The sequence below is a fragment of the Triticum aestivum genome, chromosome 2B, assembly GCF_018294505.1.
Source record: "Triticum aestivum cultivar Chinese Spring chromosome 2B, IWGSC CS RefSeq v2.1, whole genome shotgun sequence".
Lineage (NCBI taxonomy): Eukaryota > Viridiplantae > Streptophyta > Magnoliopsida > Poales > Poaceae > Triticum > Triticum aestivum.
Window position 1 is genome coordinate 609,514,359 of NC_057798.1, and position 72,089 is coordinate 609,586,447.

The following is a 72,089-nucleotide window of genomic DNA, read 5'->3' on the forward strand; positions in this document are numbered from 1 at the left end:
ACTACTAAATTGATAGTAGTAGCGCGGTTTTGTACCCCTCGCTACTACTAAGTATGAGGTAGGTGAAGTCGCCATATCCTTGGTCGAATCCCCATCACCTCCCCCAAATCCCTCCTCTCTTCCACCACTCTCTCCTCTCACTTTCCATATGCTCTCACATGGACCTCTTGCCCATGCACCCATCCTCCTCCATGGCGCCGAAAGAGGCCGCCGCCTCGCGCCACCGGCATCCAGGAGCTTGACGGTCTTCCACCGACGTCTAGGAGGCCGCCGCCCTGCGCCACCACACCGGAGCACCTCGCCACCGGTGACTAGCTCCGCTGCTCCCTACATCACCTTCCTCTCTTCCTCGGTTTTCCTTTTCTCTCTCTCCCTCTGGTTTGACTCACCCTCCCATGTCCATGCCCGTGCCGGTCGTCGCCATGGATGACCCGGAGCTATCTGGCATGGTCGGGAAGAGGAGCCCCACGCCGCGGCCTGGCTCTGCCATAGAAACGGGCCCTCTCCAACAGCCACTGCTGGATCTGGTCTTCCGACGTCCGTTCATGCCTCCGGCGACGCCAATCATCGCTAGATCTTACCATTGCTGCCATTGACAGCACGCACGAGATCGAGATTTTTTTTGTTTTTTAAAGTAATAGCAGTAGCGCGGGGTATAGGGCCCGCTACAGCTAATTAGCAGTAGCGTTGTTTGCAATGCACGCTACAGCTAACCATGTATAGCAGTAGCGTGTGTCAACACGCGCTACTGCTACAAGTTAGCTGTGGCATCGTATCAGTAGCGCGGGCACCCGTGCTACTGATACACCCAAAACCCGCGCTACTGCTAGGCTTTTCCCTAGTAGTGGGTGTGCTTCTTTACACACGCTCTCGCCACTTATCGCCATGTACACGTCATGTATCTCGGCAACCTTCAAGCGGAAGCCTGGCGAGGGTGTCGGCCACGACCTAACTAACCACACAAGTCTCTAGTCCAGGTTTATCGCCTATTCGGCTTCCATCCGCAAGGAGATCCGGCCGGGGTGTCGCTCACGGCCCCAAACGATGTGAGCAGGGTTCCCAAGCCCACCATCCGGATGCCACTTGGTACACCGTGCCACTGCGCCTAGTCTGTCCCAAGCCCACCTATACCGGGTGCCACTTGGTAGACTATTAACACTACCCACAAACACCAGAAACTAGTTGCAACTCCTGGACAGAGATCGAGTTGATTAATAAGTCGAGAGGGGAACTTAAGCATTCCAATGTGTGGTAGTAGTTGTTCATGGATCACAAACACAGAACTCAGTTCCTGAGGAGGTTTCAATGAGACAACCCATCATGTACTCCTACATGGCCTCTCACCGCTACCTTTACCAAATCGTGTTCACACACTTAGCTCACACACAGTAGGACATGTTCATCACCGTTCCAATTCATCCCCGATGAATCAGACCTGACACAACTCTAAGCATAGCAGGCATGACAAACAAGCATGAATGAATAGGCACATTAGGGCTCAAACAACTCCTACTCATGCTAGTGGGTTTCATCTATTTACTGTGGCAATGACAGGTCATGCAGAAGAAAAGGGGTTCAGCTATCACAACATGTAACAGTTGAAACGTTGTTGTCCTAATGCAGTAAAAGAGAGCAGAAGCGAGAGAGTGGGATTTTATCGGAATGAACAAGGGGGTTTTGCTTGCCTCGCACTTCTGAAGATAGAATAGTTCTTCATCGGAGTCATCGATTACGTCGTCGGAACCACGTCTATCGAGAGGGGACAAATACCAAAAACAGAGAAGGAAACACAATCAATGCAATGCACAATATGATGCATGATCATGACATGGCAATATGCTATGAATTGAGCTAATGCAACTGAAACCAGAAGGGTTTGGATCATTTTGAACCAAAGGTTCAATCCCAAACTCAACTTATGAATTTAAATAGTGCCTTATCATGTTTTGCACTAGACAGCAAGGTTAAGTTGCTTAAACATGCATGAAACCAGTACATATGGATAGATTGGATTTTTCTGATCATTTTTCATATATAACTTATTTCATTTGGAGCTACGGTTGAATTTCTACGATTTTTAGAAGTTTTGGGTATTTTCAGAAAATAATAAATCATTCAAGATTTATTTAAATTCCAGAAAACATTTACTGCGTCAGCAGTGCTTCATGCATGCGTCAGCAGTCAACAACGCCTAACCAGGGTCAAACCTGACAATGGGCCCCACATGTCAGTGTCCTAGCTAATTAACAGAGACTGTTAGCACTAAATTGATCGTAACTAAAAAGTGTCAGTGGGACATGGCCCACATGTAAGGCCAACTCCACTGCGCGACCCCAAATGGACGTCCGTTTTGTCCAGATTCTGTCCATTTGGGTAGGGCAATGGGGTCGTGTCCGGGCAGTTTCCGGGATGCGGTGGCCGTGCGCCCAGTGCGCGGACGCATCCCGGCCGCATCTTGTACGTGTGCACATTTCTTTGCAAGTCCTTAAACTTTTTTTATCATTCATTTTTGGTACATGACAATACATCATTACATTTTGACTAGTAAAGCAAGGCCAAAGAAAACAAGAACCACAAGAACACATTTGAGAAGATACCCAACTTCCATAACTGCTCCCTTGAGTTGGGTTAGCGCCTTCTCGATGCACTCATTGTTGATATGTGGAGGAGGCTCGACGTTGCACCCTCCTTTCTTCTTCAAGCCAGAAGTCGATGTTGCTTCCTCACATGTAGTATCGTGCCTTGTTGCTTCTTCGCACATAGTATCGTGCCTAGCCTCTAATCTAGCAACAAGTGCACTTGTCTCATCTAAAGCCTCTAGGCTAGCTAAAAGTGCACGAACATGTACTACATTTCTCTCTATCAATATATCGATGTACTCTTCTTCCCAATACCAAAACTTGCATCCATTCTACACAATAAAACTTAAAGTTAGCACCACTAGTCTAATCCGAGAGCACAAACCGTAGCTAAAAAGAGCACATACCCCATCGTTTAAGCACTTGATGAACACCCATCCGGGATGCTCCAGCGTTATAGACACGTGGCGCACGACCACCCTTGGGCAATGGTCGCACTTGATGAGGGGCAGTGGTGCACCGACGAGCTTTTGGGCAAGCACCGAGCCCGGCCGACCGCCATTCGCGTATCTGCCGGCGGACCACCGACGGTGTAGATCCGAGCGGCTAGAGGATGAGCCACTGCCTGCATGTGGCCTTACAGCCCTGCTAGGGCCTTTCGGCGAGGTGCCCGACCAGTCCATGGCGCAGCCCGGCCTCCCACAACCAGGTGGCCGTTCTTGGGTAGCGGATCGAGGTGCCGAGGCGGCGGGGTGGCTCAGAAATTGCCTATGGGGCACGGATCGATGCGCCGATGGGCTCTTTGGAAATCTCGCGCGACGGCGCGCCGGAAGGTGGTGGTGGCCAGGCCTGGGATGGTCGGAGTAGACGGCAGCGAGCACGACTGCGGCGGCCGGAGCTCGGGTGGGTTGCGGGTTCGGGGTTGCAGCTCGCAAACAAGCCAACTAACATGCTGGCCAAGCTCTACATGCGGCCACGAGCTCTTTGGACGCTAGCGCGTGACCAAATGGTCACCGGGGTGACGCCGGCGTCGAGCTCGTGCGGCGACGGGTTTCGGCCTTGACGGAAACAACGGCTAGAGGACGTGCTGGAGTGAGGTAACAGGGGGATAGAGGGAGAAGCTCACGGCGGGGCTAGCAGAGGCGACGACGAGGTCGGGGAAGCGCTGTCGACGACGAATCGACCGCGGCAATCTCCGGGGGAGAAGACAACGATGGTAGCAATGATGCAAGGCCTCCAAGGATGCGTGGATCGTCGGGGGTGATGCAGACGACAAGGTGGAGCTGATGGACACGATGGTTGCTCGAGGAACGGCCGGTGAGCGCGGTGGCAGTGGATGGCGGCGATGGCCGCGCTCAGGCTGCACGGGGGAGAGAGCCAGAGGTGGGGGAGAGAGAGCAGCGAGTGAGGGAGAGGGGACAGGGGCTTCGGGGCATCGTCGTGGCGTCGCTAGGAGGGGTCGGGGAAGTAGGAGGTGGCCAGGGCAGCGTCGACGCTCGCCACGCACCTAGTTGTCCTCCTGGCAGAGGATGAAGAAGACGGTGCTGCCCCTTTGGGCTGGGCTGCTACAGTGCTGGGCCAGGTGGGCTGCAGGTAAGTCCAGGTGAGTTTGCTCTCCGTTCTTTATTTTTCTATTTCTATCATTTTGTTTTGATTTGATTTTTATACCAAATCATTTTTATAAATTCTAAAAATTATAATGTGGCCTAGTAAAATATATTCAAGGCCACTCACAATTTTCAGAATTATTGGAGCAATAAAAATATTTATAGGGTTTATTTGCTCCAACTCAAATACATTAGTGAATTAAATCAAAGCCCAAATAATTCCATAAAAATGTTCATGATTTTTGGTTTGGATCAAAACCCTTGCCAAAATTATCAAACATTAATTAAGGCATTTTTTTGGGTTCACTGAAAATATTTTTAGGTTGAACCTGTTGGATTTGATTTGGTGCTAGGGTTTGATCATCCCCCATTTCAAGTTCATTTTAAAATTTAAACATGATGCAACACCAGATGCAAGCACTAGGCATTACCAGAACTAAGGATGTGACAACTCACCCCCACTAAACAGGAATCTCGTCCCGAGATTCAAGCGTAGGGTAAGATGAAGAGGGGAACGCAACTAACACAATCTTCACGATCCAGATTGCACTTCAAAAGAACGTTGATTCGATCACCATCTTTGTCTCGATGTCTTGCTCTGAAAACTCCAACCAACATGACAACGAGGGGAAAGGGAAAACTCTAGAAGGATCGATCTTCTTGAAGATCGAGCAACTCAGGATCAACTCACGAAATGAGACATTAGCACATCTCTCGAACTGATACAAGAAACACACATAAGAGGGGATGGAAAGAAACAGTGGACAAAGGTTCAAGTTGATAAGCACAATTCCATGCTTGAAGAAGATGGTGAATGAGTTTCCACAACGGGGCACCTTCGAGGAGGTGACTCGTAGAATTATTCCCTTAAGTGGCAAAAAGAATTTATTTTGATATTTAGATCATTGAAACTCTTTATACCATCTTGAGGCAATTCACAAACGATCGTTCGAAAGAGTTCGAAGAAATGGCATACTCTGATCGGTAAGGGAGCTATGGTTATAGCACAACTCGGCAAATGGGAGGCACATTCCAATTGATACCGAGGATGTAACCCAGTGACCGAGCATGCTCTCAAGAGCTTGAGCATTTCCATATTTATCGAGGTTTTACCATTATCCGTGTCAAGGATCCTGGCAACACATCTTACTACCACGATGAATAGTGACAGACAATGCAGATGCAAGGGAAGATAACACCTTCTCAGATTTCACCTTAGCGAGGCCAAGGTAACAAAATCTGGATGATCGACCGAGAGACATTTAGCACTCCGCTTCTAATGTTCACCTTGATGTGCTAGCGTAACCCATTCATAGATATGGTTTGATATCTAGACCATCAAGTAAAAAGGTCGGACTTCGGAAACACCAAATCCATAAGAAACAACTTTTGGAGTGAATCCTACGAAATCCTTATGGGGAGGTGGCCAACTTTCTCAATCAAGATACTACAATAGTAGGTATTCCGGCTGGGTGTGTTGGTCACGACATCCACTTTACCGGTTATAGAGAGACCAATATTATAGTTCTTGGGAAACGTTCCAACCATCACATCCGCCTGAGATTCAGATCTGGTTGGTGTCAGGATATTCCAGACTCATTAAGTCTAGAGAGAAAAATGAAAGTTTGCAACACAAATCAACGAGATGGCGTAGCGAGATCCTCGAGGAATGAACTACGATAGCAAGCTCCAAAACATGAGCTGGTTCTGCTAAACACATGTGAACATGTTGTCCTAGAAAAGCATGACCGCATAGTAGTCTTATACTAAAACACTACCGAGTTCAGGATGGGAACCATCATTGCGGATACCGAAGTCCTTACATAAGTCATATGATTAGCTCTTATGAAGAAACTTCTTCTCCGTGAACAATTCAATCAGTGGCTTGGTGTGCTAGGGACACTGTCGGGGGTTGGGTGCGACATATGCCAATGGATGGCTTATCATGGTGGGAGCGAGTAGAACGTCGCCGGTGCCTGGAAGCGGGATAAGGCGTAGACACGAACGCCGGCATACTTTACCCAGGTTCGGGGATCTCCTAGGAGATAACACCCCTAGTCCTGCTCTGCGGGGTCTCCGCATGATCACTAAGGCACAAGTGATACAATGGTGCTCCTTGAGCTGTGTGCTAGAGGCAGAAGGAGGCAAGGCTGGCTCTCTTCCTGCTCTAGGGGAGTGGCTAGTTCTAATGGAGTGGGAACCCTTTGCATGGGTGGCCTAAGGGGTTTAGATAGGCCTACCCCCCAGGGGTACAATGGTAATTCGTCCGGGTGCTGGGCCCGGCTGTCAGTGTCTCCAGCCTCCGGCTTCTCCGCCGACCGTTGGGCCCCGCCGCCTGGTTGGCGGCTGCTTACTGTAGTTGTGTCGTTGGTGACGGGGGCTTGGTCATCTTAGTGTGGCTACAGTCCCGCCGCCTGGTGGGAGGCCACTGTAGCCACACCTGGTCTTATCATCTTAATGGAGTGCTCGCCCCGAGGTAAGGGACGGCCGCCTGCTGGAGGCCGGCCCCTCTCGAATCCGTCTGGTTGAGCTTCCGCCGTCTTTCTTGGGGTCACTGCCCGATAGGGCCCGCCTCCGGTAGGCCGTACCGATAGGCCGTCGTGGGGAACAGGGCTCCGACTGCCCAAGAGCGACGTTAGGGGAGATATGGCACAGTGGCTCGTTGTGTGGAGATCTCCGTCTATACAGAGCACTGTAGCCGCGCTCGTCTCGAGCGTTGGAGGCGACATGCTTCACTGTAGCCATGCACTGACTTGTACTCTTTGATGGGGGCTTGGCCACACCATAGTCGTGAGGTGGCCGCCAGGAGCCGGTCACTCGGAGCGCCGTAGACTTGGGTCGGCCGCCCTCTGGCAGCCGGCCGCGGAGCCAGCCGGCCCCAGAGGGCGGAGCTTCAGCTTGGGGTCCAGCTAGGCGGAGCTGGCCCAAAGTCTTGATAAATCCAGGGACTCGGGTGAGCCTACCCGTGGCCCATTACTCCGACAGTAGTCCCCGAAGCCGGTGAGGCACCGCGGTCGAGGGGCTGCGAAGCCTGAGCGACTTCTTCCCTCACCGGGCTTCGGGAAGGTGCCGGTCCGCCGTGCGGCCAGCCGACTGCTGAGGCCGACTTCTTCCAGGCGGAACTTGCACGGTTGGTTTTTGAACTTCAAGGCGGGAGATAGGTGGCGTGCCTGCTAAGCTTCCCAGGTCGTCGCCCACCACGGACGCGCCACGCGGCGCACGTCAGCCTGGTCAGCCTGCCACCCCATGTTTTAGATGGGACGTGACACTGGGCCGGGCCCGCCACTACCGTGCCACGGCAACCGGGCGGATCCACTGTGCCGAAGGAGACGGTTGCCATTCCCCACAATCATTAGCGACATGGTAAATGCGCGCAGGAAGCTGGGGCCGTGGGGGCGTGGGCGCAGTTAATCCCACGACCCACGTCCTGCCCCCTCGGCTTCACAACCTGGGTGCTATAAGTAGGGAGGGGGGAAAGGTGCGGCAAAGCTTTCGCGCCCCTTCCCACTCTTCTTCTTCTTCTTGCTCGTCCTCCGCTGCTGTTGTTGCCTTAGCGCCGCCGCCGCCGCCCACCGTCGACGCACTTCTCCTCTCCACGCCGCCAGTCGGAAGCCATGGGCGACTGGGACGGATCGACCGTGATCGAAGATCACATTTCCTTCCTCCACAGCACGCGTCGGATGCCCAGCGCGGCCTTTGTCAAGGCGCGGGTGCCGCCGGAGAAAGAGATCTCGCCGGTGCCGCAGGAAGGCGAGCAGGTCGTCTTCCGCTCGCACTTCCTTCGCGGCTTCAGCCTTCCGGCGAGCGGCTTCTTCCGCTCTTTCCTTAACTTCTACCATCTTCAGCCTCACCACCTCACGCCCAACGCCGTGACTCTACACTCTGCCTTCGTCACGACGTGCGAGGGCTACCTCGGCATCCTCCCCACAATCGAGCTGTGGGGAGCATTCTTTTATGGGAAGCTCGGCACCTCCGCCAGGGAGACGGCGGCCGAGTGCGGGGGCTTCGTTGCCGTGCACTGGCCGGCGAAGCGGAACGCCTTCCCCGTCATCAAGCAGGCGCAGTCGATGAAGATGTGGCAGCAGTCCTACTTCTACGTCGAGAACATGGACCCGACTGCCGATTTCCTCAACCTGCCGGCCTACGAGGCCGGCCCCCCACCAGGGCTCGGCCCACCTGGGGGTACAAGCCGAAACCGGTGTCGGCCGACGCGGCGGCTGCCATTTGGCCGACTCCGGGTGCTCCAGGAGTCGGAGGGCCTCGTGGCCTCCGACCTCCTTGTTGCCTTCGTCGAGCGCCGGGTCCTCCCGCTCCAGAGCCGCCCTCATCCGATCATCCGGATGGGCGGACACCATGATCCGTGCCGGCTGTGCACGAAAGGGATGCCGCCCACTGAAGTTGCGCGGATGGTAAACGAGATCTCCGACATCAAGGTGTCGGAGACGGAGTGGCGATACAGGAAGCGGCCATACTCTCGCCACAACCCGCCACCCGCTGTAAGTTTCTTCATTTTGTCCTTTGAACTGTTTCCTTTAGCTTCGTTTCTCTTCATGACGCAGCCCTTTCTTGGCTGTAGATTTATATGTCCTAGGCAACGGTCGCCCTCCTCGGGCCGGGTAATGCCCTCTAGCCGGACAGGGTGGAGAGCGACTTGGACGACCCCGACTTGGGGGCGGCCGCCCTGGCCGACAACCGGACAGGCGGCGGTGGCAGAGCGGACGGCGGTGGTGGAGCAGGCGGCTCCGAGGAAGGCGGCGGCATGGAGACTTGGCCCGGCGATGATGAAGATGAAGACGAACCGTGCCCTGCCCGGAGCTCTGCCACCACCGGCGCCGACCCCTCTTCCGGACCGCCTGCCCGTGGTGGCAAGCGCAAGCGGAAACAGGGTGCGGCCCTGTTCGGCAGCGCTCCGAAGAAGCCCAAGAACCCGGCCGCGGTGACCAGGCGGAAAGAAGTCGCGACCAAGGTGGCCCAATATCAGAGGCAGCCGAAGGTGCCTGTTATGGTGTCGGCGTAAGTATCATTTCCTTACTCCTTGTCTTTTCGTCAATCTAGCGTGAGAGCCTTCCAACTCGTCTTCTTGTTTCAGGGCCCCGCTAACCCTCGAGAAGTCGAGCGCCGCCTCGGTCCTCAGGTCGGTAGCGGCCTCCTAGACCAGCCGGCGGATCAACCCGGCCGCCGACCTCCGGGAGGCAATAGAGCGGAATGCGCGGGAGGCACGCGAGGAAGAGGCCGACCGCCTGGCCAAGGAGCAGGCAGCCTTGTCCGCCGCGTCTGCTGAGCGAGCGCTGGCGCAGGCAGAAGCCCAAGCCGTGGAGAAGGAGCGGCTCGCGGAGGCCACACGCCGCCAAGTGTCGCTGCTCGTGGCGCCCCTGAACACCGCGCTGCCTCCGCCTGAATTCGAGGCGACGACCGGGGGAGCCGGCGGCGACTACCCGATCCGGCAGCGGGAGGGCGGCGACGTAGCCATGCTGGACGTCTTCGTGCCGCCGCCCCCGCCCCCGCCACCTCCGCCAGCCAGCGAGCCACGGGACGAGCAGCCGGTGGCGCCGCCAGTGCCGCCGGTCGAAAATACGGTGGTGACGGACCTGATCCGCCTACCCGCGCACGGTCGTCTGGAGAAGGCAGCCTCAGCACCGCGGCCGCAGGAAATCGGCGCCGCAAGCTCGTCGGCCCCCGATACCGAGGCGACCAGCGCCGCACCCATGGGTTGGATACACGGGGGCGGGACTGGCGCCCTGAACTAGGCGTCTCTTGATGTCCAGGCCAAGCTCCGGGCGGAGACGGAGGCCCTCAAGCGCTGCAACGAGGCCTACTTGGAGTCGCGCACCGCCATCCGCATAAGTTGTCTTTTGCTTTCTTCTTCGGATTATCCTCTTGCTTCTCTCGTGGGGGAGTGCGAGCGCACCCACGGGGTGTAGTCCCCAAGTTCTGAGCCGGCTGCTGAGCAGGTGGGTCGGAACTTTATCTTGCAATCGTCGACTGCTGATGTCGTCTGATGTCTCTTTCACAGGACTATCACAATCTCCGCGTGACCTCCTACAACTCCAGGGTTCGGAAGCTGGAGACGCGGACGACCCATCTGGCCGAGAGCCGGCGTAAGTTTCCATCTTCTTTCTTCGCGGGGGCGCGCTGGCGCACCCATGGGTTGTAGTCCCCGAGGTTTGGGTCGACTATTGAGCAGTCGGGCCGAATCTCCTCAGTTGTATCTTTCCTTTGTCAACTACTTCTTTTCCGCGGGGGCGCGCTGGCACGCCCGCAGGTTGTAGTCCCCGAGGTTCGGGCCGACTGCTGAGCAGTCGGGCCGAATCTCCTCGGTTGTTTCTTTCCTTTGTCTTATCCGCTTGACTGATGCCTTTTCCTTCTCTTTATTTCTTCAGAGGCCAATGCCGCCCTGTAGCAGCAGCTGGGAGAAACCAACACCGCCCTGCGTGGCAAGGAGGCGGAGTGCAGCAAGCTGGCAGAGGAGTGGGACCGCCTGGTCGCCCAACTTGCCGAGCAGGCGGACACCCTCAAGGCGGCCCAGCTGAAGGCAAAGACGGCGGAGACCAGCCTCCTTGCCGAGTTCGAGATCGAGCGCTCTGCCTGGGCCGACAAGGAGGCCCAGGTAACGTCCTGCTTCAGCAGCATCGAAGACTTGGTCGATGGTAAGCCACGTTCTCTTGGTCTCTTGTTTTGAACTGCCGGCTCTTGCTTATAGCCTTGGTCTTTTTCTTCTTCCGTCCGGGCAGACTTCTTCCCGGGCCATTCTGTAGCCACAATCCAAATGATCGAAGCCCAGAGTGAGGAGCGAAGGGCGGAGGGTGCGCAGATCGCCGCTGATGCTCCCCGGACTCTTGGCGAACATGTCCTCAGCATTCAGGCCCGGCTTCGGCCTGCTCACCGCGTGCTACGCCGCCTCTAGCACATCGGAGCCCAGGCGGTCTCCGCCCTCTGGCCAGGCTTGCCGGCTCCGCGCACCCCAAGTCAGACTGTCGACTGGCTGGAGGTGGCGGCCGGTCGCCTGGAAGCCTGGAAAGGCTCAACAGCCCGGGCAGGGGCGCGCCGGGCCTTGGTTTCATCAAGGCGTGGTACCCTGGGCTAGATCTAGCCCAGTTGGCCATGTTCCAGCTCGAGGCGCAGGAGGAGATGGCGGCGGTGGAAGCTGAGCTCGTCAGCAGGGCAGCGGCGATCGCCGACTTCACCGACACCAGCGTCTTTGTCCCGGAGGTGGTCGAGGAAGGCGGCGAAGCTCCGCAAGAGTGGCTCAGGTTAAACCCGGAGGACAGCGAAGATTCAGCTGAAGTCATCGAGTACAACAACGAAGGGGAAGACGGGGAGGAGGAAGAGGAGGAGGAGGAGGAAGAAGACGAGAAGAGCGACGTCGAGCTACCGGAGGTCAGGGCGGACGGTCAGCCCCAGCCTGACCGGGCCTCAAGCAACAAGCCACGCACCGAGGTGCCGCCCGCTACTGGAGGCGTCCAAGTGGGGGCTGCCTTGCCGCCCGTTCCTCCGACGGATGCCATCGACTCCATCCTCCAGCACTCCAACGCCCCGCCTGCTGCTGGTGATTCCTCCGTTTGGATGGAGCCGTCTGCTGCGCCAGGTGGTGCAGCTGACTCCAGCGTCCAGCCAGGGTCCTTGGCCACGCCATCTGGCACCGTCCAGCCGGATCCTTCTGCTGCGCCAGCCGGCACCGCCCAGCCGGAGTCTTCTGTTGCGCCAACCGGCACCGCCCAGCCGGAGTCTTCTGTTGCTCCAACCGGCACCACCCAACCGGAGTCTTCCGCTGCTCCTTAGGGTTTTATCTGCTTTTCGCTTGCTGCTCTGAACATTTTGTTAAATTCGCGCAACTCCACCCGTGGGGTGTATATCAAAACTCTGTTTGAATGCTGGCCAGAGGCCGTTATCCATGTAAATATTTATCATTGCTTATACTTGCTGTGCCGACCTCCAGCCTTATTTTTCCTTTTCCTCCTTAGTTTTTTCCTTTGCCGCCAACCCTTGGCTATGCTCTCACCAGCCGGACAGCCGCTCTGCGGACCGTGGCTGATTTGAGCACTCTAGACATTTGTAAGGGGGGCTAGGACTTAGCCATTCAGAGTTTTTGGTAATAAAGGCGGAAGCCGGCCGTCCGGCTGCCAAGCAGACAGACGGCTAGGTGCGATGCCGCCCTCTACTATATGCATTTTCTTCCTTAGTCATTCTTTCGTGTGGGGCACTGTCTTGCAACCTTTGCCCGCCATGCAGTCGCTCTGCGAGCTGTGGCTTTTGACAAAGGAAGTTTTTGGTGCCATCACACTACTTGTCCGGCTGCGGGAGGCGGCATATTGTAGAAGGCGGCGAGGCTCCGGGCCGACTGGTCGAACCCGATGCCAGGCGGAAGAAATAAAACTAGACATTCTCATAGGCATTGCACTAATCATATAGATAAAAGAGGGCAGTCCCCGAGCTCTTCTCAGGGGACCCGGAGTCTTTATACATAGTACAAAAGGTAGCGTGATACATACTGCTTTCAACTGTAAAATCTTCGGAGGAGGTTTTCCTGAATAATCTCTCTTGCGTGCTCTGGGCTTCTGGGCATCGATCAGATAGTAGGCATCGTTGCCCAACACCTTACTGATGATGAAAGGGCCTTCCCAAGGTGCCGCGAGCTTGTGCTGTCTGGCTGTTCGCTGGATCAGCCGAAGCACAAGGTCTCCCTCCAGGAAGGATCATGGCTTCACCTTGCGGTTGTAGTATCGGCGCAGACTCTGCTAGTAGATGGCCGACCGGCTGTTTGCCAACAACCGGCCTTCCTCCAGCAGGTCGACACCGTCTTCTCGCACCTCCTTGGCGTCCACCTCGGTGTACATGGTGACTCTTGGGGAGTCGAACTCAATATCTGTTGGGATGACGGCTTCGGCACCGTAGACGAGGAAGAAGGGCGTGAAGCCCATTGACTTGTTCGGAGTTGTGCGCAGGCTCCAGAGGACGGCCGGCAGCTCATCGAGCCAGCAGCCGGCCGAATGCTCCAGAGGCTCGACCAATCGGGGCTTGAGACCGGACAAAATGAGGCCGTTTGTATGCTCCACTTGGCCATTTGACTGTGGGTGGCCAACGTACGCTAAGTCCAGGCGGATGCCCTGTGTTGCACAGAAACGAGCCAAGGCTCCTTTGGCGAAGTTGGTGCCGTTGTCGGTGATGATGCTATGTGGGATGCCGTATCGCGTGGTGGTGTCGGCGATGAAGGTCACGACAGTCGGCCCATTCAGCTTCTTGATTGGTTTTGCCTCTATCCACTTGGTGAACTTGTCCACAGCAACAAGCAAGTGAGTCATGCCCCCGCGGGCTGTCTTGAATGGTCCTATGATATCCAGACCCCAAACAGCAAAGGGCCAGGCTATGGGAATGGTCTTGAGTGCAAAAGCTGGTAGCTGCGGCTTGGAGTGGAACCTCTGACACCCTTGACACTTCTGAACTAGCTCTTTGGCCTCTTCCAGGGCAGTCAGCCAGAAGAACCCATGGCGGAAAGCCTTGGCTACAAGTGATCTTGAAGCCGCGTGGTGGCCGCACTCGCCCTGGTGGATATCTCTGAGTATTGCTTGGCCTTGGTCCGACTCCATGCAATGCTGATAAACCCCTATGACACTTCGTCGTACCAGCTCTCTGCTGACTATGGTGTAGGCTGCTGCCCGCCTCTGCACTTGTCGGGATGAGGTTTCATCGGTTGGCAGCTCCTTATTCACCAAGAACTTGAGGATTAGCTGAGCCCATGAGGGTGCCGCAATTTCTTCGACTGCGACCACTGCAACCTATATGAGAGCGGTTGGGCCGGGAGGTGGCGGGTTGGCAGCTGCTTCCGCCTGCTGTGTTGAAGAAGTCCCCGGGCCGACTGCTGAAGTCCCCGGGCCGTCTGCTGAAGTCCCTGGGCCGGGCTCTGAAATCCCCGGGCCGGGTGTGGCTATAGTAGTCCCCGGGCCGCTTGTCGAAATCCCCGTGCCGGCCTCCGGGATCATCAAGTCGGATCCGACTGCTTTGGGGGGAGCCGACACAAAGATGGAGTCTGAATCAGGAGACGGCTTGACAGACGGCTTCAGAAGGCGGCATAGGGTGACGTCGGCTGATATTGCTTGTCAGGTGGAGCCAATTTGTGCCAAGGCATCTGCTTGCTCGTTGTCATTTCTTGGCACGTGAAGGAACTCGCACCCATCAAAGTATCCGCTGAGTTGCTGCACGAGGAAGCGGTAGCTGGCCATGTTTGCTTCCTTGGCGTCCCAGTCGCCTGACGACTGCTGGACCACCAAGTCGGAGTCACCATAACACAGCATCCGGCGAATGTCGAGTTCCTTGGCAAGCCGGAGCCCATATATGAGTGCCTCATATTCTGCTACGTTGTTGGAGGCGGCGAAGTGGACTTGCAACACGTATTTGAGGTTGTCGCCCTTGGGAGAGGTGAGGACGACGCCGGCTCCCAGGCCAGTGCGCATTTTTGAACCATCAAAATGCATCTGCCAATGAGTGGAGTCTGGTGCATGCGGCAAATATTGGGACTCGGCCCAATCGACGAGGAAGTCGGCCAGCACTTGTGATTTGACGGTGGTGCGAGGCTGGTAGTAGATGGTGTAAGGGGCCAGATCAATAGCCCACTTGGCCACTCGGCCGGAGGCGTCTCTGCTCCCAATAATCTCAGCAAGTGGAGCTGTGCACACAACGGTTATTGGGTGCTCTTGAAAATAAGGCTTCAACTTCTTGGCGGCAAAGTGCATGCCGTAACACATCTTCTGGTAATGGGGGTAGTTTTGCTTGGAGGCGGACAATACTTCGCTTAAGTAATACACCGGTCTCTAGACCGGCAATGCTCTATCCTCCTCCTTGCGCTCTACTACCATGACTACGCTGACAACCCGACTGGTGGCTGCGATGTAGAGGAGCATGGGCTCCTTCTCAGTCGGAGCTGCTAGGATAGGTGGGGTTGCCAACATTTTCTTGAGTTGGAGAAAAGCTTCGTCCGCCTTGTCGTTCCACTCAAAAAAAGTGGTCTTCTTCATGAGTTGATACAGGGGAAGAGCCTTCTCGCCCAACCGACTGATGAAACAGCTGACTGACGCTAGGCAGCCGGTGAATTTCTGCACGTCCAGGAGTCGGGTGGGTACTTTCATCATCTCAATTGCCTTGATCTTCACGGGGTTCCACTCTATGCCGCGCTCTAAGACCAGAAAGCCGAGAAGCTGGCCGGCTAGAACCCCAAAGACACATTTCTCCGGGTTGAGCTTGATCTGGAATCGGCGCAAGTTTTCAAAAGTCTCTTTGAGGTCTTCTAGCAGAGTGCCACGCTTCTCCGTCTTCACCACCACATCATCCACATATACATGGGCATTTCTGCCAAGTTGCTTGAGGAGACACTTCTGCATGCAACGCTAAAACATGGCGCCGGCATTTCTCAAGCCGAACGTCATGGTCAGGTAGCAGAAGGCTCCAAACGGCTTGATGAAGGCGGTCTTCAGCCTGTCGGCCGGGTTCAGCTTTATTTGGTGATAACCTGAGTATGCATCCAAAAAACTCAACAGCTCGCATCCGACTGTGGAGTCTTTCACTTGATCAATCCTTGGCAGAGCAAAGGGATCTTTGGGGCAGGCTTTGTTGAGGCTGGTGTAGTCAATGCACATGCGCCACTGCTTGTTTTTCTTCAACACTAGGACTGGGTTGGCCAGCCATTCTGGAAAGAACACTTCCATGATGAATCCGGCTGCTAGAAGCCGGGCTATCTCTTCTCCGACAACTCTTCTCTTCTCTTTCGACAGGCAGCGCAAGGGCTGCCTGACCGGCTTGACGTCAGGTCGGACATGTAGTTTGTGCTCGGCGAAATCCGTCGAAACACCCGGCATGTCTTTGGGAGACCATGCAAAGATGTCCCCATTCTCATGGAGGAAATCGACGAGCTCGCTTTCCTATTTGCTGTCAAGGCCTGTGCCTACGATAGCGTGCCTCTCCGGGTGCTCCGAGTCCAAGGGTATTTTCTTTGTTTCCTTGGTCGGCTGGAATGAGCCCTCAACCTCCAACTCCTGGGGGGGTGGGTGACATTTCCGGCTTCTTGCCTGCCAACGCCACCACCCGGTCAAGGAGCCGCTTCTCGGCTGCAATCACGAGGGACTCGGCCAGCCAGCTGCTATCTGCGGTGCAAGCGACCGACTTCTTGTTGTCTCCGACTACTGTCAGGATCCCCTTGGTACTCGGCATCTTCATCTTGAGGTAGGCGTAGTGGGGGACTGCCATGAACTTGGCAAGAGCAGGCCGGCCAAGCAGCGCATGGTAGGGGCTCTCAAGGTCCACCACTTCAAACCAAACTGGCTCTCGGCGAAAATGATTTTTGTCTCCGAAGAGGACATCGATCTGGGTCTTGCTGATTGGTGAGCAGGAAAGGCCAGGAACTATGCCATGGAATACAGTCCGACTGGGAATGAGATGCTTCTGCTTGATTCTCAACTTTTCCATTGTGTCACGGTACAGGATATTGATGCTGCTGCCGCCATCTATCAGGATTCTGGAGAAATGGGCGGCCCGCCTCTCCGTTGCAAGGGTTGCTTCTAGGACCAGGGCGTACGAAGCAGGGGAAGGAATCACTTCTGGATGGTCGGCCCTGCTCCAACTGATAGGCTTCTCGGACCAATGCATGAACTCTGGAGTGTTGGAGGCCACTGCCTGCACTTCTTGTTGTTGTTGTCGTCTGCTGCACCTGTCGTCGGCTACGCTGGTGAACACAACATAGGCTCCATGTCCCTCTGGGTACTCGTCTTGTATGGCACCGACTGGTCGGGCCGCCGGCTGCTGGGGCTGAGGAGGCGGCGGTCCGGCAGGCGGAGGAGGTAGGAGTCCATCTCCCTTGGCGATTCTGGTGAGCCAGTGACACTTTCGAGTAGTGTGGTGGGATGGCTTCGCACCACTATGGAACTTGTAGGGTGCATCTAAGGTTTGCTTGTAAGAGAAAGCAGGCAACCAATTGGACTTGCCGCCCTTCTGCCGCTTGGGGGCTGGCTGCCCTTCTGGCCGCTGATCCTCGACCGTTGCCACCTGTCGGCTGGTGGAAGCCGGCTGGGTGACCTTCCGCTTGTTATCACCTGGTTGTTGTCGCCGACTGGTGTCACCAGCCGGAGTCCGAGGGGCCTGGGGTGCCACCTTGCCGGACGCATCAACCAGAATTTCTACCTTCATGGAGGAGTCGGCCGTGGCATGCTTGTCAGCGATGACCAGCAACTCATCGAGGGTCTCGGGCTCGTCGCAGAGGAGTCGATGCTTGAGGAGGGTGCCCTCTCGGCACCCGACGGTGAAGTACTCGATCGCCTGCACCTCGTGCACGCCTTCGCGGGAATTGCGCAGCTCGGTCCAGCGTGTGAGGTAGTCACGAGTTGACTCCGTGGGCCCTTGGATGCACAAGGAGAGCTGTCGGGGCTTGGGAGCCTGCTTGTAGGTGCTGGTGAAGTTGCGGATGAAGAACTCAGTGAAATCTACCTAGCTGTTGATGCTGCGGGGCTTCAGGTTGTTGAGCCACGTCCGAGCAGTGCCTTGAAGCATGAGCTGGACGTATTTCACGGCAACACGCTTGTTGCCGTTTGCTATACTGACGGCCATGGAGTAGTCGACCAGCCAGTCCTCCGGCTTCACGGAGCCGGTGTACTTGGGCATGTCTCGCGGGAGGGTGAACCCCTTGGGGAAGGGCTCATCTCGGATTCGGGGGCCGAAACAGGGCGGGCCCAGCGCATCTTCTTCTTCGAGTGCTAGGGATCAGTTGAGACGATCGATCCGATGGCGAGCATCATTCTCTCCGACTCCCTCTCGACGGCCAAGGCGGTCGCCGAGTGTCGGATGCGTGACAGGAGGCGGAGTGGGGTACCTCGCTCCACGAGGCGGGGGAAGCGGCAGGTCGCCTCGCCGCTCTACTGCACAAGGGCGGCCGTCCTCGTCCCGCTCGATGGGGAGGCGCGTCCGACTGCGGCTCGCAGCTGGCTCGTTGCCCTTTCCTCCGCGGGCACCATCAGTCGGCGTCCGGGAGGTCACCCCATGATCTCGGCATGGAGGCGGCTCGTCATTTCGTCAGGCTGGGACTTTAGCGCGGCAGGCGGCCTCGTGTTGCGCGGCAGCCGCGTCTAGGAGCTGCTGGACTCGCTCCGTCATGAGGCAGCGCTCGTCGCTGTCGCATTTGTCCAGCTCATCCGTTATCGCCTGGGCGGCCCGGATGTTCTCTGCAGGCGTGGCGTAGACGGGGCACTCTGCCCCGAACATGCTGGCGACAGTCGCGCCACGCTGCCGAACTGTGGCAAGGCGGCTAGGCCCCTCAAGAGCCGGCGTGCCGCCTACGGCCCGGTCCATCTCGCGCCGATAGGCGTCCGAAAGCCGGCGCATGCTGGCCAGGCGGCCAGCATTTTCGAGAAGCTGGCGGCGGCGTGCCTCTAGCGCCTCAGCGTCTGCGCCCTCGGGAATGGGCGCCGTGAGGTCGCGTAGAGTGGCGTCGAGGGGATCTTGAGCACGCCCGTCCGAGTGCTCTTCACTGTTGATGACGAGTACCTTCATGACGGTGCTCCCGCCACTGTACTCGCGAGGAGGCAGCTCATCGTAAACCACCACGTTGGTGGGGAACGCGTCGAGCAACGCCGTGTCGGAATCGACGATCATCGGATCGGTCGAGCCGACGGACTCCAGGTCCATAGCAGGCTCGCTGGTGACATGGAGCTGGTCGAGGAGGCTGACGAGGCGGCTCTCAGGGCAGCTAGTGCCCGCGTTGAAGGCCGGCTCGTCGGAGAGGTCGATCTCACCGACAAGGTCGGCGAGGCAGCTCGCCGCGTAGGCGATCTCCGCGCCGTGTAGCACGTCAGAGCTGATGCCGTCAGGCGTGCTAGGCTGGCTTCGTTCGCCAGGAAGGAACAGGGTTCCCATCCAGAGCAGATCTCCGGGAGACGGTGCACCTCGCCCCATGGTGGGCGCCAAATGTCGGGAGTTGGGTGCGACATATGCCAATGGATGGCTTATCATGGTGGGAGCGAGTAGAACGTCGCCAGTGCCTGGAAGCGGGATAAGGCGTAGACACGAACGCCAGCGTACTTTACCCAGGTTTGGGGCTCTCCTAGGAGATAACACCCCTAGTCCTGCTCTGCGGGGTCTCCGCATGATCCCTAAGGCACAAGTGATACAATGGTGCTCCTTGAGCTGTGTACTAGAGGCAGAAGGAGGCAAGGTTGGCTCTCTTCCTACTCTAGGGGAGTGGCTAGTTCTAATAGAGTGGGAACCCTTTGCATGGGTGGCCTGGGGGGTTTATATAGGCCTACCCCCCAAGGGTACAATGGTAATTCTTCCGGGTGCTGGGCCCGACTGTCAGTGTCTCCAGCCTCCAGCTTCTCCGCCGACCGTTGGGGCCCGCCTCCTGGTGGGCCCCGCCGACTGGTTGGCGGCTGCTTACTGTAGTTGTGTCATTGGTGACGGGGGCTTGGTCATCTTAGTGTGGCTACAGTCCCGCCGCCTGGTGGGAGGCCACTGTAGCCACACCTGGTCTTATCATCTTAATGGAGTGCTCGCCCCGAGGTAAGGGACGGTCGCCTGCTGAAGGCCGGCCCCTCTCGAATCTGTCTGGTTGAGCTTCCGCCGTCTTCCTTGGCATCATTGCCCGATAGGGCCCGCCTCTGATAGGACATACCGACAGGCCGTCGTGGGGAACAATGCTCCGACTGCCCAGAGCGACGTCAGGGGAGATATGGCACAGTGCCCCGTCATGCGGAGATCTCCGTTTGTACGGAGCACTGTAGCCATGCCCGTCTCTAGCGTTGGAGGCGACGTGCTTCACTGTAGCCATGCCCTGACTTGTACTCTTCGATGGGGGCTCGGCCGCAGCGTAGTCGTGAGGTGGCCGCTTGCCCGTTGCCGCCCTCTCTGGACGACGGCCGTCAGGAGCCGGTCACTCGGGGCGCCGTAGACTTGGGTCGGCCGCCCTCTGGCAGCTGGCCGCTGAGCCAGCCGGCTACAAAGGGTGGAGCTTCAGCTTGGGGTCCAGCTAGGCGGAGCTGGCCCAAAGTATTGATAAATCCAGGGACTCGGGTGAGCTTACCCGTGGCCCATTACTCCGACAAACACATATAGAATGGAGGTAGCGAGCCTATCAAACCATAGCATACTTCGCACATGCATGATTGACTTCGGATGATTCCAGAGGAGGTAAAACAAGCCTTCTCAAATTCATGGCGGTAACTTGCATCAAATGCACATGAATTAGAGGGACTCACTTCTTTCGTCCAAACATATGCTTCACGAACGGAGCATGCAAATATTGCTTGTAGAAGTTTCCAATGCTAGTTGGATGTTTGACACGAATCGTGGAGAGGATAAAAATGTTGCTGATGAGCTCAATAACAATTCATCCAGGTTTCCATATAAATGGAGTTCCACAATCATGTGAAGTAGGTGATATCATTGGTCAGACCAAAAGATATAATGGTGTATGCTTGAGGGATCAACCACGAGTAAGACAACATTATGAACATCGTTGGTTCTGATTTGATTTGATGATAGCCCATACTCAAATCAAAGATTGGTTAAGATGATAGGTCCAACAATTGACCACGGGGATCAATCAATGAAGATATCATCTTTCTTCAACACACACACAAAGATATCCCTTAAAATGAACTAAATCGGACAAGCTTCCATCTTCCAACTCTCCAAATTGCTGTTTAGCTTAACCAACTAGCTCAGGGTATCTGATGCGGAGCATCCCACGTTCATCCCCATATACACTCCGACTACTCTCCAAGCCCCAAGGATACATAAGACGAGGCCTCGACTATGCACCATTGCACACAAGGTGAATTCACTCCTCTTCGAACCGTCACTTTCCGCATGCAAGATATGGATGCTACCTCAAGCGCGAACCTTCTGCATACTCAGGTACACCCGAGGAGACCATGGAGAGCCCAAGGACCAAGGCCAAGTGTGCGCGGAAGCAAAGGAAGAAGACGGAAGAAGAGTCTGCTGCTACAGCAGCCGTACATCCGGCCATGTCCCAGACATCCTGCTCTGCCCGGACATCCGACCCAACCACCAGAAATCCGGCCTCCTTCACAGAATGCATCTGGAGGCGACCCTGACAGCCTGGACATCCGGTCCAGTGCCCCGGACATCCGGCTCTTCTCGAAGCCCCGGACATCCGGCCCTCCTTGTCGGAAATCCGACCCCTAGTGTCCAGAGAGCAACCGCAAGGCAGCCAGGCCAGCCCGAACATCCGGCCTCCCCGCCCGGACATCCGGCCCGTCGCGAAGCCACGGACATCCGACGCCTGTCTGCGCACAGTGAACGGGCCAAGGGCCCATGTATGCCTCTCACTTACCCCTTCGAGACTAAGGCCTATATATACCCCCCACCTCCTCCTAGTTAGGTTTAGCATTGGTTTAGCTCATATTTTGTGTGAGAGCCTTGCTCATCCACTTGGTTACTTCTCCTCGGAGCTCACGACCTCTTCGGAGAAGATCCCCCAAGAAGATTCAAGACCCCTTCAAGGGAAGACAATCAAGACCTCCTCTCGGAGAAGAACGGTTCCTTTGTATCCGTACCTTTGTTGATTGTGGATCATGTGTTACTCTTTGTTCTCGGTGATCTAGCACTTGTGTGATTGATTCCTTGTCGGTTTCGTGATTCTCTCTCGTTTTCCCCGTGTTTCCCCTTTGTGCTTTCGCGTGTTCTTCGTGATTCCCCGTAGGATCCACTCCAAACGTGAAAGATCGCCCCCTAGGGTTCCGCCCTACATCATCTTGGTATCAGAGCCACGTTGATCACCTTTTTTGGAGCCCCTACCCAGTGTTTTCTAGCTTGATTTTGTTGATTTCGTCCTAAATCCGAAAATCCCCACCAAAAATAGCCCCCAATTTTTTTTGTGATTTGTTGGTTTGATGATGTTTTGTTGATTTTGATCCATGGATTTGCTTGGTTTCAAGTGGATCTAGCATCTCCCCAAGTTTCCCCACCTTCCATCCACGAAATCCATCAAATTTTGCACCCGAAATCATCAATTTCTGCCCCAAAATCGAGTTCCTCGAGTTCATCCTCGGATTTGGAGCCCGGACATCCGGCCCGACCACCGGAAATCCGGCCAGCTCGGACATCCGCCCATTAGCCCGGACATCCGGCTCCTGGAGCACATTTTCGCGCAAGGTTCTGGACATCAGGTCCCAGACATCCGGCCAAAACCTCGGATGTCCGCCCGCTGTCATTTCAGCTTTTTCCGTTTCACTGTTTAGACCATAACTAATTCATCCGTAGTCCGATTTTGACGTTCTTTAGCTCGTTTTGAAGCTATTGACATCCCCATCCCACAAAAATACCACCAACATCATTTGACTCCATCAAATTTTGTGAATTTAGGCATCTTTGCCTAGGGCTTCCACCACATCATCCGCATAGCCACCACCGACCACCGCAACTTAACCCATTTTGTTTGTGTTATGAGTTGTGTCTCCTAAGGTGTTTCGGCTACTTAGGGACGGCAACTTCAACTTCGAAATGTGTATAGACCATCATTCCACGTCCGCATTGCCAAGTTCAAACCACCACCACTTTCTGCTACCACCATTTTGACATTTGACGTTTGAGATTTTGAGTTCGCGGTTTTTCCGTTTCCTAAGGTGTTTCGGCTACTTAGGGACGAGTCTCCATCATCTTGGTTTCTACATCAAGAACACCGCCACTCATCATCGCCAAGGATGGTAACCTCCATATCATCTTGGTATCGTGGTATCCCTCCATTGTATATTCCCCTTGCCATTGCATTGTTAACCCCTAGCCCATTTTGCGTTACTTTCCTATCAAGACTAGCCATTTGAGTATTGCTGGCAACGTTACTTGTGCACATTAGTGATCCATACTTCCCATAGCATACATACCATATCATCGTGGTGCATATATTGCTATCATATCTTGTGTCACAAGTTTGTTCCCGCATATACACAGTTGCTATCTTGGTTTGTGCATTGTGCAAAAGTGGCCATACAAAAAAAAGAAGAATAAGCTTTTAAGCAAAGAAAAAAAGAGTGAGCAAAGAGCTTGTAAGCAAGTGCCATAGAATCATACCACATTGCATATAAGATTGTCATATTCAATCATCTTGGATCATCTTCAGAGAAACACCGGGAACCATACATACATAGCATACTTGGGATAAAAGTTTATCCATTTTGCATCTTGTAGGTTGTGCACAAGTGTCGTATCCGCCTATTGAGCAATCGTGCTAGCGTCTCTCTTGAGTTGTGCAACACGAGCGTTTTCCGTGGATTCCACATTTTGTGCTTATTCCTTGGTTGCACGACCCCATTTATCTATCCGTGTGTGTGTTTCCGTGTGCCATTCTTTGTTATTGGTCCATTTGTTTCACTTGCGAATTTGTGAATCTCTTTCAACATTATTGACTCTTGCTAACATTTTGCATTAAATTTTTGTGCCACTATCCTCACCAAGCTCCACCATAAGCTTCACTTGTGTAGGTGTGAGAACCGACAAGGATTGGTACCAATAGTGCTATCTCATTGTCCTCATTTGAGTGAACTTGATTCATTGTCAACATCGGTCAAGGTACATTGGTATAAGTTATTCTATTTCTCCCACTCATATTTGCTCGAGTCTTGTGATGGATAGGCAAGGCATTTCATCTCCGGTCTAAGACAACAACGACGGCATGAACAACTACATCACCAAAGCGTCTATCTTCAATCTACAACGACAAGTGCAAGGTGCACAATCAAGATTGCGAGAGCGCATCAAGAACATCTCCATCGACATTTGTCACTCCGAAGCAAGGAGAAGGGACTACATCGACAAGAAGCTTGCCGCACATAAAGAGGAGCAAGATGCAAGGATGGAGGAGATTTGGACCTTGCTCAAGTCTACTTCCCCTTCATCATCTTCAAGGCGGCGACATTCAAGACACAAGTCTTCGGAGCGCAAACAAGATGCAAGCGCAAGTCGTCCAAGTCAACATCTACATGGCGACCACCATCACGTTCGTGATGAACATCGTCATGAAGGGCAAGTCACCTCCAAGCATCATGTGCATGACGACGACGAACGCCAAGGAGCTCAAGCATGACAATGACATCATCATCATGAAGATGCTCCACAAGCGCAAATGGACAAGTCCCAACAAGCCCTACTTCACGCCAAGTCCAAGCTTCATGAGCAAAAGAGAAGATCGCGAGACGAGCACCACCAAGACGGAGCTACGGCTACCACCACCACTTTGGCATCTTCGCCAAGTGCTATCAAGGCATCTTCGCCTTTGGACGTATGGCATCTTCTCCTACTTCCCACGTGTCCTCCTACAACGACTTCATCAAGTCCAAGGCGACCACCTACAAGCGAAGGCGACACTTCCATCTTCGGAAGCCCCTCAAGGAAGATGGCCGAGCATGGGAAACTCCCTTCGGTCATGGAGACGAGCTACGAGGTGCCACATCATATGGGCCTCCAACAAGAAGACGGCGACAAGAAGGTCGAGCAAGGGCCATCCCCTTCGACCACGGCGATAGGAGTTGAGCATGGAGACATTTGCACCTACATCTCTCCGACATCCACATATGTCGAGATGCCCCAAGTGTCATGTGAGGAGAGCCACCACCACATGAGTGACATGAGAGACTCCACCATATGTGACATTGAGAGCATTTCCTATGAGAGGATGAGTGTGACCACCACTAGCCCCACACATGAGAGCATTCCACACATCCTATGTGAGGTTGAGCGCCATTTGAGTGACTCCACCAACCATATTAGTGAGAGCATCCTTGAGGGAGTGAGTGAGCCACAACACTTAGTGAGTGAGGTAGTTGACACGGCATGTGAGGCCATTATGATTCTAACGACTTAACCTCTAATCCTAGTGTGTTTTCTTCTTTGGTGCTAGGTCTCCTACATGACTACATGCCTACCCTCGATGAGTCCATCCCTCCAATGGGAAAACCGATGGCCATGGTGGACGATGATGCACCCCCCACATGGTTCCATCAAGATGAATATAACAACGAATGGATCTTCGACACCTCACCTACAACACATGAGCGACGCTCCAAAGGTAACATAGGTGATGGTACTTCTCTTGTCCCACTAGTGGACCATCTTGACATCGATTGCTCCCATGATGTTGACCCACCTATTACCATGCTTCATGCTAGTGAAACTTCTTCATGCCTTGACTTACCTATTTATGATGAATATGATGATGAGCATGTTGAGTTGCCTAGTTGTGATGCTATGCTCCATAGGATATCATGTGAAAATTCTTTTGGTCACATCATGTTTGACAATCCATTGAACTTGTCATATGCTATGAGTGAGATCTCCCATATTGCATCATTTCAATCTCAACATAGTAACTATGCATGCCCCATTAAAATAAATCCCATTTTCACTTATGGCATAGATGATGAGATGATGGTCATAGGCTTTTGCTTCTCTTGTGATGATATTGCCATGCTTCCTTTCCATGATTTGCGCAATTCATCTACTATGTCATGCCATGATCACATTGTTCCAAATATGCATTGTTTTGGATGTTGTCAATATTCTCCATGTGATGTTGCTACTCATGCTCATGAGGAGACCCCCATAGTTTCCTCATACATATTAGGAGATCTTGATGCATTTCATACTCTGCATGATTACCATGATAGTGTACATCATATGCATTCCATGAATAACAATGCTCTAGATATTACTCGTGATGCATTACACAATCTGATTCTCCATTATGCTATACATAATAACAAACCTCTCATGATGGATGACATGTTTCTATATCACGCATCTCATTTATTTGAGCATTGGCTATTTAGTGCTAACCAACACATGCATGTGCGCATCATGATGGATGATGTGTACATATACCATGCACACACAATTTTTCCTTTGTATTTATTTTGTGTAGGTACTCACATATACTCGTCAACCTCTCAATCCCAAGAGTTGATGAAACGAGCTCTCAAGAGCAACGACGACTTAGGATCCCGTGGACTATCCTTACCACCGTTCCCTTCGCGCAAGGACTACGCGCACCTCTTTTACTTGGCTCTCACACGGCTATGGGCTATATATCACTTGTCACCTTATGCTCATTCTACCGTGTTCACTTTGCATGATATCCTTGCTTCTATGCCTTTTCCATGCAATTGTGACCCTTGTTTGCATCTACCCATGATTCACCATTATGATACTACTATGTTTATTTGCATGCTTGGTGGAGATCCTTGTTGCTTTTGCCATGTTTATCATGTGCCCCATGCTATTGATGCTTGTTGTGTTGGGAGAGTCATGATGTGCCATTGCTATTTACATATGGTCTCTCGCCAATACATTCATGCTATTCTACTCATATCTTGCTTTCATGCTTGTGCTATGACAAGTGAATTATTCATGCCCACTATTTGCATGCTTGCCATGATTCCTTCTAGTAAGTTGCATCTTCGCACTACTAGCTTGCTTAACTTGATTACTATGATTGTTTGCTTGGTTGCCTCACCCATGTTCCACTACTACTCGCTTTCTTGGGTTGATGACATATATGCTCATGCCTCTCACATGATATATCTTGATCATTGTCTCTTGTGTCCATTAGTTGCCTCTTTCATATCCACTTGTATTGAGTGCAACCATACTATGCTTATTGATCTTGGAGACTTTGACACCTTACTTGTGATGCATGCTTGTTTGATTGAGCCTATTGTACTTGGTTGTTCTTGCATCATATGCCTCCATACTATGACACGCTCCCTTGTACTTTATTATGATGAGCATGATGCATACACTTGTTGGGTATCTTACCACTCGAATGATAGGTTTTGCGTTTCCACTAACCTCATTTGTTTTTCCGAGTGTTTATCATGTTCTTTCATTTTGGAGGTTTCACAAGGCGATGCCGTTATGCAACAACTTGGTCATGCGAAGGCATACATGATGTGGAACACCAACATTTGCGAGAATCTACTAAAGGTGAACTCCTTCTCTTTGAGCCATCCTCAAGTACGCATATTGGATGGGTCATTCTTTCATTGTTGTTTCCTTCTTGTTGTCTGCATGATACATCTCGTCAACGGAGGAGCGACATTGGAGATTGGCTACATGGTCCTTCACATTGAGCAGCGCTCGCACTTATTGGATGCACCTTCGGAACTCCACTCATGCCTCGACATCGAGCTTTGGTACACCAACACCTCCATATTTGTTGATTGTGCTCATACATGTCATGCTCGATGGACATATCATACTCACCACAAGTTTGCACCCTATGCATGGATTGACTCACATTATGATTGCCTTGTTGCATCTTGTATTCCCATGTCATCCATGATATATGAGCTTGTTCACTTCCTTAGCAAATTTGTTGTGATCTTCCTTGATGTCATTTTCATACATCATGATCATATGGTCCTCCATCAATTGCATGATGACATTCACATATTGAGCATTCATTGCTATGTTCATGCTTTTGACGCACCATCCCATTATGACATCATTTTGCACCCTGGTTGCATTGCTCATACTCATAACACAATTGTGTGCACAATTATTGCATTTGTTCCCATGAATGCTTTGCATACCATTCTATATCATCTTGATAAGCTTCATGCGCTTTGTCACGAACTATCTTGCCGCACGGACTCATTCTTACATGATGGACACTTTGTGTGCGCTAACCATTGTATTTCCGAGTGTTGTTTGTGTTTGCTCCTTTTGCATGTATACCACTCCGGCGACACCTTGGAATACTTGGATTACGACATGCATTCAACTTCGTCCAACTACAAGTCCATCCACGTCAACCGTTTCCATGGTGATGAGGATACACTCCGACTACTCTCCAAGCCCCAAGGATACATAAGACGAGGCCTCGACTATGCACCATTGCACACAAGGTGAATTCACTGCTCTTCGAACCGTCACTTTCGGCATGCAAGATATGGATGCTACCTCAAGCGCGAACCTTGTGCATACACAGGTACACCTGAGGAGACCATGGAGAGCCCAAGCACCAAGGCCAAGTGTGCGCGGGAGCAAAGGAAGAAGAAGGAAGAAGAGTCTGCTGCTACAGCAGCCGGACATCCGGCCATGTCCCGGACATCCGGCCCTGCCCGGACATCCGGCCCAACCACCAGAAATCCGGCCTCCTTCACAGAATGCATCTGGAGGCGACCCTGACAGCCCGGACATCCGGTCCCGTGCCCCGGACATCTGGCTCCTCCCGAAGCCCCGGACATCTGGCCCTCCTCGTCGGAAATCTGGCCCCTGGTGTCCAGAGAGCAACCGCAGGCAGCCAGGCCAGCCCAGACATCCGGCTTCCCCGCCCGGACATCCGGCCCGTCGCGAAGCCCCGGACATCCGGCCCCCAGCCCGGACATCTGGCGCCTGTCTGCGCACAGTGAACGGGCCAAGGGCCCATGTATCCCTCTCACTTACCCCTTCGAGACTAAGGCCTATATATACTCCCCCACCTCCTCCTAGTTAGGTTTAGCATTGGTTTAGCTCATATTTTGTGTGAGAGCCTTGCTCATCCACTTGGTTACTTCTCCTCGGAGCTCACGACCTCTTCGGAGAAGATCCCCCAAGCGGATTCAAGACCCCTTCAAGGGAAGACAATCAAGACCTCCTCTCGGAGAAGAACGGTTCCTTTGTATCCTTACCTTTGTTGATTGTGGATCATGTGTTACTCTTTGTTCTCGGTGATCTAGCACTTGTGTGATTGATTCCTTGTCGGTTTCGTGATTCTCTCTCGTTTTCCCCGTGTTTCCCCTTTGTGCTTCCGTGTGTTCTTCGTGATTCCCCGTAAGATCCACTCCAAACATGAAAGATCGACCCCTAGAGTTCCGCCCTACATCAGTATCCCACACGGATTCTTGGAGAAAGGGTGGTTTACAAGAAAACCAACTTGATCACGAACTCAACATAGCGGTCAGGTGACGACCCGATGACACTTCCGAGAAGATATCTAGAAAATCACGAACCACCAACATGTTACTAAGCTCGAGAGCAATCTTGATTTTTAGGGCAAGACGATATGATCAATAGAGCGAGGGATTGACTCAATCCTAACTCATTGATCGAAGAGTGCACCGGAAATAAGGACTAGGTAGCACGATTAGCCTTAGGGTGATGATTCAATAATCAACACGCTAAGAATGAGGTCATTGTCCATTTAACTACCAAGCAACGGAGTTGCTAGGAGTTGCTAGGAGTATAGATTTCACACATTACGATTCACTTGTCGGCATTCCGGTTGCAACAACACAGAACCGAGGAATGAATAATGGTGGTGAGAAGTATCACTATGTCAAGAATTCATAAGAGGAGGTGCAATTCTCATGACAATCCTGAAATAAAGTGGGTAATGCTTCAGGGTAGAACAAACCAAAAACTGGATTGTCATTTTGATCTGCGAAGTACAACTACTTTGACCCAATCCTGGATATGGACGAGGTACTGGAGTTTGTTTCTCCTAGTCATCCTAGAATAGAATGACGGACCACAAGAGTAATGGGCATCGATAAACACGATTACACAACTACTCCTTACTATCAATTGATAGACGAGGACCAGAAAGCAACTAAAGAGGGAAAACTCGAAAGAACATATGATTTTCTGAGTTGTGGATGCATAGATTAGCTTGTCGAACGAGTTCAACATATTTCTTCTGGATAGCCCATGCAGAAAGGTAGAACTGGCAGAGCCACAATATAGAATGGAGAACTCGCTAAGAGCACTCTGGTTGTGATCTTTCGGTTCAACGAGGAACTTCTGCCATAAGTAGTTCATGGTATTTGGAAGAAAGAAATACCATGAACCTCGAGGACTATTGCAAAGGTTACTAATATCCTAAAGGAACTAGCAAACACTATCAACATGAAGTAAATGGAGTAATCTCGGGTTCAAAAACCCAGTAATAGAGTACCTACTACTAATGGCATCATGGGATGCTTTCAAGAATGATGGCCAAAATCATCACACCGGAAATATAAAGCATTGCTAGATTATTGGATGGTACTATAAGACAACTATGGTCATAGTAATAACTCCAACATATACATCGAGGCAATAGAGTACCTCAACTCACCGTTTAGTGTGGTTAAACTGGCCCAAAGAGACATCGAGAACGGAAGGAAAGGATTTGCAAATGCATCAGACTATTTAAAAACCTGGGATGACCCGGACAGCATAACGGCTGTAATTGCTCAAAATGATTTGAGACATCCTACAACATGGTGGCATAACCACTCGATCACCTCAATATCAAGATTCTGGGGCCAGATATGAATACACATAAGTAGTAGGAACTGAACCGAGGCTTAAGTCCATCAATCCTATAAGTCTACGGATTAGTAACATGTGATCCTGATAGAAAGAAGAGAAAACCTAGTTTCTTAACCCCATAGGAAAGATAGGATGACTCGGATCAGAAGGCATAAGGTACAAGGAGTAAAAAGAGCCTTACGTTCCCATCCATAATCAATTCCCTTACATAACTAAAGAATTTCTAGACTCAATTTCGACCAGTTTGGCTTGGTAGTCCTACACGCAGTCAGGCTCTGATACCAAAGCTGTCAGGACCCCGATCCTATGCCACACCGATCTAGCATGTAACACCTCATATCACTTTGCGGCCTCATGCACGGTATTCCCACGGGTGTCGCCTTACCAGGCCCGGGACTGTTTGCGCCTTTTGGCTCACGTATATGATAGTGTCGCTAGCATCCATATGACAAAGAACCCGGGCTGACATGGCTAGTCGTGAACCCAAAGTGGCACTAACTTACAGGGACAGGCATACGTGACCCAGCAACGAATGTGTCGGTCATCAGCGAGTGAATCCGGGCTGTAGCAGCTGGGCTAGCAGGACTCCGGTAGACATCGCGTGACATTTCCCCGAAGGGACAGACACAGGAACGAAGAAGGACACATGACGGCCAGCCTAAGTGTTTCGGAGCAGTAGCAAGCTACCAAGGCTCAGTGGAAGCACTAGGAGACATTTCCCGGTAAGAGGGGCTACCAAGGATAAACAACTAGGTTGTCAGATCCCACACATACCAAGCATTTCAAATTATACACACAATATGCTCGATATGTGCAAATACAACATGGCATCACAACATAGCTCTACGACTCAAAGTATTTATTCAATAGGCTTCGAGGAGCGAGATATTACAAACATGGGTCTCATGACCCAGCATTCAGAGCATACAAGTCAAAACACAAACGGAAGCTTAACATGTCTGAGTATAGACATCTACAAATGAAAAAGGCTGAGAAGCCTGACTATCTACCAGATCCTGTCGAGGGCACAAGATCGTAGCTGAGGTAACAAGCTAAATGTCGAAGTCCACGCAGAACTACTAGTGAGACTAGAGTCTCTCTGCAAAAACATAAATTAAGCAAACGTGAGTACAAATGTACCCAGCAAGACTTACATCAGAACTACCTATACATGCATCAGTATCAATAAAGGGGGTGGTGGGGTTTAACTGCAGCAAGCCAGCTTTGACTCAGTGGCTAACCTGAACTACGACTGCTAGTAACTCTTTTGAGGTGGCGCACATGAGTCCACATATTCACCATATCAATACACGACTACGGATCCGCTCCCGTCTTCCTACGAGAGCGCCATCCATAGCACTCACGCTTATCTTGCACATTTTAGAGTATCCACTTTCACTTGTCTATGAGCTGTATAGGTAACCCAGAGGTCCTTTACTGCGGACGCGGCTATTCGAATAGATCATATTAACCCTGCAGGGGTGTACTTCTTCACACACACGCTCTCGCCACTTATCGCCATGTACACGTCATGTATCTCGGCAACCTTCAAGCGGAAGCCTGGCGAGGGTGTCGGCCACGACCTAACTAACCACACAAGTCTCTAGTCCAGGTTTATCGCCTATTCGGGTTCCATCCGCAAGGAGATCCGCCCGGGCCGTCGCTCACGGCCCCAAACGATGTGAGCAGGGTTCCCAAGCCCACCATCCGGGTGCCACTTGGTACACCGTGCCACTGCGCCTAGGCTGTCCCAAGCCCACCTATATCGGGTGCCACTTGGTAGACTACTAGCATTACCTACAAACACCAGAAACTAGTTGCAACTCCTGGACAGAGATCGAGTTGATTAATAAGTCGAGGGGGGCACTTAAGCATTCAATGTGTGGTAGTAGCTGTTCATGGATCACAAACACAGAACTCAATTCCTGAGGACGGTTTCAATGAGACAACTCACCATGTACTCCTCAATGGCCTCTCACCGCTACCTTTACCAAATTGTGTTCACACACTTAGCTCACATACAGTAGGACATGTTCATCACCATTCCAATTCATCCCCGATGAATCAGACTTGACACAACTCTAAGCATAGCAGGCATGACAAACAAGCATGAATGAGTAGGCACATTAGGGCTCAAACAACTCCTACTCATGCTAGTGGGTTTCATCTATTTAATGTGGCAATGACAGGTCATGCAGAGGAAAAGGGGTTCAGCTACCACAGCATGTAACAGTTGAAACGTTGTTGTCCTAATGCAGTAAAAGAGAGCAGAAGCGAGAGAGTGGGATTGTATCGGAATGAACAAGGGGGTTTTTCTTGCCTGGCACTTCTGAAGATAGAATAGTTCTTCATCGGTGTCATCGATTACGTCGTCGGAACCACGTCTATCGAGAGGGGACAAATACCGACAACAAAGAAGGAAACATAATCAATGCAATGCACAATATGATGCATGATCATGACATGGCAATATGCTATGGGTTGAGCTAATGCAACTAAAACCAGAAGGGTTTGGGTCATTTTGAACCAAAGGTTCAATCCCAAACTCAACTTATGAATTTAAATAGTGCCTTATCATGTTTTGCACTAAACAGCAAGGTTAAGTTGCTTAAACATGCATGAAACTAGTACAGATGGATAGATTGGATTTTTCTGATCATTTTTCATATATAATTACTACGTCAGCAGTGTGTCATGCATGCGTCAGCAGTCAACAGCGCCTAACCAGGGTCAAACCTGACAGTGGGCCCCACATGTCAGTGTCCTAGCTAATTAACAGAGACTATTAGCGCTAAATTGATCCTAACTAAATGTGTCAGTGGGACATGGCCCACATGTAAGTGACCCAGAGGGTCATTAGATTAGTGCCTAATGGCATTTTCGCCGGAGTTAGGCCGCCGGCGAGGTGCCGAGGCGGCGGGGTGGCTCGGAAATTGCCTATGGGGCACGGCTCGATGCGCCGATGGCTCTCTGGAAAGCTCGCGCGACAGCGCGTCGGAAGGTGGCGGTGGCCGGGCCTGGGATGGTCGGAGTCGATGGCGGCGAGCACGACTGCGGCGGTCGGAGCTCGGGTGGGTTGCGGGTTCGGGGTTACAGCTCGCAAACAATCCAACTAACATGCTGGCCAAGCTCTACATGCGGTCACGAGCTCTTTGAACGCCGGCCCGTGACCAAATGGTCACCGGGGTGACACCGGCGTCGAGCTCGTGCGGCTGCGGGTTTCGGCCTTGACGGAAACAGCGGCTAGAGGATGCGCTGGAGTGAGGTAACAGGGGGGATAGAGGAAGAATCTCACGGCGGGGCTAGCAGAGGCGACGGCGAGGTCAGGGAAGCGCTGTCGACGATGAATCGACCGCGGCAATCTCCGGGGGCGAAGACGACGATGGTAGAGATGATGCAGGGCCTCCGAGGGTGCATGGCTCGTCGGGGGTGATGCAGACGACGAGGCGGAGCTGATGAACACGGTGGTTGCTCGAGGAACGGCCGGTGAGCGCGGTGGCAGTGGACGGCGACGATGGCCGCGCTCGGGATGCACGAGGAAGAGAGCCAGAGGTGGGGGAGAGAGAGCAATGAGTGAGGGAGAGGGGACAGGGGCTTCGGGGCGTTGTCGTGGCGTCGCTAGGAGGGGCCGGGGAAGCCGGAGGTGGCCAGGGCAGTGTCGGCGCTTGCCACGCACCTGGTTGTCCTCCTGGCAGAGGAGGAAGAAGACGGTGCTGCCCCTTTGGGCTGGGCTGCTACAGTGCTGGGCCAGGTGGCCTGCAGGTAAGTCCATGTGAGTTTGCTCTCCGTTCTTTATTTTTCTATTTCTGTCATTTTGTTTTGATTTGATTTTAATACCAAATCATTTTTATAAATTTTAAAAATTATAATGTGGCCTGGTAAATTATATTCAAGGCCACTCACAATTTTCAGAATTACTGGAGCAATAAAAATATTTATAGGGTTTATTTGCTCCAACTCAACTACATTAGTGAATTAAATCAAAGCCCAAATAATTCCCTATAAATGTTCAATATTTTTGGTTTGAATCAAAACCCTTGCCAAAATTATCAAACATTAATTAAGGCATTTTCTTGGGCTCATTGAAAATATTTTTTGGTTGAACCTGTTGGATTTGATTTGGTACTAGGGTTTGATCATCCCCCATTTCAAGTTCATTTTAAAATTTAAACATGATGCAACACCAGATGCAAGCACTAGGCATTACCATAACTAGGGATGTGACACTTATGGATACACGCAGGAGAATATCTGAATATATGATTTACATGTTGGTTTTGCATCCTGCCATGCTCACCATGGCCATCAGCAACATAAGTGATGTACTGAAGGAAGCTTCAGAGAGCGTGGCCAACGCTAGTGCTATTGGTTGCACAAAGGAACAGTTCATGGAAAAACTAGTTATGGATGAGTTCCTGTTTGCCCCAAGTAGCCCAACTTTGCTCGCAGGCTCTGTTTTCCAAGTTGAGCATCTTTGTCATGAACCATTGGAATTTCTTGCATGCGTGGGCAATGATTCTCCTCTGTGTCGCAGGAAAATCCCATATCAAATTATCAAAGTAATGAACATGAATCATATGAGCATGATGAAAACTAACTTGACGATAATTGCCATGTGTCCTTGGGAGGCTTTGCTTTATATAAGAGTTTGTCCAGGCTTGTCCTTTGCTAAAAAAGGATTGGGCCACCTTGTTGCACCTTAGTTATCTTTGTTACTTGTTACCCGTTATGAATTATCTTATTACAAAACTATCTGTTACCGATAATTTCAGTGCTTGTAGAGAATACCTTACTAAAAACCGCTTGTCATTTCCTTCTGCTCCTTGTTGGGTTCGACACTCTTACTTATCGAAAGGACTACGATAGATACCCGATACTTGTGGGTCATCAAGGATCTTTTCTGGCGCTGTTGCCGGGGAGTGAAGCGTGTTTGGTAAGGAAACATTTATATAGTGCGCTAAAATTCACTGTCATTGTCGGTGTTCTGGGAACGGGGGTCCCCAGACTTGCCTGCCTGCGGCCTGCGGCGTGGCTCAAAGGGGGCCCAGCATGGCCCATCTTCATCAACACAAGCTCAAGACCCTCGCGAGAGGCCGAGCCTCGCGGGGCGGATGACAAGGAGCTTCCTCAGGCACGGCCTCATCAGGCTGGCTCACGAGGAGGCGGAGAGTTCAAGGCAGGGTACCTCGTGAGGTGCCCATGACGCAAGCCATGACGACCAAGGGCGCCAGTCGGGCGCCAGCCCGCGCAGTGTCCTCCTTTCCTCTTTGGTGCAAGGGAAGCAAGCGCAGGCGAGAGCATCAAGCAAAGGCGTCCATTTCGGTGCAACAAGACCAAGACCAGTCCAACGGCAGGATGGAGGTCACCGTGGAGCCCAAGCCGGCGTCACCACCAGAGCCTTTGACAGGCGAGGACCAACTTTAGTCAGGATAAGTGTACCCGCTGTTCCCCTTCAAAATGGCCAATTGTTGGCGCCCTTCCCGCTCAATATTTGGGAAGAGGCCCAGGGCCTTTGCCTATAAATAGGACTAGCCACCCCCAGGGTAGAGGTATCTGGTATCTGGCATACATCTAGAATAGAGAGAGAGAGATAGGGCGACTAAGCTCCTCCTAGCAGTTCATCGCACCAGCCAAGAACAGACCCTCGCGAGGCTGTTCTTCCTTGTATTGTTCATCATCAGCCCAAGAGGCAATCCACCACACCACACACTGGAGTAGGGTATTACACCACTATGGTGGCCTGAACCAGTATAAACCCTGTGTCTCTTGTGTTGATCTTTTCGTAGTTTAGATCCTAGCGATTCGGGGAGGAACAGGTAGGCAGAGGGCGTAATCTCTGCGTGCACCCCAGTGTTCGAACCTCAAGGGTCTGCCGGAACCCGAAATCCGACATTTGGCGCGCCAGGTAGGGGTGCGCCGGAATTTGTCTTCCGTCGCCCTGCTCTTCTCCGACCTACGCATCCATGTCTGACGCTCGTCGGGCTGCTCTCGCCGCTCGAGTCGCCCAGACGGCTCCCGTCGGTGGACGCCCTCGTCGTTCCCCGTCGCCAGCCGTCAACACCGCCACCGGCTCGGCGGGGAACGAGCAGCGGGTGTCGCACCTGCGTCCCTTCGTGGTCTCTCGGGAAAAGCCGCACGACCTCTTCCTCGCCCACCACGCCACGCCGGCCTTCCCGGTCGTCGCGGCCCTCCTGGGCGGCTCACAGGTGCCGCCCTCTAGCCACCACGTCAAGCCATTCATCCGCCGGGTCGGCGCCGCCTCCACGCGGCAGGGGGCTCCCCGGGACCAGTCGGAGCCGCAGGCCCGGCTAGCCTTCAGCTCGGAGGACCACCCCTCCAACTCGGCCTGCTCGGGCGCGCTCCCCATGCTGTGCACCCCCACCATCTGCCAGGTGGCTGTCACCAGGACCCTCATCGACGGTGGCGCGGGCCTCAACGTGCTCTCAGTCGAGACCTTCAACCTCCTCCGCATACCCCGGGAGCGGCTGCAGCCTAGCCGGCCCTTCATGGGCGTCGGGGGCGGGTCTTCCAACTCCTTGGGACGGATCCAGCTCCCAGTAACTTTCGGCACCTACGACAACTTCCGCACGGAGCTGGTCGATTTTGATATTGCCCTCATCGGTCTCCCCTACAACGCCATCCTCGGCTACCCAGCACTGGCCCAATTCATGGCCGCAACTCACCCGGCATACAACCTTATGAAGATGCCCAGGAGTAGCGGAGTCCTCACCGTGCCTGGGGACACCGGGGATGCGCTGCGAGCGCTCAAGCTCGCCTTCAAGACGGCGGCGTCGGCACAGCCCGCCGACGCGGGGGCCCCCGAGCCCAAGGGGGCTGCTCCAGCCAAGAAGAAACAGTTGTTCACCCAAGACAAGGCAGAGACCAAGAAGATACCTGTCGACGAGGACGGGTCCACTAGCGCCACTTTCACCATAGGCGCCCACCTCGAGCCCGAGCAGGAGGAAGCCCTGGTCAAGTTCCTACGTGCAAACAAGAAGGTGTTCGCTTGGGAGCCCGATCATTTGGCAGGGATCCCACGGGGCGTGATCGAGCACCACCTCAACGTGTGCCCCAACATGCGCCCCGTGAAGCAGAAAGCAAGGCGGCAGTCCACTGAAAAGCAGGCCTTCATCATCTAGGAGACCCGCAAGCTAGAAGCCGTGGGGGTCATTCGCGAGGTCCGATATCCAGATTGGTTGGCCAACCCTGTGGTCGTGCCAAAGAAGGGAGGGAAGGAGCGCATGTGTGTCGACTTCACCAACCTCAACAAAGCATGCCCGCAGGATCCATTCCCGCTCCCGCGCATCGATCAGATCGTCGATTCCACCGCTGAGTGTGACCTGTTATGCTTCTTGGATGCCTTCTCCGGGTATCACCAGATCAAGATCGCGGTGGAAGACGTGGAGAAGACGGCCTTCCTGACCCCGTGTGGGGTGTACTGCTATACATGCATGCCCTTCGGGATGCGCAACATGGGGGCAACCTTTCAGCGGCTCATGCACATCACCCTGGGCCCGCAACTCGGGAATAATGTGGAAGCTTACATTGACGACATTGTAGTGAAGTCTCGCGAGGCCAAGACCCTGATACAAGACCTGGAGTAAACCTTTGCAAACCTCAACGCAGTGAGCCTGCGGCTCAACCCGGAGAAGTGTGTGTTTGGAGTCCCCTCAGGCAAGCTCTTGGGCTTCCTCATGTCCCACCGAGGCATCGAGGCCAACCCAGAAAAGGTCAAGGCGGTCGAGGACATGAGCCTGCCAAAGACCCTCACAGAGATGCAGAAGCTCACCGGGCGCATGACTGCGCTGGGGCGCTTCATCTCCAGGTTAGGGAAGCGAGCGCTGCCTTTCTTCCAGCTGATGAAGAAGAAGGGGCCCTTTGAATGGACTGAAGAGGCCGACAAGGCGTTCCAAGATCTCAAGAGATACCTAACCAGCCCTCCGGTGATGGTGGCCCCATGCCCTCAAGATCCCTTGGTACTCTACCTGGCCGCCACTCCTTACTCCGCCAGCACGGCTCTGGTGGCGGTTAGGGAGGAGCGTCAGACCAAGGCCACAGCAGCTTCCCGTGCCAAGGCAAAGCAGGACCAAAAAGGACTCGCAAAGATCACTACCACGACTGAGGAAGATCAGCCGCCACAGGGGAACGCACCGGGAGCGGGAGAGGCCCTTCCCCCAGGCAACCAGCTTTCGGAGGCCCCATCGCCTCAGCAAGCGCCTTGGCCTCCGGAGGGCGCCACCAGTGCTGACGCTCCAAGCCTCGGCGAGCACCCGGTGTACTTCGTCAGCATGGTGTTGCGGGATGCGAGGGCACGGTACCCCATGCCACAGAAGCTCCTCCTCGCGCTGCTGGTGGCCTCGCGCAAGCTGCGGCACTACTTCCAGGGTCACCCGATCAAGGTTGTCTCAGCATACCCCTTGGAAAGGGTGCTCAGGAGCCCTAACTCGTCCGGAAGGGTCGCCGAGTGGAACATTGAACTGCAAGCGTTTCAGCTCAAATTCACCACGACCAGGGTCATCAAGGGTGCCGCGCTAGCAGATTTCGTGGCTGAATGGACGGAAGCACCGGACCTCAAGACCGACAAAGACCGATCCCTCTCCCCGGGGAGCGAGGCGCCAGAAGGCTGGGTCATGTACTTCGACGGGGCGTTCTCCAGGCATGGCGCTGGGGCTGGGGTAGTGCTCATATCTCCCACTCAGGACAAGATGTACTATGCCGTGCAGCTCTGCTTCCAACAGGGTGAAAAGGTCTCCAACAATATAGCAGAATACGAGGGACTGATAGCGGGGCTGAAGGCCGCCACTGCCCTGGGGGTGAAGCGCCTTACTATCAAGGGCGATTCGCAGCTCCTTGTCAATTTCTCCAACAAGGTATACGAGCCACGAGATGAGCACATGGAGGCCTACCTTGCGGAGGTCCGCAGGATGGAAAAGCAGTTCTAGGGGTTGGATCTACAGCATGTGCCCCGCGGCACTAATCAAGAGGCCGACGACATCGCCAAACGAGCCACTAGGTGGTTGCCCCAGGAACCGGGCGTCTTCGAGGAGCGGCTCTTCAGGCCCTCGGCCCTCCCATCATTATCGAACACAGCACAGCCTCGGGTGGAGCTTCCCCAGCCACCTGCCTCGGGAGCCCCAGCCTGCGGCCTGGCCTCAGGAGCACGCCTGCTTCTGGCGATGGAGCCTCAGGAGGGGTCCTGGATCACTAAGCTCCGGAGCTACTTAACGCAAGGGATCCTACCAGAGAAGGAGGAGGAAGCAGAGCGTGTGGCGCGGCAAGCTACGGCGTACTGCATCAGGGATGGAGAGCTCTACCGGAGATGACCAAACGATGTGTCACTGTGTTGCATCACCAGGGAGCAAGGGAAGGAGCTGCTGGCAGATATACACGGTGGAGACTGTGGGCATCATTCGTCGTCATGGACCCTCGTTGGCAAGGCGTTCCGCAGTGGTTTCTATTGGCCTTCTACGCTCAATGAAGCTGTCTAACTAGTGAAGGCTTGCGAGGCTTGCCAATTCCATGCCAAGCAGATCCATCAGCCGGCGGGAGGTCTGCAAACCATACCCCTCACATGGCCATTTGCAGTCTGGGAGCTGGATATCCTGGGCCCGTTTCCTCGGGCGCCAGGGGGCTATCGCTACCTCTACGTCGCCGTGGACAAGTTCACCAAGTGGGCCGAAGTGGAAGCCGTCCGCACCATCCCCGCGGGTTTAGCGGTCAAGTTCATCAAGGGCATCGTGAGCCGGTTCGGGGTGCCAAACCACATCATCACCGACAATGGTTCGCAGTTCACCAGTAACCTCTTCAAAACATAATGTGCTAACCTTGGAACGCAGATATGCTACGCTTCAATGGCGCACCCCCGAAGCAACGGCCAGGCCGAGCGGGCTAACGCGGAGGTCCTGAGGGGTCTCAAGACCAGAACATTCAAGAAGAAGCTGGAGGCCTGCGGCAGAGGCTGGTACGACGAGCTTTAGCCCGTGTTGTGGTCCATCCGCACAACCGCGACCAAGCCGACTGGGGAGACCCCCTTCTTCCTGGTCTATGGGGCCGAAGCGGTTCTCCCTCACGAGGTCAGGCGTTGTTCCGCGCGGGTCCTGGCGTTCGATGAGACGCAGCAGGACGCCATGCGGGGGATGGACCTCGTGCTGGGAGAGGAGCATCGTCAAGAAGCTGCGCTGCGAGCGGCAAGGTACCAGCAAGCACTGCGGCGATACCACTGCCGCAACATCCGCCCCAGAACTCTCGAGGTAGGGCACCTCGTGCTCCGGCGGGTCCTCTCCAGGGAGGGACTGCATAAGCTCTCTCCCATGTGGGAGGGCCCGTTCAAGGTTGTTCATGTTTCTAGGCCCGGTTCCGCGCGCTTGGAGACGCAGGAGGGAGTACCTACCCAGAACGCGTGGAACATCCAGCACCTCCGGAGGTTTTACCTCTGAAAAGGCCCAGAGCCTGTGAAGAAGGCGAATGCCTGTGAAGCTCATCTTTTTTGGAAAAGGCCCAGAGCCTGGGGCTCCCTCCCACGCCCAGTGGCAGCACTTAGCTTCGCACTGGTGAGAAGACGTTGAAGACTAGACTAGGTGCCGGACACGGCTTTTTCATTTGCTTTCTGCAGTTGGCAAGTTCATTCTTATTTGGGGTTTTATCGAAACTATCGCCGCCTTTCGACTTGTGGTTCTCCGACTTTTTCGCTCTTCTACTTCGATTTCTCTTGCGCAAGGGCTCGCGAGGTGGAAGCACCGGGAGCCCTCGCGAGTGTTTCCGTCCCAATCACTCAAGGTCTCACGGCCCGGGTCCACTACAGGAGCGCCCCTCCGGTCCATGCCTCACGGGCACCATGACTCGAATACGGGGCCTGGGTCGATTGCCCCACGGCTGAGGCCGGGAATTACCTATGTGCGGGCATGCGATAGAAAGGAACAATACCGAAACAGCAGAAACAGTACGATAATTGACGACAATAACCCAAACATGCCCCCCACGGGGCCCCACGTTGTTGTCTTCTTTTTGCGCAGGAGAAAAGAAAGAAAAGAACGAAGCGGGCGAAGCTTGCCCCACGTCGGCCCTCAGGGAAGACTTGGGCCGCCTCCGGAGCTCAGGCAGACTCCCTCTCGCGCTTCACCGGGGCGCGACGGCGGGCAGACCCGCTGCCGCCCTCCAAGCGGGCGCGACGGCGCGGGGGCTGGCCGCGGCCGCTGCTAGAAGAGTCGCTACCCGAAGAAGAGCTGGTGAAGCTTGAGGAGTCTCGGGCGCCGCCAACCACGCGCGCGCTGTCCTCTCCATCCTTGCCGGGGCTGGGTCCCCGGCCGCGGTCGTCGTCTTCAGGGCAGCACCCTGCACGGCGACCATCTTCCCCAAACACCCTCACATAGAGGGTGGCGTCGCCGTCAAACTTGAAGTGTAGAGTGCACCGGTGGCTCAGGCCACGCGCGCGGGCAAACGTCTGCCAGCCGCGGGTCAAGGCCAGGCTCCCGGCGGCGGAGACCTCCAGCGAAGCCCACGAGGCCCGGCTGCAGCAGCCATCTGCCTGGAGCCAAAGGCCGCCCAAAGCGCCGGCTGGGAGGTCACCAAGGAGGAAGCAAGGGAGCTGAAGCTGGGCACTGGTTGGCTCCGCTGCCCACACAATGAACTCCGGTAGCACCTCCGCAGTGTGGAAGCGCGGCCTCGGGGGTCGCACGGCCGGAGCATGCCCCCGACCATGGCTAGCCGCTCATCGCCGCGCAGAGAGCCACCTCCACGACCGCGGGGGCCACCACGAAGGCCACAGGATGCTTGCGAGGGCGGCCTCGACCGTGCTTGGGTGGGGGAGAGGTAGACTCGACCTGGCGAGCTTTCCCTTTCTCTACGGCCGAGAACTTCCTTGGCAGAGCCATGAAGGAGAAGGAGAAGCAAGAGGGGATAGACCGGAAGGGTGCACGCCGTTCCGTACTTAAGGCTAGAGGAGGCCAACCGTCGACCGCCACGATTCCAGGTAATCATGACCCGCTTTGCATGCAGGGACTTGTCGAATCCGTGCAGTTGCCGAGGCGTCGTGGGGAAGTGGGGACGCCCACGTCCAATCAACCGCCACACGGCGCCCAAGGCTGCAGGCTGTTAGGGCCCCCGACGCTTCGCACTTGCCCTTTCGCCTCTCTGCTCGGCCAAGTCCGGTCGCGCCGTGGGCCCGGGGGCTACTGTCGGCGTTCTGGGAACGGGGGTCCCCAGACTTGCCTGCCTGCGGCCTGCGGCATGGCTCAAAGGGGGCCCAGCATGGCCCATCTTCATCAACACAAGCTCAAGACCCTCGCGAGAGGCCGAGCCTCGCGCGGCGGATGACAAGGAGCTTCCTCAGGCACGGCCTCATCAGGCTGGCTCACAAGGAGGCCGAGAGTTCAAGGCGGGGTCCTCCTTTCCTCTTTGGTGCAAGGGGAGCAAGCGCAGGCGAGAGCATCTGTAACGCCCTCGATGCGGCTATAGCTCCCACGTGTCGAGGCACGACTTAGAGGCATAACCGCATTGAAAGCAATGTCGCAAGTCAGGCAATCATTACAACATCCCATGTAATACATAATAAAAGGGGGAGATAACATAGTTGGCTTACACTCGCCACGTCACATCAGAGTACATAAATAACATCCATCAAACAAACACTCATGGCCCGACTACGGCGCCAAAATAGAAAAGACCCCCAACATGCGACAAGGTCCTGAATCGATAACCCCAACTAGGCACCACTACTGATCATCTGGAAAGGACACGTAGTATCGCTGAGAGTCCTCGTCGAACTCCCACCTGAGCTCGTAATCGTCAACTGGAGCAGAATCACCTGGACCTGCATCTGGAGTTGTAGTATCTGTGAGCCACAGGGACTCAGCAATCTCACACCCACGCGATCAAGACTATTTAAGCTCATAGGAATGGATAAGGCAAATATAGTGTGGAGCTGCAGCAAGCGACTAGCATATGTGGTGGCTAACTTATACGCAAAAGAGAGCGAGAAGAGAAGGCGAAGCACGAGCGAGAAGCTAAAGGAACATCCTGCGCAAGCATAACTCCAACACCGTGTCCACTTCCCGGACTCCGCCGAGAAGGGGCCATCACGGTAACACACACGATTGATTCATTTTAATTAAGTTTAGTTCAAGTGATCTACAACCGGACATTAACAAATTCCCATCCGCCCATAACCGCGGGCACGGCTTTCGAAAGATCAATCCCTGCAGGGGAGTCCCAACTTAGCCCATGACAAGCTCTCACGGTCAACGAAGGAATAGACCTCCACCCAAGACACACCGATTAGACTCGGTATCTCGGTACAACAAGATGATTCGACAGGTTAAAACAAGTCCAGCAACACCGCCCGAATGTGCCGACAAATCCCGATAGGAGCTGCACATATCTCTTTCTTAGGGCACACTCAGATGAGCAATCCGTACAACTAAAACCAAACCTTGAGTTTCCCCGAGGTGGCGCTGCACAGGGCTCTAGTTCGGACCAACACTCAGAGGAGCACTGGCCCGTGGGGGGCTAGAATAAGATGACCCTCGGGCTCCGGAAACCCAAGGGAAAAGGGGCTAGGTGGCAAATGGTAAAACCAATGTTGGGCATTGCTGGAAAAGCTTTAATCAAGGCGAACTATCAAGGGGTTCCCATTATAGCCCAACCGCGTAAGGGACGCACAATCCGGGAACATAACACCGATATGACGGAAACTAGGGCGGCAAGAGTGGAACAAAACACTAGGCGAGAGGCCGAGCCTTCCACCCTTTACCAAGTATATAGATGCATTAAGATAACATAGCAATATAATGATATCCCAACAAGAATATAAATGTTCCAACAAGGAACGGCTCCCATCTTCACCTGCAACTAACAACGCTATAAGAAGGGCTGAGCAAAGCGGTAACATAGCCAATCAATGGTTTGCTAGGACAATGGTGGGTTAGAGGTTCAACATGGCAATTGGGAGGCTGACAAGCAAAAGGTAGGCATCGTAGCATTGGCAAAGCAAAAGAGCGAGCAAACTAGCATAGCAAAGATAGTAGTGATTTCGAGGGTATGATCATCTTGCCTGCACAGTTGTCAGAGTTGACTGGATCCCACAAGCAAACTCAACGGGCTCCTCGGTAGCGAACTCGTCTCCCGGCTCTACCCAACAAGACAAACAAGCAACAAGGATACAATCAACAACGGGCAAGACCAAGCAAATGATGAAATGACGATATGCTATGCGGGATGCGGGATGCAAAATGCAAGATATGACAGGAAATGCATGAATCTGGCATCAACTTGGAAAACCAAGTGTGCCACTGGATAGAGGGGATGAAATCGCTTGAAAACGATATAAAGATCATAGGAATCGGAGCTACGGTTTGGAAATGGCAAGCGTTTTAAGATACGGCACCGGTCTGCGATTTACAGCAAGTAGGCATCTAAATGCAACGAAATGAACATGCTACAGCCACCAAACATGAAAACAAAATACATGGCAGTGATGTACACAAGATGGTTGACAAAACACTAGCACTGAGCCATAGGCAAATTCATCCATTAAGAGGTTCAAACGAGCATGGCTAAAACGCAAATGCAAAACAGATTTCAGACTTAGTGAAATCAACACTAGTCTGAAATTTCAGATCACGAAGCTCTCTTCGGAGCAGCAAAACAACATGATAGAAAACCTGAACATGACAAGTAAGAACATGGCATGGAGCTACTCAACAAGCTTAATAAAACACCCAAAGTGACCTGGGGCCAAAAGGGTTCACAAAATACTCTACCGAGCTCACGAACATCGCTCGAACACAATCAGTTTTCAGACTTAGTGAAAACTGAGACATGCTGAAATTTAACTCACGAAGGCATGTAAACGAGCTCGATGCACTCACTACGGTGCAAGTCATGGCAAGGAAAGCATATAACCAGCAAGAAGGCACAAAGTGCTAGCTACACATGGCAAGAACGAAGGCATAGCATGCATGGAACACTAACGGTAGCATCGGCGAAATCGCAAACAAGTTAACGATCTGCCCAGATTAACAACGAAGCAAAAGTTGAGCTCGATTGAGTCAACCTAGAGCACTCCACAAATGCCAACAAAGACATGGATGGATAGAGCATGACATAAATATCAAAACTCCCTTACTGATCATCCTCAAAAGAGGCACGGATCACTAGGAAACAAGCTGGACATATGGCATCATGAACTAAAATATCCCAGACTTAGTGAAAATCACTAAGTCCCTGAAATCTGCAATCTCAGGTACCCTACTTCGCAAGCTTGCACAAGACAACACACACATCCTAAAAATGCATGGGTGGCACCTCTGGAAAGAAGACAAGATGCTCCACAATTCATCCCAAAGGGGCACAGGCATATCTTGCACGAATTAAATATAGCAAAAATGACAAAAGTGCATGATGAACTAACGGATCTGCAGTTTAACTCACGAAGCCTCCTTCTAACAGCATTTTGGGTATCAAGATGACCTCAAATGCAAATGACGCAATGGAATGAAATGATGTACATGCCGAGACGAAGATTTTGATATATCATACTCCCAAAACGGATCTACGGTTGCGGAGATACGAGCAGTCAAAGAATGCATAAAAACTTAGGGTTTGAAGGGAAAAGTCAACCGTCGGGTCAAAATATCTCAGATCCAGATCGGGATCTCGCGGGCACGGACTTCGAGGTTGACCGCGGGGCACTGTTCACCGGAGTTGGAGCTCGCCGGTGGAGGACCGCAGGGCCGTGGGGAGGCTCGCCGGAGCCCGACCCGGCCGCCGGAGGAGCCGGACGAGGGCGGCGGGGCCCGGTGGTGGCCACGGCGAGGTTCGGCGGCAGCGGGCGCGCCGGCGGACGGCGGGGCCGCGGCTCGAGGCGGCGGGGCGACGACGATGGCGAGCGGCGGCGCCGGTGCCCCGGGTGGCCGGCCGCGAGGAGGATGACGGCGGCTGCGGGCGTGAGGCGGCGGGGCGATGACGCGGGCTGGAGGGCCCCGCGTGGGCCTGCGGGCCGGCGGCGGCGATGTGGGCGCGGCCCACGTGGCGGCGCGTGAGTGGGTGCGGCGGCGGGGCGGACAACGTCCGGCGCGGGCGGACACGTCCGGCCGGCGCGGGGGAAGATGGATCTGTTTTTTTTTTAGGGTTTCGGGGAGAGGGAGAGATCCGAAAACGGAGGGGTGTATATATAGGCATAGAGGGAGCTAGGAGAGTCCAAATGAGGTGCGGTTTTCGCCCACACGATCGTGATCGAACGCTCTAGGACATGGAGCAGAGTTTGGTGGGTTTTGGGCCAAATTTGGGGGGTGTTGGGCTGCAACACACACGAGGCCTTTTCGGTCCCTCGGTTAACCGTTGGAGTATCAAACGAAGTCCAAATGACCCGAAACTTGACAGGCGGTCTACCGGTAGTAAACCAAGGCCGCTTGGCAAGACTCGGTCCAATCCGGAAATGTTTAACCCCACACAAGAAAGAAAGGTAGAAATGACCACCGGAGGAGAACGAAGCGCCGGAATGCAAAACGGACAACGGGGAAAATGCTCGAATGCATGAGATGAACATGTATGCAAATGCAATGCACGTGATGACATGATAAGAGATGCACGAAAAAGAAAACAACACACGGAGACAAAGACCCAACCCGAGAAATAAATATAACTTAGCGCCGGAGACGGCAAGAGTTGGATACAAATATGGAAAGTATATCTGGGGCGTTACAACACTCCACCACTACGAAAAGATCTCGTCCCGAGATCTAGGACTGAAAGAACTCCGGGTACTCAGAACGGAGGTGATCCTCGCGTTCCCAGGTAGCTTCACGGTCGGAATGGTGTGACCACTTGACTTTGAGAAATTTGATTGACTTGTTGCGAGTCTTGCGTTCAGTCTCTTCGAGAATAGCAACTGGGTGCTCACGATAGGAGAGATCTTCTTGGAGCTCAATGTCCTCGAAGTTGACGGTGCGGTCAGGAGTCTTGAAGCACTTTCGAAGCTGAGAGACATGGAACACATCATGAACATTTGCAAAGTTTGAAGGAAGCTCGAGTTGATAGGCGAGGTCGCCTCTCTTGCTGACAATCTTGAAAGGTCCCACGTATCTAGGGGCAAGCTTCCCTTTGATACCGAAGCGACGAGTACCTTTCATGGGAGAGACGCGGAGGTAAACATGATCTCCGATCTCGAAAACCAATTCACGGTGCTTACTATCATAGTAGCACTTCTGGCGGGATTGAGCTGCTTTGAGGTTATCACGAATGACTTTGCACATTTCTTCTGCTTCTGTGATTAAGTCATTACCCAGCAGCTGACGTTCACCGGTTTCAGACCAGTTGAGAGGGGTACGGCACTTCCTGCCATACAGAATTTCAAAGGGGGCCTTGCCCGAACTTGCTTGAAAGCTGTTGTTGTATGAGAATTCAGCATAAGGAAGACAATCCTCCCACTTCATGCCGAAGGAGATCACACAAGCCCTGAGCATATCTTCAAGAATTTGGTTGACACGCTCGACTTGACCGCTTGTTTGAGGATGGAAAGCTGTGCTGAAGCGGATGTTGGTGCCCATGGCCTTCTGAAAAGAATCCCAAAACTTGGAGGTAAAGATGCTGCCACGGTCTGAAGATATCACTTGAGGAATACCGTGCAGAGAGACAATGCGAGAGGTATAGAGTTCCGCCAATTGAGCTGCAGTGATTGACTCTTTGATAGGCAGAAAATGAGCCACTTTGGTGAGCTTGTCGATGACGACGAATATAGCATCATTGCCACGCTTGGACTTTGGAAACCCAGTCACGAAGTCCATTTCAATGTGGTCAAACTTCCATTCTGGAATGGCAAGAGGTTGGAGGAGACCAGCTGGCCTTTGGTGTTCTGCCTTCACTCTTCTGCAGACATCACATTCGTTCACGAATTGAGCGATCTCGCGCTTCATTCGAGTCCACCAATAAGCTTGCTTGAGGTCCTGATACATCTTCGTACTACCAGGGTGGATGGAGAGGAGAGAGTTGTGAGCCTCGTTCATGATCACCTTACGGAGTTCACCTTTGGGCACAACAATTCGATCCTCGAAGAAGAGAGTGTCCTTGTCATCAAGTCGGTAGCACTTGTACTTGGACTGACTCTTTGCAATACCAATCTTCACCTTCTTCACCATAGCATCAAGAAGTTGGGCTTGGCGAATCTGGTCTTCTAAGGTAGGAGAGACTTGAAGGTTGGCGAGGAAACCTTGAGGAACAACTTGCAGATTAAGTTTGCGGAAAGCTTCACAAAGCTCGGGTTGATAAGGCTTGAGAATCAGACTGTTGCAATATGCTTTTCTGCTCAAAGCGTCAGCAATCACATTAGCCTTGCCTGGAGTATACTCGATACTCGGATTGTACTCTTGAATCATTTCGACCCATCGAGTCTGCCTGAGGTTGAGATTAGGCTGAGTGAAGATGTACTTGAGACTCTTGTGATCAGTGAAATATCCACTTTCCTTCCCAATAGAAGATGTCTCCAAGTCAACAAAGCATGCACAACTGCCGCCAACTCGAGATCATGAGTGGGGTAGTTCTTCTCATTAGGTTTCAACTGGCGAGAGGTATAAGCAACAACTTTCTTCTCTTGCATCAGTACAGCACCGAGACCTTGGAGAGAGGCATCACAAAAGACCTCGTACGGCTTGGTTTCATCAGGTGGAGTCAGAACTGGAGCAGTGACCAATTTCTCTTTCAAAGAGTTGAAAGCAATATCACACTCCGGAGACCAAACGTACTTGACGTGCTTCTGAAGAAGATTTGAGAGAGGCTTGGCGATCTTAGAAAAGTTTCAACGAATCTTCTGCAATAGCTTGCGAGACCGAGGAAACTGCGGAGTTGCTTTACATTCTGAGGAGGTTCCCAATTCACAATTGCGGACACCTTCTCAGGATTCACGGAAATGCCCTTGGCAGAGATGATATGACCAAGATAAAGAACCTCATCGAGCCAAAATTCACACTTGGAGAACTTGGCGTAGAACTGATGTTCTCTGAGCTTGTCAAGAACCAAACGCAAGTGCTTGGCATGATCTTCTTGTTCTTCGAGAAAACCAGAATGTCGTCGAGATAGACCAAAACGAATTCATTGGTGTAGGGGTTGAAGATGAAGTTCATCATGCAAGAGAACGTCGGAGGAGCGTTGGCGAGGCCAAAAGACATGACGGTGTATTCATATGAACCAAAGCTTGTCCTGAACGCCGTCTTGGGAATATCTTGCTCACGAATACGAATCTGATGATAACCCATACGGAGATCAAGCTTGGAGAATACTTGAGCACCCTTGAGTTGTTCGAACAGCTCATTGATGTTGGGAAGTGGGTATTTGTTCTTGATGGTCTTCTTGTTTACTGGACGGTAATCAACACAAAGTCGACTCGATCCATCCTTCTTCTTCACAAAAAGAACACCACAACCCCACGGAGAAGTACTAGGCCGAATGAGACCCAATCTTTCTTGCTCATCGAGTTGTTTCTTCAACTCCTTCAACTCTTCGGGGCCGAGCTTCTGGAACAACTTGTTGTAGTCATAGACAGACAAAGAGCCTTGCTTCAGATTGCGGAATTCCTGACGCTTACTCTCAACCACACTTTGAGGGATGTGATGAGCGCGGAAATCTTGACGGAAATCGTCCCAAGTGATAACACGTCCACCTCTGGAATCCTTGTACTGCTGGAACCACTCTGCAGCCTGATCTTTGAGCTAGAAAGAAGCGAACTTGACGAAATCTTCAGGCCTGACGTTGCTGCATTCAAAATGCTTGCCCAGATCCACTAGCCAATCGTCAGCGTCGGTAGCCTCAACACAACTGCTGAACGTTTTTGGGCCATTAGCAAGGAACTGGTTCAGAGTAGCAAAGTGGTGCTGATTATGGCCTTGATTCCCTTGACTGCCTTGATTGCGCTCTTGAAGGATTTGCATGATCAACTGTGTGTTTGCATTAGTAGCGGCCATCACAGCTTGCCATGCTTCCGGAGGAGGCGGAGGTGGAGGTGGATTAGGATTCGGAGTCGTGCGCGTTGGAGGAGCCATCCTGAACAGGTTGACCACCATTAGCACATAGATAGACAACAATATAGAAGCTGAATCCAACGGAATGAAAATTGCAACATATAGTCTTCACATCCGAACAAAATGAACGAATGCATTCCTCTTCAAATGATCACATATCCATAAATTGAGAAGCCACGAAGAATTAAGGTAGAGAAATAAATCAACAAGGTACGGATCAAGAACGAATAATCGGTAAGAAATCCCAATCTCAAACCAATATCCGTGGAAGAAGAACTAGAGCTACTAGATTTCCCACCTATGAAACTCCCGAACCTTTCCGGTTATGCAATCAGGTGTTGGGGATACAGGGGAAGCACAATATCTCACCCAAACTAGCAAATCCTACATCCAGCTGTATCCATCCTTCAACACATAACCAGGAAAACTTCGGAAACCATCTACCTCAACCTTCGAAAAGCATCCGTTATACAAGTTATGGCGATACTCCCGAACTCCCGCCCCAGTACTGGGTGGCGTCGAGGTTATCTCACCAACGAACTGCATAAAAGAGATTTTCGATGTCGGCGAACATATCTCAAGTATACCAGAATTGCAACGATAAAATTGTGACGACAACACCTCGGAGCTCAACTCCCCGGGACACTGCCACAACCCCTAAAGACAGGAGGCACCAAGAACAATGTTCTCGTCACAAAACCATCGGAACAAAACCAAGATACTCGCGTGATCCTAAAAAAAAATTTAGTGAAATTTTAGAAGAGAAGAGTCAAAACTCTACGCCAGGATGCCTTACCAGAGCGATGAGGAGACTGGGAAGTAAAAAGAATTCCTAAGCTCTCCGATATATAATTCCTAAGGACTCAAAACATTTTTCTAGACACAACTCGGCTGCTAAAAACGATCAAGCAATGGGGCTCCTAAGGTCGGGGAAGGCTCTGATTACCAACTTGTAACGCCCTCGATGCGGCTATAGCTCCCACGTGTCGAGGCACGACTTAGAGGCATAACTGCATTGAAAGCAATGTCGCAAGTCAGGCAATCATTACAACATCCCATGTAATACATAATAAAAGGGGGAGATAACATAGTTGGCTTACACTCGCCACGTCACATCAGAGTACATAAATAACATCCATCAAACAAATCACTCATGGCCCGACTACGGTGCCAAAATAGAAAAGACTCCCAACATGCGACAAGGTCCTGAATCGATAACCCCAACTAGGCACCACTACTGATCATCTGGAAAGGACACGTAGTATCGCTGAGAGTCCTCGTCGAACTCCCACCTGAGCTCGTAATCGTCAACTGGAGCAGTATCACCTGGACCTGCATCTGGAGTTGTAGTATCTGTGAGCCACAGGGACTCAGCAATCTCACACCCACGCGATCAAAACTATTTAAGCTCGTAGGAATGGATAAGGCCAATATGTGTGGAGCTGCAGCAAGCGACTAGCATATGTGGTGGCTAGCTTATACGCAAAAGAGAGCGAGAAGAGAAGGCAAAGCACGAGCGAGAAGCTAAAGGAACAACCTGCGCAAGCATAACTCCAACACCGTGTCCACTTCCCGGACTCCGCCGAGAAGGGGCCATCACGGTAACACACACGATTGATTCATTTTAATTAAGTTTAGTTCAAGTGATCTACAACCGGACATTAACAAATTCCCATCCGCCCATAACCGCGGGCACGGCTTTCGAAAGATCAATCCCTGCAGGGGAGTCCCAACTTAGCCCATGACAAGCTCTCACGGTCAACGAAGGAATAGACCTCCACCCAAGACACACCGATTAGACTCGGTATCTCGGTACAACAAGATGATTCGACAGGTTAAAACAAGTCCAGCAACACCGCCCGAATGTGCCGACAAATCCCGATAGGAGCTGCACATATCTCTTTCTCAGGGCACACTCAGATGAGCAATCCGTACAACTAAAACCAAACCTTGAGTTTCCCCGAGGTGGCGCTGCACAGGGCTCTAGTTCGGACCAACACTCAGAGGAGCACTGGCCCGTGGGGGGCTAGAATAAGATGACCCTCGGGCTCCGGAAACCCAAGGGAAAAGGGGCTAGGTGGCAAATGGTAAAACCAATGTTGGGCATTGCTGGAAAAGCTTTAATCAAGGCGAACTATCAAGGGGGTTCCCATTATAGCCCAACCGCGTAAGGGACGCACAATCCGGGAACATAACACCGATATGACGGAAACTAGGGCGGCAAGAGTGGAACAAAACACTAGGCGAGAGGCTGAGCCTTCCACCCTTTGCCAAGTATATAGATGCATTAAGATAACATAGCAATATAATGATATCCCAACAAGAATATAAATGTTCCAACAAGGAACGGCTCCCATCTTCACCTGCAACTAACAACGCTATAAGAAGGGCTGAGCAAAGCGGTAACATAGCCAATCAATGGTTTGCTAGGACAATGGTGGGTTAGAGGTTCGACATGGCAATTGGGAGGCTGACAAGCAAAAGGTAGGCATCGTAGCATTGGCAAGGCAAAAGAGCGAGCAAACTAGCATAGCAAAGATAGTAGTGATTTCGAGGGTATGATCATCTTGCCTGCACAGTTGTCAGAGTTGACTGGATCCCCACAAGCAAACTCAACGGGCTCCTCGGTAGCGAACTCGTCTCCCGGCTCTACCCAACAAGACAAACAAGCAACAAGGATACAATCAACAACGGGCAAGACCAAGCAAATGATGAAATGACGATATGCTATGCGGGATGCGATGCGGGATGCAAAATGCAAGATATGACAGGAAATGCATGAATCTGGCATCAACTTGGAAAACCAAGTGTGCCACTGGATAGAGGGGATGAAATCGCTTGAAAACGATATAAAGATCATAGGAATCGGAGCTACGGTTTGGAAATGGCAAGCGTTTTAAGATACGGCACCGGTCTGCGATTTACAGCAAGTAGGCATCTAAATGCAACGAAATGAACATGCTACAGCCACCAAACATGAAAACAAAATACATGGCAGTGATGTACACAAGATGGTTGACAAAACACTAGCACTGAGCCATAGGCAAATTCATCCATTAAGAGGTTCAAACAAGCATGGCTAAAACGCAAATACAAAACAGATTTCAGACTTAGTGAAATTAACACTAGTCTGAAATTTCAGATCACGAAGCTCTCTTCGGAGCAGCAAAACAACATGATAGAAAACCTGAACATGACAAGTAAGAACATGGCATGGAGCTACTCAACAAGCTTAATAAAACACCCAAAGTGACCTGGGGCCAAAAGGGTTCACAAAATACTCTACCGAGCTCACGAACATCGCTCGAACACAATCAGTTTTCAGACTTAGTGAAAACTGAGACATGCTGAAATTTAACTCACGAAGGCATGTAAACGAGCTCGATGCACTCACTACGGTGCAAGTCATGGCAAGGAAAGCATATAACCAGCAAGAAGGCACAAAGTACTAGCTACACATGGCAAGAACGAAGGCATAGCATGCATGGAACACTAACGGTAGCATCGGCGAAATCGCAAACAAGTTAACGATCTGCCCAGATTAACAACGAAGCAAAAGTTGAGCTCGATTGAGTCAACCTAGAGCACTCCACAAATGCCAACAAAGACACGGATGGATAGAGCATGACATAAATATCAAAACTCCCTTACTGATCATCCTCAAAAGAGGCACGGATCACTAGGAAACAAGCTGGACATATGGCATCATGAACTAAAATATCCCAGACTTAGTGAAAATCACTAAGTCCCTGAAATCTGCAATCTCAGGTACCCTACTTCGCAAGCTTGCACAAGACAACACACACATCCTAAAAATGCATGGGTGGCACCTCTGGAAAGAAGACAAGATGCTCCACAATTCATCCCAAAGGGGCACAGGCATATCTTGCACGAATTAAATATAGCAAAAATGACAAAAGTGCATGATGAACTAACGGATCTGCAGTTTAACTCACGAAGCCTCCTTCTAACAGCATTTTGGGTAACAAGATGACCTCAAATGCAAATGACGCAATGGAAAGAAATGATGTACATGCCGAGACGAAGATTTTGATATATCATACGCCTAAAACGGATCTACGGTTGCGGAGATACGAGCAGTCAAAGAATGCATAAAAACTTAGGGTTTGAAGGGAAAAGTCAACCGTCGGGTCAAAATATCTCAGATCCAGATCGGGATCTCGCGGGCACGGACTTCGAGGTTGACCGCGGGGCACTGTTCACCGGAGTTTGGAGCTCGCCGGTGGAGGACCGCAGGGGCGTGGGGAGGCTCGCCGGAGCCCGACCCGGCCGCCGGAGGAGCCGGACGAGGGCGGCGGGGCCCGGTGGTGGCCACGGCGAGGTTCGGCGGCGGCGGGCGCGCCGGCAGACGGCGGGGCCGCGGCTCGAGGCGGCGGGGCGACGACGATGGCGAGCGGCGGCGCCGGTGCCCCGGGTGGCCGGCCGCGAGGAGGATGACGGCGGCTGCGGGCGTGAGGCGGCGGGGCGATGACGCGGGCTGGAAGGGCCCCGCGTGGGCCTGCGGGCCGGCGGCGGCGATGTGGGCGCGGCCCACGTGGCGGCGCGTGAGTGGGTGCGGCGGCGGGGCGGACAACGTCCGGCGCGGGCGGACACGTCTGGCCGGCGCGGGGGAAGATGGATCTGTTTTTTTTTAGGGTTTCGGGGAGAGGGAGAGATCCGAAAACGGAGGGGTGTATATATAGGCATAGAGGGAGCTAGGAGAGTCCAAATGAGGTGCGGTTTTCGCCCACACGATCGTGATCGAACGCTCTAGGACATGGAGCAGAGTTTGGTGGGTTTTGGGCCAAATTTGGGGGGTGTTGGGCTGCAACACACACGAGGCCTTTTCGGTCCCTCGGTTAACCGTTGGAGCATCAAACGAAGTCCAAATGATACGAAACTTGACAGGCGGTCTACCGGTAGTAAACCAAGGCCGCTTGGCAAGTCTCGGTCCAATCCGGAAATGTTTAATCCCCACACGAGAAAGAAAGGTAGAAAAGACCACCGGAGGAGAACGAAGCGCCGGAATGCAAAACGGACAACGGGGAAAATGCTCGAATGCATGAGATGAACATGTATGCAAATGCAATGCACGTGATGACATGATAAGAGATGCCCGAAAAAGAAAACAACACACGGAGACAAAGACCCAACCCGAGAAATAAATATAACTTAGCGCCGGAGACGGCAAGAGTTGGATACAAATATGGAAAGTATATCTGGGGCGTTACAGCATCAAGCAAAGCCGTCCATTTCGGTGCAACAAGACCAAGACCAGTCCAACGGCAGGATGGAGGTCACCGTGGAGCCCAAGCCGGCATCACCACCAGAGCCTTTGACAGGCGAGGACCAACTTTAGTCAGGATAAGTGTACCCGCTGTTCCCCTTCAAAATGGCCAATTGTTGGCGCCCTTCCCGCTCAATATTTGGGAAGAGGCCCAGGGCCTTTGCCTATAAATAGGACTAGCCACCCCCAGGGTAGAGGTATCTGGTATCTGGCATACATCTAGAATAGAGAGAGAGAGATAGGGCGACTAAGCTCCTCCTAGCAGTTCATCGCACCAGCCAAGAACAGACCCTCGCGAGGCTGTTCTTCCTTGTATTGTTCATCATCAGCCCAAGAGGCAATCCACCACACCACACACTGGAGTAGGGTATTACACCACTATGGTGGCCTGAACCAGTATAAACCCTGTGTCTCTTGTGTTGATCTTTTCGTAGTTTAGATCCTAGCGATTCGGGGAGGAACAGGTAGGCAGAGGGCGTAATCTCTGCGTGCACCCCAGTGTTCGAACCTCAAGGGTCTGCCGGAACCCGAAATCCGACATTTGGCGCGCCAGGTAGGGGTGCGCCGGAATTTGTCTTCCGTCGCCCTGCTCTTCTCCGACCTACGCATCCATGTCTAACGCTCGTCGGGCTGCTCTCGCCGCTCGAGTCGCCCAGACGGCTCCCGTCGGTGGACGCCCTCGTCGTTCCCCGTCGCCAGCCGTCAACACCGCCACTGGCTCGGCGGGGAACGAGCAGCGGGTGTCGCCCCTGCGTCCCTCCGTGGTCTCTCGGGAAAAGCCGCGCGACCTCTTCCTCGCCCACCACGCCACGCCGGCCTTCCCGGTCGTCGCGGCCCTCTTGGGCGGCTCACAGGTGCCGCCCTCTAGCCACCACGTCAAGCCATTCATCCGCCGGGTCGGCGCCGCCTCCACGCGGCAGGGGGCTCCCCGGGACCGGTCGGAGCCGCAGGCCCGGCTAGCCTTCAGCTCGGAGGACCACCCCTCCAACTCGGCCTGCTCGGGCGCGCTCCCCATGCTGTGCACCCCCACCATCTGCCAGGTGGCTGTCACCAGGACCCTCATCGACGGTGGCGCGGGCCTCAACGTGCTCTCAGTCGAGACCTTCAACCTCCTCCGCATACCCCGGGAGCGGCTGCAGCCTAGCCGGCCCTTCATGGGCGTCGGGGGCGGGTCTTCCAACTCCTTGGGATGGATCCAGCTCCCAGTAACTTTCGGCACCTACGACAACTTCCGCACGGAGCTGGTCGATTTTGATATTGCCCTCATCGGTCTCCCCTACAACACCATCCTCGGCTACCCAGCACTGGCCCAATTCATGGCCGCAACTCACCCGGCATACAACCTTATGAAGATGCCCAGGAGTAGCGGAGTCCTCACCGTGCCTGGGGACACCGGGGATGCGCTGCGAGCGCTCAAGCTCGCCTTCAAGACGGCGGCGTCGGCACAGCCCGCCGACGCGGGGGCCCCCGAGCCCAAGGGGGCTGCTCCAGCCAAGAAGAAACAGTTGTTCACCCAAGACAAGGCAGAGACCAAGAAGATACCTGTCGACGAGGACGGGTCCACTAGCGCCACTTTCACCATAGGCGCCCACCTCTAGCCCGAGCAGGAGGAAGCCCTGGTCAAGTTCCTACGTGCAAACAAGAAGGTGTTCGCTTGGGAGCCCGATCATTTGGCAGGGATCCCACGGGGCGTGATCGAGCACCACCTCAACGTGTGCCCCAACATGCGCCCCGTGAAGCAGAAAGCAAGGCGGCAGTCCACTGAAAAGCAGGCCTTCATCATCTAGGAGACCCGCAAGCTAGAAGCCGTGGGGGTCAGTCGCGACGTCCGATATCCAGATTGGTTGGCCAACCCTGTGGTCGTGCCAAAGAAGGGAGGGAAGGAGCGCATGTGTGTCGACTTCACCAACCTCAACAAAGCATGCCCGCAGGATCCATTCCCGCTCCCGCGCATCGATCAGATCGTCGATTCCACCGCTGAGTGTGACCTGTTATGCTTCTTGGATGCCTTCTCCGGGTATCACCAGATCAAGATCGCGGTGGAAGACGTGGAGAAGACGGCCTTCCTGACCCCGTGTGGGGTGTACTGCTATACATGCATGCCCTTCGGGATGCGCAACATGGGGGCAACCTTTCAGCGGCTCATGCACATCACCCTGGGCCCGCAACTCGGGAATAATGTGGAAGCTTACATTGACGACATTGTAGTGAAGTCTCGCGAGGCCAAGACCCTGATACAAGACCTGGAGTAAACCTTTGCAAACCTCAACGCAGTGAGCCTGCGGCTCAACCCGGAGAAGTGTGTGTTTGGAGTCCCCTCAGGCAAGCTCTTGGGCTTCCTCATGTCCCACCGAGGCATCGAGGCCAACCCAGAAAAGGTCAAGGCGGTCGAGGACATGAGCCTGCCAAAGACCCTCACAGAGATGCAGAAGCTCACCGGGCGCATGACTGCGCTGGGGCGCTTCATCTCCAGGTTAGGGAAGCGAGCGCTGCCTTTCTTCCAGCTGATGAAGAAGAAGGGGCCCTTTGAATGGACTGAAGGGGCCGACAAGGCGTTCCAAGATCTCAAGAGATACCTAACCAGCCCTCCGGTGATGGTGGCCCCATGCCCTCAAGATCCCTTGGTACTCTACCTGGCTGCCACTCCTTACTCCGCCAGCACAGCTCTGGTGGCGGTTAGGGAGGAGCGTCAGACCAAGGCCACAGCAGCTTCCCGTGCCAAGGCAAAGCAGGACCAAAAAGGACTCGCAAAGATCACTACCACGACTGAGGAAGATCAGCCGCCACTGGGAACGCACCGGGAGCGGGAGAGGCCCTTCCCCCAGGCAACCAGCTTTCGGAGGCCCCATCGCCTCAGCAAGCGCCTTGGCCTCCGGAGGGCGCCACCAGTGCTGACGCTCCAAGCCTCGTCGAGCACCCGGTGTACTTCGTCAGCACGGTGTTGCGGGATGCGAGGGCACGGTACCCCATGCCACAGAAGCTCCTCCTCGCGCTGCTGGTGGCCTCGCGCAAGCTGCGGCACTACTTCCAGGGTCACCCGATCAAGGTTGTCTCAGCATACCCCTTGGAAAGGGTGCTCAGGAGCCCTAACTCGTCCGGAAGGGTCGCCGAGTGGAACATTGAACTGCAAGCGTTTCAGCTCAAATTCACCATGACCAGGGTCATCAAGGGTGCCGCGCTAGCAGATTTCGTGGCTGAATGGACGGAAGCACCGGACCTCAAGACCGACAAAGACCGATCCCTCTCCCCGGGGAGCGAGGCGCCAGAAGGCTGGGTCATGTACTTCGACGGGGCGTTCTCCAGGCATGGCGCTGGGGCTGGGGTAGTGCTCATATCTCCCACTCAGGACAAGATGTACTATGCCGTGCAGCTCTGCTTCCAGCAGGGTGAAAAGGTCTCCAACAATATAGCAGAATACGAGGGACTGATAGCGGGGCTGAAGGCCGCCACTGCCCTGGGGGTGAAGCGCCTTACTATCAAGGGCGATTCGCAGCTCCTTGTCAATTTCTCCAACAAGGTATACGAGCCACGAGATGAGCACATGGAGGCCTACCTTGCGGAGGTCCGCAGGATGGAAAAGCAGTTCTAGGGGTTGGATCTACAGCATGTGCCCCGCGGCACTAATCAAGAGGCCGACGACATCGCCAAACGAGCCACTAGGTGGTTGCCCCAGGAACCGGGCGTCTTCGAGGAGCGGCTCTTCAGGCCCTCGGCCCTCCCGTCATTATCGAACACAGCACAGCCTCGGGTGGAGCTTCCCCAGCCACCTGCCTCGGGAGCCCCAGCCTGCGGCCTGGCCTCAGGAGCACGCCTGCTTCTGGCGATGGAGCCTCAGGAGGGGTCCTGGATCACTAAGCTCCGGAGCTACTTAACGCAAGGGATCCTACCAGAGAAGGAGGAGGAAGCAGAGCGTGTGGCGCGGCAAGCTACGGCGTACTGCATCAGGGATGGAGAGCTCTACCGGAGATGACCAAACGATGTGTCACTGTGTTGCATCACCAGGGAGCAAGGGAAGGAGCTGCTGGCAGATATACACGGTGGAGACTGTGGGCATCATTCGTCGTCGTGGACCCTCGTTGGCAAGGCGTTCCGCAGTGGTTTCTATTGGCCTTCTACGCTCAATGAAGCTGTCTAACTAGTGAAGGCTTGCGAGGCTTGCCAATTCCATGCCAAGCAGATCCATCAGCCGGCGGGAGGTCTGCAAACCATACCCCTCACATGGCCATTTGCAGTCTTGTAGCTGGATATCCTGGGCCCGTTTCCTCGGGCGCCAGGGGGCTATCGCTACCTCTACGTCGCCGTGGACAAGTTCACCAAGTGGGCCGAAGTGGAAGCCGTCCGCACCATCCCCGCGGGTTTAGCGGTCAAGTTCATCAAGGGCATCGTGAGCCGGTTCGGGGTGCCGAACCACATCATCACTGACAATGGTTCGCAGTTCACCAGTAACCTCTTCAAAACATAATGTGCTAACCTTGGAACGCAGATATGCTACACTTCAATGGCGCACCCCCGAAGCAACGGCCAGGCCGAGCGGGCTAACGCGGAGGTCCTGAGGGGTCTCAAGACCAGAACATTCAAGAAGAAGCTGGAGGCCTGCGGCAGAGGCTGGTACGACGAGCTTTAGCCCGTGTTGTGGTCCATCCGCACAACCGCGACCAAGCCGACTGGGGAGACCCCCTTCTTCCTGGTCTATGGGGCCGAAGCGGTTCTCCCTCACGAGGTCAGGCGTTGTTCCGCGCGGGTCCTGGCGTTCGATGAGACGCAGCAGGACGCCATGCGGGGGATGGACCTCGTGCTGGGAGAGGAGCATCGTCAAGAAGCTGCGCTGCGAGCGGCAAGGTACCAGCAAGCACTGCGGCGATACCACTGCCGCAACATCCGCCCCAGAACTCTCGAGGTAGGGCACCTCGTGCTCCGGCGGGTCCTCTCCAGGGAGGGACTGCATAAGCTCTCTCCCATGTGGGAGGGCCCGTTCAAGGTTGTTCATGTTTCTAGGCCCGGTTCCGCGCGCTTGGAGACGCAGGAGGGAGTACCTACCCAGAACGCGTGGAACATCCAGCACCTCCGGAGGTTTTACCTCTGAAAAGGCCCAGAGCCTGTGAAGAAGGCGAATGCCTGTGAAGCTCATCTTTTTTGGAAAAGGCCCAGAGCCTGGGGCTCCCTCCCACGCCCAGTGGCAGCACTTAGCTTCGCACTGGTGAGAAGACGTCGAAGACTAGACTAGGTGCCGGACACGGCTTTTTCATTTGCTTTCTGCAGTTGGCAAGTTCATTCTTATTTGGGGTTTTATCGAAACTATCGCCGCCTTTCGACTTGTGGTTCTCCGACTTTTTCGCTCTTCTACTTCGATTTCTCTTGCGCAAGGGCTCGTGAGGTGGAAGCACCGGGAGCCCTCGCGAGTGTTTCCGTCCCAATCACTCAAGGTCTCACGGCCCGGGTCCACTACAGGAGCGCCCCTCCGGTCCATGCCTCACGGGCACCATGACTCGAATATGGGGCCTGGGTCGATTGCCCCACGGCTGAGGCCGGGAATTACCTACGTGCGGGCATGCGATAGAAAGGAACAATACCGAAACAGCAGAAACAGTACGATAATTGACGACAATAACCCAAACATGCCCCCCACGGGGCCCCACACTGTTGTCTTCTTTTTGCGCAGGAGAAAAGAAAGAAAAGAACGAAGCGGGCGAAGCTTGCCCCACGTCGGCCCTCAGGGAAGACTCGGGCCGCCTCCGGAGCTCAGGCAGACTCCCTCTCGCGCTTCATCGGGGCGCGACGGCGGGCAGACCCGCTGCCGCCCTCCAAGCGGGCGCGATGGCGCGGGGGCTGGCCGCGGCCGCTGCTAGAAGAGTCGCTACCCGAAGAAGAGCTGGTGAAGCTTGAGGAGTCTCGGGCGCCGCCAACCACGCGCGCGCTGTCCTCTCCATCCTTGCCGGGGCTGGGTCCCCGGCCGCGGTCGTCGTCTTCAGGGCAGCACCCTGCACGGCGACCATCTTCCCCAAACACCCTCACATAGAGGGTGGCGTCGCCGTCAAACTTGAAGTGTAGAGTGCACCGGTGGCTCAGGCCACGCGCGCGGGCAAACGTCTGCCAGCCGTGGGTCAAGGCCAGGCTCCCGGCGGCGGAGACCTCCAGCGAAGCCCACGAGGCTCGGCTGCAGCAGCCATCTGCCTGGAGCCAAAGGCCGCCCAAAGCGCCGGCTGGGAGGTCACCAAGGAGGAAGCAAGGGAGCTGAAGCCGGGCACTGGTTGGCTCCGCTGCCCACACAATGAACTCCGGTAGCACCTCCGCAGTGTGGAAGCGCGGCCTCGGGGGTCGCACGGCCGGAGCATGCCCCCGACCATGGCTAGCCGCTCATCACCGCGCAGAGAGCCACCTCCACGACCGCGGGGGGCCACCGCGGAGGCCACAGGATGCTTGCGAGGGCGGCCTCGATCGTGCTTGGGTGGGGGAGAGGTAGACTCGACCTGGCGAGCTTTCCCTTTCTCTACGGCCGAGAACTTCCTTGGCGGAGCCATGAAGGAGAAGGAGAAGCAAGAGGGGATAGACCGGAAGGGCGCACGCCGTTCCGTACTTAAGGCTAGAGGAGGCCAACCGTCGACCGCCACGATTGCAGGTAATCATGACCCGCTTTGCATGCAGGGACTTGTCGAATCCGTGCAGTTGCCGAGGCGTCATGGGGAAGTGGGGACGCCCATGTCCAATCAACCGCCACACGGCGCCCAAGGCTGCAGGCTGTTAGGGCCCCCGACGCTTCGCACTTGCCCTTTCGCCTCTCTGCTCGGCCAAGTCCGGTCGCGCCGTGGGCCCGGGGGCTACTGTCGGCGTTCTGGGAACGGGGGTCCCCAGACTTGCCTGCCTGCGGCCTGCGGCATGGCTCAAAGGGGTCCCAGCATGGCCCATCTTCATCAACACAAGCTCAAGACCCTCGCGAGAGGCCGAGCCTCGCGCGGCGGACGACAAGGAGCTTCCTCAGGCACGGCCTCATCAGGCTGGCTCACAAGGAGGCGGAGAGTTCAAGGCGGGGTCCTCCTTTCCTCTTTGGTGCAAGGGGAGCAAGCGCAGGCGAGAGCATCAAGCAAAGCCGTCCATTTCGGTGCAACAAGACCAAGACCAGTCCAACGGCAGGATGGAGGTCACCGTGGAGCCCAAGCCGGCATCACCACCAGAGCCTTTGACAGGCGAGGACCAACTTTAGTCAGGATAAGTGTACCCGCTGTTCCCCTTCAAAATGGCCAATTGTTGGCGCCCTTCCCTCTCAATATTTGGGAAGAGGCCCAGGGCCTTTGCCTATAAATAGGACTAGCCACCCCCAGGGTAGAGGTATCTAGTATCTGGCATACATCTAGAATAGAGAGAGAGAGAGAGAGAGATAGGGCGACTGAGCTCCTCCTACCAGTTCATCGCATCAGCCAAGAACAGACCCTCGCGAGGCTGTTCTTCCTTGTATTGTTCATCATCAGCCCAAGAGGCAATCCACCACACCACACACTGGAGTAGGGTATTACACCACTATGGTGGCCTGAACCAGTATAAACCCTGTGTCTCTTGTGTTCATCTTTTCGTAGTTTAGATCCTAGCGATTCGGGGAGGAACAGGTAGGCAGAGGGCGTAATCTCCGCGTGCTCCCCAGTGTTCGAACCTCAAGGGTCTGCCGGGACCCGAAATCCGACAGTCACTTGTTACTATAGAAAATAATCCTTTGAGGGGCTTGTTCGGGGTATCTTCACCTCGACCAAAAGAGTGAAGAGTTGCTCTTCAACCTACTAAACCTACTAAAAGTATTTACTTTGAAATTCCTTCGGGTATGATAGAGAAACTGCTAGCTAATCCCTATACACGAGATGGAACATTACATCTCGATATGCACCTACTCTATGTGGATGAAGTTTATGGATTATTTAAGCTTGCAGGTATGCCTGAGGATGTTGTCAAGAAGAAGGTCTTTCATTTATCTTTGAAGGAAAAGGCATTGACATGGTATAGGCTATGCGATGATATTGGATCATGAAACTACAACCTATTGAAATTGGAATTTCATCAGAAGTTTTATCCTATGCATCTAGTTCATCATGACTGGAATTATATATATAATTTTTGTCCTTGTGAAGGAGAAAGCATCACTCAAGCTTGGGGGGAGGCTTAAGTCAATGTTGTATTCATGTCCCAATCATGAACTCTCAAGAGAAATTATTATTCAATTTTTTTATGCTCGGCTTTCTCATAATGATGGCTCCATGCTCGATACTTCTTGTACTGGTTCTTTTATGGTGAAGACTATTGAATTCAAATGGGATTTATGGGAAAGAATTTAATGCAACTCTGAAGATTGGGAACTCGACGAAGGTAAGGAGTTAGGTATAAACCTTAAGTTTGATTGTGTTAAATATTTTATGGATACCGATGCTTTTTGTGAATTTAGCACTAACTATGGACTTGACTCTGAGATAGTAGCTTTTTTCTGTGAATCATTTGCTACTCATGTTGATCTCCCTAAGGAGAAGTGGTTTAAATATCATCCTCCCACTGAAGTGAAAGTAGTAGAACCTATTAAAGTTGAAGAAGAAACTATTATTTATAATGTTGATCCTATTGTTCCTACTGCTTATATTGAGAAACCACCTTTCCCTGTTAGAATAAAGGATCATGCTAAAGCTTCAACTGTGGTTCGTAAGAGTTATACTAGAACACCTACACCCCCTGAACGAATTAAAGTTGAACCTAGTATTTCTATGGTTAAAGATCTCTTGGTCGATAATATTGATGGGCGTGTTATTTATTTCTGTGATGAAGCTGCTAGGATTGCTAAACCCGATACTAAGGATAAACATAGACCTGATGTTGGCATGCCTGTTGTTTCTGTTAAAATAGGAGATCATTGTTATCATGACTTATGTGATATGGGTGCTAGTGTGAGTTCAATTCCTCATTCCTTATACAAAGAAAGTATGCATGATATTGCACCTGCTGAGTTAGAAGGTATTGACGTTATTGTTAAGCTTGCCAATAGAGATACTATTTCATCAGTTGGGATTGTTAGAGATGTTGAAGTCTTGTGTGGGAAAATTAAATACCGAACTGATTTTCTTGTTCTTGGTTACCCACAAGATGACTTTTGTCCCATTATATTTGGTAGACCCTTCTTGAATACTGTTAATGCTAAGATAGACTGTGAAAAGGACATTGTTACTGTTGGTTTAGGGGATATGTCTCATGATTTAATTTCTGTACATTTCATAGACAACCCCATGATAAAGAATTTCCTAGTAAAGTTGAAATTATTGGTCTTCCTTCTATTGCCGTACCTCCTAATGGTCCGTTGGAACAATATTTGCTAGGCCATGAAAATGATATGTTTACGAATGAAAGAAGGGAAATAGATGAAGTATTCTTTAAGAAAGGACCTATCTTGAAACACAACTTGCCTGTTGAAATCCTTGGGGATCCTCCTCCACCCAAGGGTGATCCAATGTTTGAGCTTAAACAATTACCTGATACTTTCTAATATGCTTATCTCGATGAAAAGAAGATATATCATGTTTATTAGTGCTAACCTTTCAGAGCATGAAGAAGAGAATTATTGGAAACTCTGAAGAAGTAGTGTGCCATTATTGGATATATTCTTGATGATCTTAAGGGCATTATCCCTACTCTATGCCAGCACAAAATAAAACTGGAGAAAGATGCTAAACCAGTTGTTGATCATCAACGACGGTTAAATCCTAAGATGAAAGAAGTGGTAAGAAATGAAATACTAAAGCTTCTGGAGGTAGGTATAATTTATCCTATCGCTGATAGTCAGTGGGTAAATCCCGTTCATTGTGTCCCTAAGAAGGGAGGTATTACTGTTGTTCCTAATGATAAGAATGAATTGATCCCACAAAGAATTGTTACAGGTTATAGAATGGTAATTGATTTCTGTAAATTAAATAAAGCTACTAGAAAAGATCATTACCCTCTGCCTTTCATTGACCAAATGCTAGAAATACTATCCAAACATACATATTTTTGCTTCCTAGATGGTTATTCCGGCTTCTCTCAAATACCTGTGTCAAAAGAGGATCAAGAAAAGACCACTTTTACTTGCCCTTTCGGTACTTTTTCTTATAGACGTATGCCTTTTGGTTTATGCAATGCACCTGCTAATTTTCATAGATGTGTGATTGCTATATTCTTTGAGTTTTGTGAAAAGATTGTTGAGGTTTTCATGGATGATTTCTCCGTTCACGGAACTTCTTTTGATGATTGCTTAAGCAACCTTGATCGAGTTTTGCAGAGATGCGAAGAAACTAATCTTGTCTTGAATTGGGAGAAGTGCCACTTTATGGTTAATGAAGGTATTGCCTTGGGACATAAAATTTCTAAAAGAGGTATTGAAGTTGATAAAGCTAAAGTAGATGCTATTGAAAAGATCTCGTGTCCTAAAGATATCAAAGGTATAAGAAGTTTCCTTGGTCATGCTGGTTTCTATAGGAGGTTTATTAAAGACTTCTCTAAAATTTCTAGGCCTCTCACTAATCTCTTGCAAAAATATGTTCCTTTTATTTTTGATGATGATTGTGTAGAAGCATTTGAAATACTTAAGAAAGCCTTGATTTCTGCACTTATTGTTCAGCCACCTGATTGGAATTTACCCTTTGAGATCATGTGTGATGCTAGTGATTATGTTGTTGGTGCTATTTTAGGACAAAGAGTTGATAAGAAGTTAAAGGTTGTCCAATATGCTAGTTGAACTCTAGATAGTGCCCAGAGAAATTATGCTACTACTGAAAAAGAATTTTTAGCTGTTGCATTTGCTTGTGATAAGTTCAGACCTTATATTGTTGATTCCAAAGTAACGGTTCACACTGATCATGCTGCTATTAAAATATCTTATGAAAAATAAAGATGTTAAACCTAGACTTATTAGATGGGTTCTCTTGCTACAAGAATTTGATTTGCATATTATTGATAGAAAGGGAGCGAAGAATCCCGTTGCAGACAACTTGTCTAGGTTAGAAAATGTTCTTGATGACCCACTACCTATTGATGATAGCTTTCCCAGTGAACAATTAGCTGTCATAAATGCTTCTCGTACTGCTCCATGGTATGCTGATTATGCTAATTACATTTTTGCTAAATTTATACCACCTAGTTTCACATATCAGCAAAAGAAAAAGTTTTTCTATGATTTAAGACATTACTTTTGGGATGATCCACATCTTTATAAAGGAGTAGATGGTGTTATTAGATGTTGTGTACCTGCATGAATAGGAACAGATCCTATGCAAGTGTCACTCTCAGGCTTACGAAGGACACCACACTGGAGATAGAACTACACATAGGGTATTGCAATCCAGTTTTTATTGGCCTACCCTCTTCAAGGATGCTCGTAAGTTTGTCTTGTCTTGTGATGAATGCCAAAGAATTGTTAGTACACGTTAGGAAATGGCTATGAATTATTCACTTGTTATTGAACCATTTGATGTTTGGGACTTTGATTATATGGGACCCTTTCCTTCCTCCAATGGCTATACACATATTTTAGTTGTTGTTGATTACATTACTAAGTGGGTAGAAGCTATTCCAACTAGTAGTGCTGATTATAACACTTCAATTAAGATGCTTAAAGAAGTTATTTTACGAGGTTTGGAGTCCCTAGATATTTAATGACTGATGGTGGTTCACATTTTATTCATGGTGTTTTTCGTAAAATGCTTGCTAAGTATGATGTTAATATAGAATTGCATCTCCATATCATCCCCAGTCTAGTGGTCAAGTAGGATTGAGTAATAGAGATATTAAATTGATTTTGCAAAAGACTGTTAATAGATCTAGAAAGAATTGGTCCAAGAAGCTTGATGATGCATTATGGGCTTATAGAACTGCTTATAAAAATCGTATGTGTATGTCTCCGTATAAAATGGTTTATTGAAAAACTTGTCCCTTACCTCTTGGACTAAAACATAAGGCATATTGGACTATTAAAGAACTCAACTATGATTTCAAACTCGCCAGAGAGAAGAGGTTATTTGACATTAGCTTGCTTGATGAATGGAGAACCCAAACCTATGAGAATGCCAAGTTGTTTAAAGAAAAGGTTAAAAGATGGCATGACAAAAGGATACAAAAGCGTAAGTTTAATGTAGGTGATTATGTTTTGCTATACAACACTCGTTTAAGATTTTTTGTAGGAAGACTTCTCTCTAAATGGGAAGGCCTTACATTATCGAGGAGGTCTATCATTCTAGTGCCATCAAAATCAACAACGCCGAAGGCACAAATCCGAAGGTGGTAAACGTTCAAAGAATCAAACATTATATCTCAGGTAATCCCATAAATGTTGAAACCAATGTTATTGACACCATAACACCGGAGGAGTATACAAGGGACACTTTCCAGAACGTTTCAGACTCCGAAAAGGAATAGGTGTGTGATACGGTAAGTAAACCGACTCCAAAACTGTTCAAATAGCAATTTCTCTCCGTTTTGGAATATTTAAAAAATTAGGAAAATTAAAAGTAGTCCAAAAGAGACACGAGGCAGCCATGAGGGTGGAAGGCATGCCCCCTACCTCGTGGCCACCCCGTGTGCCCTCCGGACTCCGTTTTCTTGCACGATACTTCTTTTGGTCAATAAAAATTCATTATATAATCTCCCGAAGGTTTTGACCACCTTACCACAACAAAATCCTCTGTTTTTGTTTTGAGCTATTTCTGCAGCAGATTTAGAGCAAGATGTCTTCTCAAGAGTCAGTCGGGGAGAGTCGGGTATCTCACCCGACAGCGGGGCCAAGAGCAAACAGCGAAGCTGACTACTTTGGGCCATCAACGGAGGAAGAGATGGAGGCCGACATGAAAAGGGTGGATGCCATGGAGGAGGATCAAGAAGTTACTTCTCATCTTCAAGCCAGATTCATGCTGGAGGAACTTTAGAGCTCAGCAATCCCCAATTTGGCCATCCCCCCAATGCTAGATTTCTTTCTTATGAAAATATGAAAAAGAGTGTTGCCTTTTCTCCCGCAGCTATGAAACATCCATGGGTGAATGGAGCTTTAGCCGTCACGAGCAAACTCCGTAAGGAAATAATGGATCTTAAGCAGCAAGTTAATAAGCTCGAGGAAGAGAATCATATCCTAAGGGGCATCATCACCAAGAATATCACATCACCACCTCTGAAGAAAGAGACATAAATACATGGGTATGGGCACTCCCCTTGGTAACTGCCAAGCTTGGGGGAGGTGCCCCGGTATCATTGAGGGAGTCCTGGATTATGGTGTCCTCGGAGAGCCGTCCTATGCAACATGCGTCGGACTGACGGGTCGTGAACATACAGAACCAAAGGCCTTCTCACGTGTCTGAATGGGGCTCTCCTTTGCGTGGACGGCAAGTTTGGCGTCAGGATGAGTAGTTTCCTTCCTCTGTAAACCAACTTTGTGCAACCCTAGTCCCCTTTGGTGCCTATATATACCGGAGGGTTTAGTCCTTAGAGGGGAACACAATAATATAGTCTAGACATCTAGGGTTTATCCATTACGATCTCGAGATAGACCAACTCTTGTAAACCCCTATACTCATCAAAGTCAATCAAGCAGGAAGTAGGGTATTACCTTCATTAAGAGGGTCCGAACCTGGGCAAACATCATGTCCCCTGCCGAGTTCCTCTGTGCCGTCGACAGAAGGATTGATGGCCTGCCTTGTCATCAAGGACATCATCACTTCCGGAGAAGCCCTAGCTTTAGGGCAAACCCTTCAGCTCGGCAGCTTCATCATGGGCGCTCGCCCGACCGTTAAGCCAGAAGCAGCCCAACTCATCACCAAAAATCGCCTCCGCGTCGGCCCTGAATACTCCGACAGGATGGATCCGGCAGATGTTTCGGCCTTAAACGACCTACTAGATCGCATCGCTGCCATGGGGGTCGCAACCTACTATGATCGGATTGGGCTTAAACCCGATCAAAGAGAAATGATATCTCCGCCGATCACTCATCATGTGGCAATCGTGGAGGAACAAGCCGACAATGACTCTTCTTTTACATTGAGAACAAAGTATGTTCGGGTTTCTGAGCTCAGGGAACCGGACTCCCGTCTTCTGGAAGACACTTCTTGTCCTCCGAACATGGAATCGAGCGTTGAGCCTAAAAACGCATCGGATGCTCTGGAGCCCAGGCCTGTAACCTCGGAAATTCTTTAGAATCCAGACTTCTCAGTGGGTCAGGGTTCGGATTTGAACCCGCCCACCCACCACAAGCAATATTCCCCAAGGAACTCCGGTCCTCCGGACATATACGACTTAATGTATGTGCGACAGCAGCCTCAGGAAACAGTCCACCACTTCTGGGCTAGATGCCTACTTGTTAAAAACAGGATCAAGGATTGCTGCGATGATGACGCGATCTCGGTATTTTGCAACAATTGCACGAATGAGGGAATCCTTAATACCTCAACGGCCGTCGCAACTACACTTTGCCGATTTGGCACACATAGTACATAAGTACCGCACAATGGAAAGCGCCTGGAAAACCCAGATAGCCCGCTGGGAACCGCAGGCCTTTAGGCCATCCCCCGGGTGGAAAAAGAGGATGCACCCCCGCTGAGCACCCAATAATCATCCCGTTGATAAGAAAATTAAACCCGTTATGGGGCATAGAACCGTCCTCGAGGAATGGCTCGACAAGCCCTATAAAATTCACACGACGCCGGACAACGAACCAACGCATAGCCTTCGAGCATGTTGGATACTCCGGCAGGTGGCCAAGAGCGGCGAGGGTATCCTCACTAGCAACACTCCAGAGAACTAATCTTCGGAGGACAATGATCCCAAAGTATTCACGGTCTTCGAGACCTTTTCTTCCAACAATCGGCGCAAAAGGGCGCTCCGCGACCTCCCCGAAGTTTGCCATGTGGCAGTTGTAAATCGTTGGAACGACACAACAATCACTTTCAACACTGATGACGAACCAAGAGCCCGCTCAGTCCGGGCACCAGCCGCTTTGGTCCTAAACCCAATCGTAGACGGCTTTGGGCTCACTAAAGTGCTCATGGACGGCGGTAGCGGACTGAACCTCATCTACGAGGACATGCTCAATAAACTACAAATGGACAGGAGTCGCATTGAGCAAAGTAACACTACCTTTCGCGGTATTATCCCTAGTCGAGAAGCCAGATGCTCGGTGTTGGGGATATACCCCGTGGTATGACCCGGCCGGGCTTGGCGTTTTCATTGGTAACCCGCCGGAGGACTGGCGACTCACGAGTCTGGCGGCTCACTTGTCTGATGACTCACGAGCCTGGCGACTCACGGATGTCCCTAACGGCGGGTCAGATAGAAGACTAGGCCCAAGGCCCAGAAGGCCGACTTATGTTATGATGGGAAGGTTTAAGAGGAAAGTGTGAGGAATATTCCCTTACGAAGGAATCAAGACTAGGACTCCACTTGTAATAGACTAGTCCTAATCCAAATAGGACTCCACATGTAACCCGCCCCTTCAACTTATATAAGGAGGGGCAGGGCACCCCAAGAGGGACAAGCAAGAAACAATCTCTAGGGCTAGACACAAAGAGCCGGTTTACAGGCAACTCCATGATGAGCATAATGAGACCTAGTGAAAGTGCAACTATCTCTATGAGCTATTCATCTCTCGTGGCCTGGTCTACATCAACACACCGGGCCGCACCTGTCTGCATGAGCTATTTATTGAGGATGACCAAGTCACTACTTGGGTAGCCCAGTTTTCTTCCAACAAATTAGAGGCAAAATTATCATGTATTATCAGCCGTCGTCTGCATTGGATGGCTCAATGGGCATGCACACAAGTCGCCGCCACTACAGTTTGGTTAACTTCAAATAGCTAGTTGGAACTTGGAAGGAACCATTGACCGAGTTGCTGACATGGCTCATACGGGATCATTTATAACCCGCCACAGTCATTTCAACATTCTATGGATTCACATCGCGCTATCAATGCCAATGGTATACACCTTCTGCTATGGTCAAATATGGAGGGTCTCAAGCCAACTCCTCGAGGCATCTTGAGACTCGGGGGCTACAATGGCATGACTCGGCAGAATTGGCCGGTTTCGATGCATTCAAGAACTCTGGGTCATTCGAGAGAAAAATAACCTGGCCCCGGAGATTACTGCTCTATCGATGAAAATTTAAAAGGCCGTCAGAAAAATTCTGGCTCACAATGACGCTTCCGGTTTACAATTCAAGGGAAATCCCGTCTCCCACCAAGTTCTGAAGCTCTCAAATCCGGTTTAAAAATTCCGGTTCAAGAAGAATTATCTCTAGCAAAGTTGAGTTCTCAGGAAAAATTAAAGGTTGCAAAAGAGCTTGCCGCCATGATGCG